Below are 72089 nucleotides of genomic sequence, written 5' to 3'. Positions count from 1 at the left end.
TAAACAAAAGGAAATATTATGCAGTCAAATCTAAAAAAAAAAAAAAAAAAGAAAGACAAACGATTATTCAAAATAACTGCAAACAGATATATATCAAAATAAATAGTTGCTAGGGAGACATTTACTTCCCTGTGGTAATATTACACACAAAACAACAAATATTTCCTAAATACGGTTCTACACTGATTGACCTTGGACGTCATAAAGGGTTCTATAATCGTTTTGAATTCTTTCTTTCTTGATTCAAACAAAACAAATATAAATCGAAAATGTAAACGGAAGCATTTGTTTTGATCCGGTTTGAGTTAAAACCCACGACCTCCCGTTCTAGAGGCTTACAATAAATCACAAAGACACCGCGCCAGTCAGGTTTATTTACTCATCTAATTCATTTCAGTAGCATGTATCGGACATCACAAGGACACCGCGCTAGTCAGGTTTATTTACTCATCTAATTCATTACAGTTACATGTATCGGACATCACAAGGACACCGCGATCGTTATCAGATCCTTGTCAGTAAAGCTTGAAAACAGGATCTGTTTTTGTTCCGATTTGGTGAGGTGGACAATTTTGCAACTTTAATATTCTTTAAGTGTGTTCGCTGAAACCATAATTTCCTCAATCCGTAGACTAAAACATCACAAAACGATGTAAACACAAAGTATAGCTTCAAACACGAATAACGTTAAGTTCTGATAAGATATAGCTACAGTGAAGGGAGTACATGCGATAACACGTTTAATGTCACTTTTATAACAAGCCAAATGTTATCACATTCATGTAAAGGGATATTAAAGCACAAAAGTATTATTTTTTTGTTAATTAACGTCGTATTGAAAAGCGTAGTAAAACATAATATTGTTTGACCATATATTAGTCAGATAATGCTGTTTTAAGGTTGTCCTTGTCAAATAAGACACCTTGTGCATGTGTTATGGTGTCAGGATCCCCTAAAAATACCTCCCACCGATCTGTATGTCATTCAATCAATCCTGATACACTTTAAGAGGGGCGAAAGATACCAGAAGGACATTCAAACTCATAAATCGAAAATAAACTGACAACTCCATGGCAAGAAAAGAAAAAGACAAACAGACAAACAAAAATACACAAAACACAACATATAAAACTATTCAAAGACTAAGCAACACGAACCCCACCAAAAAACTGGGTCACATAATTCCGTCGGTTCGATGTCCCTTAAAGCAGATTGAAATAACGACAAATCAGAAATAACCTTTTAACGTTTCTCTTTATTATTGAAAAAATGCTATTAAACATTGTATACAAGGGTAGCGATAATATTAGTAGGAATTTATGAATATCTATTTCACATGATGTATGTCTATCAAATACGATGCGTCATATAAGGAAGAACAATGCATTTATTTTGAGATTTGTATCGAATTCTTTCATAAGAGGTGTACGATTGGATCAGAGTTCATTTAAAATTTCCGAGAGGAAATATATATTATTACCTTGAAAGCATCATATTGTTTAAAAATAATTACATTTATATCTTTGCATTGGGACCAATGAGTTATCAATTAAAAATATATCACATCATTAATTTAGCGAAAATATTTTAATTCTTTAAATAACATCATTATCGGCATTGCATGGTTAATGTTAAAGGCAGACTCAATCAAACGTGTGTTATCATATGACCTTGTTTGCTTGCCTTAATTATGTTATAACTTATACATACGTTAGCAGAAGCTTTATTTTTATATTGTGTAACATTAATCTAATAATTACCCCCACACGTAAAGTTGCCCCTTATTACGTTACAGTTTTATAATTGAGTGCACTGATGTTGATGATTATGTATATACCCACTGAAATTTGGCATTTTTATTCTGAATAAATTTTTTTTTTTCTTACATTTATTGATAAAGTGAACTTTTGTATACACAAGTATAACAGTATAACTCACGTACTTCAATGTTTTACAGAATCAAAACTGTTAAAGGGATGCTTATGATAAAATAAATGAAAATCTGATAATCATTGATACCGTGCTGCGGAATGCAATGAATATTTAACAATGCGTGAACAGATTTAGTTTCCAATTTAAATGTCAAATATGAAGTTTCTAATTTATGATTTTTTCCGTAACACTAACTTTAAAGATCATATTTGTATAATTTATACCAAATCACAATAAATGACAGTTTTAACTTTATGTCCATTTTTTTTATATTTGAATTACATATAAAACACGACACTTAATAGTTCAGTTAAGCGTATAATATTCGATTACAGTTTGTGCAGTAAGCATTGCTTTGAAGTTGACAAAATCAGTCAAGAAGTATCCTGTATACGTTAAAAAACAGTAACCTACACTAAGCTAGAAATAATACTTGATCAATTGGATTCAAATAATTTTAATCAAGATTACGATTAAAGATTGTTAGGAGATATCTTAACATGAAATGCTTTTTGTTTGGATTCATGATTTACATCTACTTTATTGACAAAGGTAAGGAATTTACATACTAATGTCTATTCTCATTTTAGTGGGTAACGCATAACGTACTATAAATATCATTATTTCGTATACAACAGATTCGCTGATCCAACCGCAACATTGTGACTTAGTGTAAATATGAACAAGTGAAACATAGAGCTCTTGTTCCCGAAAATACGGTCTGATTTCCAATAACTTTTACAAACGGCAAAGCATTTGACTAGGATCTTTAATACGCTTCCTGTGAAATTGCAAGATCAGATTCAGATACCAGGATTACTAATTACAAAGTCATTTGGGTTATCTTGCACTGTACCGATATCGATATTTACGACAAGAGCTGACTAATCGTATTTTAAGAAATCATTAGTAATAAAAACATTACTATTCTCTTTACACATGATCTTTTTATCGCTGTTTGTTAAAAAATAATATTGCTGATATGATGCAACGAACTGACGGAGAGCAAAAGCCACTAAAAGGTACAAAATGTAGATGTTTTATTATTAACACGTTGAAAATAATTTTTTTTTTTTTATATACGACAGGTTTCATTATAACAAATAATCGAATAAAACGATGAGTACAGTGACTTGAACCTATATCAGGACCCTCATCACTCATTTACATTGTTTTAACGCACCATATAGTTTTACAATACACAATTACTAATTGTATTTGTTTTATAACTTTGGCTTAATTTGGATTTTGTTTTCGAACTGAACTGAGAAAACATTATTTGTAAATATGCACTGTTGTTGAAGTAACAGTGGCACCCCTTAGGTTATTGACAACATAGAACAATAAGGACTTTGAAACACGAATCAAATCAAAACCTGGGAGTGATGACATATATCGTGTTAGTTACCAACAAAAATCAAACACAATGTTATTTTCTTTTTCATTCCAGGTCATCAACACAAGATTATCTTTTCAACTAATGGGAAAATTAAGGAAACAGACTTAATAACTGGAAAAGTAGCAGATTTGTTGACGAATCTACAAAGTGTCATCCATTCTATAGATTATGACTATAAATATGAATATGTTTATTTTACAAGATTTGAGCAAAATGACATATTGAGGTATTTTTTTCCATATATATGTTATAGATTATATTTTCCCTTAATAATACTTTTAAAAAATGCAGGAGCCCCTACGATGTGAACTTTCATCAAAACACTGTTAAAATAAAACATAGAAAAAAGTTATGCAGCATTGAACTATCTATTATCTCGGTAGCCTGACTTGGCGCAGACACAACATGAATCAAGACTTAATATATCAAACGCATGCAAACATATTTCCCGTTTGTTTATAATGATAACTTGTCATAAAAAAAGACAATATCCAATTGTTCATTTACAGTTATTGTTGCAAACATGTGAACATGCTTTTCCTATTAGATAACTATTTTTCGTTTTATTATTTTCTTTGAAAGGAGGAGTCATACATATATATATATATACAAAAGAAAGGAAACACGTCAAGCAAAGTAACAACGCATTTTCCTATACATTTCTATTCCTAATCTTAAATCTCAACCAGCTTTTTGACAATGAACAGTCAATCGTAAAATTAAGGCTTGAACTGTGATAAGTCTACCAGCAACTAGTTATTTGAACAAATATTAAAGGAAGCCATATAAGGTGAATATTATTTTCTTGATTCAGATTTCAAATTGAAAGACTCTAGACTCTGGATTCATTGTAATTATATATTCATTTGTTTTGACTTTATCAACTTATACAATGGTACATGTGGTAAATATGACGAGGGAATGTGCGAGACCCTCATAGGTAGTCAAGGTCGTTGAACCCCCTCATTGTTGTATCTGGTGATTTCATACACTATGTAGTGACTATGTAGTTTCATTGAATTTCAGTTATTTGAATGCCTGATTAACAGTAGTTTGTTTAACGAAATATTACTGAAGAGGTAATGACACATCTACTCTTTTTAACTTTTATATTTCGGTATCCTTCAGAACAACCATACATTTCAGAAACTGGCAGATAAACCTGTTGGTGTTACCGTTGATCCACTATCCAGCCACGTGTATCTGACTGAATATGTAATTTAGATGGGTCAAATAAAATAAATATACTCAAGGATGATCCGCTGTATGCTCTCACATTAGATTATTCGCACAGGTATGTCATAAATTAAAAAAAATATGGCTTATAACTATGAACATGTTCAGTTGCTCGCGAAATTATTTTCGCTTATTTTGGTACTACGTTAAAACAGTACAACATACCCTGTGCTAATAGTTTGCGAAATATACAACATTGGTACGATGTATGCAGTGAAATAGCAAAAAAAAATTATAGTCCATGTCCTCCAAAATGAAATTATGGACTCTTATCAACCGTATAAGACCCTCTTGTGCAAATGTATACAGTCTTAGCCATGTTAGTGTTCATCTATGAGTCGTGTATTACAACTGGCATACGAGTTGTACATAATACTAGCTGTAACCCAACATGTTTTCCGGAAAATACCTGTAACAAGGCAAGGATGTGAGATTTGTTTTCCGATCGTTTTCTTGGTTGACGTCGTGTGATTTTTCAACTATTATGGATTTCGTCTTTTTTCATTTACCTTCGAGTTCACTATGTTTGTTATACTTTTTTTCTCCATTTTATGTATGCACAATTTTACTCTAGTAAACTTTTGTACAGAATTACGAATGAAACATATCTACCTCAAGGTAGCAAGAAAACAAACCATGAAAACCTTGTTTTAAACATGAAACAACTAAATGAGTATATCAATTTATTTGACACTGGTTGTGGAGGTTTCTTCTCCAAGGGTATATGCAGACTAGTACTCAGCACTGAATAACCATTGGGATGTTCATGATTATCATTCATTGTTTACGAAACTTTTATATTTTTTAATATTTCTAATACGTATAATTTTTCTACCACAGGAATTGATTTCCTGAGCTGTATTTGAAAAACATTTCGGAATTTTTGGTCTTCAATCTTCCTTCGTCAACTTTGGACTTTATTTACCCCTTTTATACGAGCGTATCTTTCGAGTCTTTTTTCTTTATGAAAAGCGATTCTGTCATACACAATTTCAACCTTGGTATCAATGATGAGTTTATTGTTTATTTGAGTTTTCAAATCATTTTTTGTTTTCTTTAAAACAGATTGATGTACTACAGTACATATTTAACTGGCGACAGAAAAATAAAAAGAGCGAGACTAAATGGAACAGAGAAACAGACAATCATCCATAGTTCACACAGAATATATGGGATGAGCATAGGTGAGTTATTTTACATATTATGATATCAAATTCGTTCTGTTATTATTATTAATATGAAATGTTATTTGATTTCATATCTTTACCATGTATACGCAGCGATTCCAATTATACAGGTCTATTCAATGTATTATTGACGTCTTCTTTAAGTTTTTGGATAAATATCTTCAAAGAGGCAAACAGCGATGATACAGTGGGTACATATGAGTCAATAATATACAAATTATAACGCAATGAGATCAAACCTTCAAAAGATAAAAGAATATTTTTTTTAGATGCCACATAGTGATTTCCGCGCTTTCAGTACAATATCACTGTAAAATTTAGAATGGGAAATACCGAATTTTAATAAAATTTTCTACAGGTACAGACAAATTAACTAATCAAATCTTTGTATCTTGGGCAATATGCGTAATAGATTTTCCATAGGCGGTATTGGTAACGTTTTCCTCTGTAGCACAGTCCATATCGTAAACTTGGATATGCATGACGGCTCATTTCGAAGCTGAGACATTTTCACATATTTGGTTAAATTTTCGGTGTATGTAGTGTAATTCATTTTTCCGTAAACTAGCACACCCCGAAAATCCTTTCGTGTTGCGGCTCCTGGTTGTAAAAAAATCCCTTTTTTCACACCATAAGTTCCTTGAAAATTTAATACTTTGACTTCATAGTTTTTACACATTTATTCTTTGGTCCTCTACTTTTCAAAACAATACAAATGGTCAAGCTCGGTCACTTGTTAAAAATACAAACATGTCCAATATCACTACACAGAGATTTTACGCACAACTGTCAAGTTGAGGCGAATATTAGGGATATTGACCCATCTATGAAAGAATTTAGTAAAACTTTTAGGTAATTTATGATAACGAAATTCCTGACTTAATAATTTACCAGTAATGCATTGATTACGTTCGTTAAAATCTATGACACCACTACACACACGGGCAAAACGAAAGAGTTGGAATACATAAACACCGTATGAAGGAGCCAAAGGAGCCAAAGGAACATCGCCGTCTAAAAATGGAAATTTAGCAAAAGGGAATGAACAATCGTCTCTTTTGTCGTAAATTTTAGTATGACGTGTCTTTACTGAGTTTGGTCATAAACTGAGATTCATAGCAATACAGGAATGAATCTGCTATTAAAGGGGCACAGTAAGTGCCCATAGGATTACCTACTACTTGTCGATACACTTTATTGCCGAATCGTACATACATGTTGTCCAGGGGACAATTTAAAGCTTCAATTATATCTTCACATTTCCAGTAAGTGTATCTAGCATACTTTCCTTTTTCGTTACAGAAAAAGGCTTTAAACGAATTACAGCAAATACATTTGAAATGAAATTTTTCAAAAGACCATTTAATTAAATATGAAAACTTTTTCTTGATAAGATTGTTTAGACTTGTAGTGTATAGAGTAAAAAAATCATAACTGTCAACAGAATTAAAAGGACCATCAAAAGCATGCATTTTATCTAAAACCTCTAAAGAATTTTTAACACTCCAAAATGATTAATACCATTATGCTCATAAGCTTTATTACAAAAGTTAATAATAAGTTCTTTGATAGAAGTAAGGAGGGCAGTTAGAAGCACTGATAGATTAGTAGTAGAACACTTACTATATGCGGAGATGAATGTGACCTGTACGGAGTGCGAGGCTATACATAATCGCAAAAGAAAAAAATGTTTATTTTGATAAGAGTAAAAACAATAGCTTTAATAATAACAGTAGTCCACAGAAATTTAACAAAAGACACAAGCCCTGCTGCTATATATTGACATATTGAAATTGATAGTTCACTATGACAAAATAGAAATAATCTTTCTCCTAACCTTACCTTCAATTTTAACTCCTTATTTGGCTTTACTTTAGGTTCTGTTTGGTTTCTTCGTCAGTAGTATTAGGTTTTGTATTATGCCCCAAGATTCCCGACGATATATTACGTGTCGAAATGCACATCTGTTAAATTGTTGGATCAGATATTGTTCAAAATATGTGACAGACCTAACTCCTCCTCCTCCTCCTCCTCCTCAGCAGCAGCAGCAGCAGTTGCTGCTAAATCAGCGATATCAACAGCAGTGGCAGCTGAAGCAACGATATCAACAGCAGAAACAGCAGAAACAGCAAACATTAGCAGCAAGTTCAGGAAACGTGTATAGCGAATATACTTATTTTCAAAGAGTGCACATATTCCATATACGATGCACAAAACGTCCTAAGATAAAATTTATTGACAAAACATATTAGTTATATATAATTGTTCTGCCGTTCTGCATTATCTGTTATAAGCCGTCCATTGTACGACAGTCATGAATGCAAGCAATAGATAAGTGTAACATTAAGAGAAATATTTCTCATATTACACTACCAAATTAAATGGTTATATTATGCTTGTTCTCCAATCCTTATATTGTATCATTTCATTTAGATAAAACAACTCATCGATTATCTTGTAGTAGCTAGTGTCTTGAATGTACAATCTGATAAGGCTTTGCATGTCAGTCTAGAAGGGCACATTTAAATGCTTCCGTCCTGAATATGCATTTGATTTTCCGTTCTCAATTACAGCAAACCATGATCAGCATAAACACAAAGTTAAGACCTTGTTTTGAAAATACGAACTTATAACCATATCATTTGCACATTTACCCAACCTCATAATCCATGTGGCTGTCCCAAGTCAGCTTTAATGTTACGATTGTCTTCTGTACCTGTCTGTCATAATTGTTTTTCGTTGGTTGGATTTTACAAATTATGCCGTCAATTTTCTCGTTTGGAGTGTTTCACATTGCTTATGTCCAGATCTATAATAGCTGACTTTACAGTTTGTGTTTTTTTCATTGTTAAAGGCTGACATTGGCCTATCATTACTTTTATCTTCGTTTTTTTTTTTTTTTTCATCTCTATCGGATAGTTGTAGCATTTGCAATCAATCATATCACATTTTAATTTAATGCATGTGGAATATTTAATGAATATACGTATCTTTTTCCCTTATCTCACATACGACTACCAACCCTATGGTTTACATTTTTTGTTGAATCATGCTTTATAATTTTTTTTGTATCATGTTTTTGAAGCGTGTCGACCATGTCATAATATAGTTTCAATGCAGTCATACTGGTATCAGGGATATATAGTTTTTATCGGTTGTGATTATAATTTATTAAGTTACTAGCTTATTTAAACTGTAAGTAATTTTAGATATACTTTTTTTCTGAAAGCAATTTTGTTATCAATATTAGTACAAAATCATCAAAATAAAGGTCTACAACAGGTGTTACATTATTTGACTTAATCTTAAATACAATAGTTGAAACAAAACACTATAAATCACATGGTCTAAAAGCAATACTGTCTTTTTTAAAGGTACACAGATACGAATATTTTATTTTTAACAACCCACTGTATCCTTGTCTTTATCGTGGAACAATTATTTTTGTATCCGTTAATTTATGTTAAATGTAAACTAAATACACTAGTAGTGAGATGTTTTGTTATTTATTCTTTTTACAAATTTAAATATAACAAAGAATGCGGAACGACAAACCCAGTTTTCATACAAAAAAAAAAACAAAAAAAAAACATATGATTATCTGAAAGGTCATTCTTTCATCAACAAGGGAACTTGATACAGAAGAATTTAGTTACAACAATTTATATTTGCGTTTCATTATCTACCTTGCTTGTTAATAGGATTACAGATTGGACATATAATGCTTTTGCATCTTGTTTTATAGTCACTTTAAGGGTAAGTTATAATAAACTCGTGACATTTTTTATACATTAAATGATCTTAAAATGTACTGTACCAAGTCAGAAACATGTCAGTTGCTATAAACTAGTCCGTTTCTGTGTATGTTGAAATTTGTTTAATGTTGCAGTACAGTGTTTCTGTTGTTCTGTTGTTTTCCACTTAAAGTTGATTTTTCCCTTCGGTTTTAGTTTGTAACCCGGATTTGTTTTTGCTTAATCGATTTATTAAACAGCCTTTTACTAATGTTGCCTTTTTTTATTTGAAAGAAAAGGAAAACAATATAACAACATTTAGCAAACAGAACAGCCTGGATAATAAAAAAAAAACAACAATATAGATATAGAATGCCCGACGCAAATAATAGATATTTGCATTTACCATCTAAACATGATTAATTTTTGAATATATCATCACAATTTGAATTGAAAATTGTGTTTTACTTTGACTTATTAACAATAAATTCTTGATATTTTGCAGATAACATCATGATGGAATACAGTGTTTGTGTTTTTATTAAGTTGCTTATTTTCGTTTGCTTCATCAGTAGAGGTAAGGGACATGCTTGTAGTTAAATAGTCATTCACATAATACTATATAAATTATTCTTAAATAAACGAAAACAAAAACAATCACGCAATGCTTATTACAACAAATAATGAATACAAAGTGTAACAAGTTGAAAGGTGATCATTTGTACCTTATATACGTTTATATTGCTTAGAAAAAAGGGTTGAACATTTGTTGAACACAATGTTATATGGTAACATTCGTGTCGTACCTTATAACCTTTTTAGCTAAGTGTTGCAAAACAAGGTTGTCATTCAGAGATCAAACGAGACGACACGTGTGGTGTTCGATACAAAAACAAAATAATTGATACAATCAGTAAACACCGCTACTCAAGCTATAGTTTATACTTACCAAAAGATTGAATTTGCACGCTGAATATTAGATTTATGGTTCAAATCTGTATTTCAAAAAGCTTCTTTTTATAAATGTTTAAATGTAGCTGACATTGTTTGTATGATATCGCTACATAATGTGCGCGTTGGTCATAATTAAATATGTATAAAACAACGCTATTGATGGTTATATATATGTTTTTTTTTATTCATTGATTAAGGTTCGACAAAAATACTTTTCAAAAACATATGATCAATATTTACCAACTTCACTTATCAAGCGTTTTTATTCATTTATTAATATACAGTTTTTTTTTTTATAAAGGGATCGTATCTTTGAATGTATATTAAAACCATGCCAATTCAGTTATATATAATCGATTTTTAAAATGAAAGCTATATACATATATTTATTTATGCCGCTGATGGACATAAATGTCAGAAATCAAACATACATGTGAATCACTTAAACAAATGTTTTAAAGCCTTGATTTCGTCCCAACGTTTAATCTTTTAATATGGCTTCATTGAAACTGCTGTTAAAGTAAACACTTAATCTAGTTAGTGTTTTGTGTTTATATATAGTCGTATATGATTTATAGCAAAGTCATGACAGTTTCGTTCCTTTGTGTAATGATGCAATATGTAATGTGATATAATTTGTTTCTTTCTGAATAAACGTGCTATGGTTAGTTGATGTGTGTTTTATTTTGTTGGCTCTAATCAAATATACGTTTAGCGGTATTGGGAGGCATGTATTTGTCCCCGATGACGTAATATATAATAAGAAAAAAAAAAAGAAAACAGAGAAAATTTGCTTAAAAAAAATACCATGAATATGTCAAGGCCTCCGTGTAATTATTCTCTCAGACTCACGCGGGATTAAGCTCTGAATGTTACCATTGTAGATTATTCTGCAATTGATATAATAAATATAGAAATAATAAGGTAAAATACATAAATATTGAACATGAGAACATAATTTCCCGACAAATAACTTATTACACTACACGAAGCATCTGGAACGGGTAATCTCTATTTATTTAATGTGTTCTTTAAAGCTTAAGTAGATAATTCAGCTTTACTTCGTAAATAAAAACAAAAATATACAGCGACCAAAGCCAACACTATCTGGTGCTGGTTTTGGGGGGAAAAATGTAAGAAAGAAAACTTAGAGTATAATTATAATAGAATGTTTTGGCTTTTTTTCTTTAATTTCAGGGCTTCAAAACAAGATAATCTATTCTATTCATGGTTCAATTAAAGAAACAAACTTGCTCAATGGAGTAGTATCAACTTTAGTATCCAATCTGCAGAGTAATATATATTCCTTAGACTATGATTATAAAACTGGATATATTTTTTTCCCGAGGCATAATAAAGACGACATTTTGAGGTAATCAATCAAAGCATTTTCTTATAATCTTGAAATTGATATATACATGAGTATGTTGTATTTCAGTACTCCTGACTTTGGCTGGAATCATTTATCTATTTAAATACAATATCAGGAATCCCATTTTATCAATGGTTCAGCATTCTGGCAAAATGTTAAAAGATTGACTGAAAGTTATTATAGACGACAACTAATTGTATTTGGCTTTAATCATCTTACATTTAAAGGGAGGCGAAAGATATCAGAAGGACATTCAAACCCATAAGTCAAATAATAAACTGACAACGCCATGACTAAAAAAGAAAAAAAAAAGCTTCAAAGTGCAAAAAACACAACAAAAAAAACTAAAGACTGACCACCACGAACACCTAAATCTGGGGGTGATTTCAGGTGCTCCGGAAAGGTAAGTAGACACTGTTCCACATAAGACAACCGTCGTATTGCTCATATAAGTACAAATATTTGGTAATAAGGCTAATTCGGTAGTTCACATTCGGGAAGAGTTGACGGGATTGTAGTTACGACATTATGAACATCTATGAAACGGATATTCCATAACGATCAACCAACTTCTGATGGCTTCCTTAAAACTTACGAAGAGATTATTTTAACTTCACCACTTGGGACTGATGCTTTACTAGCTTCCTTGTGGACAACAACCCTCTATCAAGGAAATGGTGATAGGAAGTGCAAGCCCTGGAAAATCATATCAACTTGGAGATATGTATTTCGTATGCAGGCTGGAATATTGCTACATAGAAATAGTAACTACTGTGTGACTTTATAGTTTTGTGATATGCGTCGTTCTTATCACTAAAATCCTTTTCAACTGATTTAAGCAGTTGGTTCCTAACTTATGCTGTCACAATACTGTTCCAGCTTAGAGTGACAGTTACACACAAACAATCTTGTGCAACCTAATGTATTCATTGTGTGCCTGTTTTAAGTCGGGATCATTCAATGAAGTTCTGAGTTTTGTATTATGTTTATTGTTTTTCTTGTTTAAATTATTTCATATTTCGCCATATTGATGCATTTTAGCTACTTAACGATCATGGTTTCCATTATTGTTGAAGTCCATACAAAGACCTGATAAACCTTGAGTTACTTATAAATATATCCACGTCATTTATATTACCCCAAATTAGTTTATCTTACATAGTATAATATAATATACTGTAGTGATTGCTAATAAGAATGAAAACAATGGTCTTAAATTTTAATAACATATAATGGTTAAATCATAAAATATATTGGAGGAATCATTCTGATAGACTGAACGCCAATAACTTCAATTAAAAGTACATAAGGTACTATTAGGGATTTTCAAATATGAAAAGATTGGTTTGGGAGAGAGAAAACTACAATCAAAGAGAGAAGTTAACATACAAATGAAAGTTGGATATTTTCGTAGGACGAACCCTCATATCCTCAAAATACAGAGAGTGAAGACGAAACAAGTGTCACATTAATTTTGTTTTGTTTAGTTGATAATTAAACCTTTGCTAATCTATTCTCATCTTAATTGTTTAAATGGGAGCAAATAACCTTGGTTTCATTTTTCATGCTAACCACTTTGTCTTGATCAATGGGTTATGGTTTTGTTCAATATTTTCACCTCTGACAAATGTTTTGTATATATTTCGTTGGTTTCGTGTTTTCAATAATTTGCTGTGTTTCACGAAAGAAAATCCTGAAAAGCGCTTCGAACGCACGGAATGTATTTATTTCATTTTAGGAAGTGTGAAATTATACAAAAGTATTATTTACATTTCACAGGTTTCGTTATCCATCTGATACAGCTTATAGCACTAAATTGGTAATAAGTGCAAGGGAACCAATAGCTCTGGTTATTGACCCGCTATTGAATCATGTGTATTGGACAGAAATATACCAACAAAAGATCTATAGATGTAATTTTGATGGGACAAATAAGAACTTCATTCTGCAAGATGATCAACTATATGCTATTACATTAGATTACGTAAACAGGTTTGAATTAAAATTAATACGGCATTTGGGAATCTGGTTATAATAGGATAATAGAGAAAGCACAAAACCAGCTTATCTGTCTAAATTCGATTTGATTGATAAATTTAACAATACTTACTGTTATTTTGATGATATTTTCTCATAATAATCAAGAATACTCTTAATATACTGCCGAAATTCACCACAGCTAACTTACTTTAAATAGATCCAATATTAACAGCAATAACTGAACTTTTCTAGAGTTAGATATATATATCAGTTTTACACGAGAAGTCTTAACAAAAATTTACGACCAAAGGGACGATTGTTTATTTTTTTGGAGGTGATGCTCCTCTGGCACCGTCTCACGGTGTTTTTGTTGTTGTACAAGTTATCATTGTGTACAAATTCTAATTTGTATTTTTACTTTGTACAAATTGAAATTTTTACAAAAAAAGCTTGTACAAATTACAACGTGTACATATTTTGACTTACATTCACTTATAGGTTGCATTTCAGTAAATATAGACAATGCAATTTCCCATAGGAACTTCCTTTACGGCTAGAACTGTGCAACTTTTACTATGAAGTTTCGTAAAAAATAATGTCCTAAAATGGAAAGTTGATTTGCACTACTTTTTTATTCAAATGTAAATACACAGGGCTGTGCGTCATATTTTCGACATTTATATACCCCCAACCTCTAAGAGTTTAAACTTATACTAAAATTCTGCACTTCCCCTCACTTCACTTAAGATCTTTCTCAGAATTCAATTCCACCCCCTACTATGTGCATTTATACTGGTAACATTCCCGAGTTAAGATGAAACATAGGGATCATATCTGAGAACCAGTACGTAAACAAAACAAAATATCTATGAATTTTATATATCTCCCCAAAAGAGGCGTGATTTGTGAAACAGCTGTATAACGTGTACATTAATTCAAATTGTGGATTTTTTTATAAAAAAAGCTTTGATACACACTATAGATTTTTTATTAAATGACCGCACAAAAAACCTTATTTACCGAATACAAAAATATTTCTGCACCATTTGTTTGAGCGTGTGAGTGAATTATGGCATCGGGAATCGCACAAACTCATTTGCTTTTTACATTTACATTTTACATATTGAGAAGTGCTTCTCCCCCTTTGTATCTACATGAAAGAAAACCCTGACCATCAGTTTTTGAAAGCTTTTTAACTGCTTCACGTAGCAAAATTTTTAGCTCAGAAACCATTGCTGCGAATAAAGATGTGGCTTTAACAGCTTCAATTTGATTTCAGTTGAGGACCGATCATACTGAGGAATTGGTAAAATAACATTATCCCCCACAGCCAGCTCTGATAATTTCTGTTTCGTTTTCATGGTTAGATATTCGGCTTGGATCTGTTTGCCAGCCAGCTCACGGTTCTTGGCACGAATGATTGGTGATTCAACGTCAATATCATCCTAATTGTTACCAGAGCCAATTTCTATTATACTATCAGAATTGTCACTGGGGCCAATTTCTATTATACTATCAGAATTGTCACTGGGGCCAATTTCTATTATATTATCCGAATTGTCACTGGGGTCAATTTCTATTATGCTATCAGAATTGCCACTAAGGCCAACTTTCATTGTACTATCAGAATTAACTGGTATTCATGTATCAATAACATTTAATATTATATAAATATTTTGTAGTGTATATCTATGCTTTTTTTTTATAACAAAATACATACTATAAATTATTGTACAAGTTATAAGTGAATTTTAGTTGAATTGTGTTCAAATTGTAATTTGTACAGGCACTTGTTTACAAATTATAATTTGTACAAAGTCCAAATACAAATTATAATTTGTACAACTTTTTTGTACAAATTATAATTTGTACAAAATGATAACTTGTACACAACATTTATATATCACAACTCGTTCGCTATATTCGTGTCTGAATTGACGCTTTGAATTTGAATGAGTGTAATATATGTTTTACTAAAATTATTTAGTCAAGTATTTCGATACCACGAATCTTTTAAAACCTTTTTCTATATTCTTCCATAGAGACAAGAATTTGGTTTACAAGTTTGGCTGTTTTCGATATCATTAAATTTAATCAATAGTTGATATTAATGTTATACACAAATGCATGGAATTACACTCTGTCGATGACTGTCAATGCACAATGTCAAGGTTTCTATTAATGACGTTTTTACACTAAATCCATTGCGTGTTGGGTGTGTATTGATTGATATCTTAGTCTTAAATACATGATTCTTTTTATTAGTTGTTATTGGTTTCAGCTTTCAGTATCTTCGAGTATTATCAAGTCTTTACTTGGTGCCTTTTTTGTTTTGGGATGTATAGATACGCTGCCACATCCGGTCTGTGTTTTCGGGTTTTTTTTTTTTTTGTTTTTTTTTTTTGTATCTGATCTGATGAGGTGAGCCCTTTTCAACTGATTTTCAAAATTTGTTCTAATGTTGTTCTGTTTGTCCCAGGTTAAGGGAAGGATTTAGCGCCAGTAAACTAGTTCAACCCCGCAACATTCGTAATGTGCCTGTCCGAAGTCAAAAGCTTGTTGTTTAGTCGTTGTAATTGATTCATGTCTAATATTTGATTTTTGGAAATTGTTTTGTTATAAATTAGGCCGTTATAATTCTCAATTGGATTGTTTCATATGTTTTACATGTCAGAACCTTTTATAAAGTTAGGTTTTTATTCTCATTATTGAAGGCCGTATGGTTGTCTACAATTGCTAACATCCACTTCACTTGAACTTTGGTGGATATTTGTCTCATTGGCAATAATACATCATTTTCTTATTTCTATATTCTATGTTTGTAATGCCAGTCTGATTTACGAGCAAAAGGTCGGGCGGGATGACGTGGGTTCCCTTTTCATTTTATTTCATCTCATTACAATGTTAAAAGAAGATCGCAGAAACTTCAGTAAAACATGTGTAATATGTCGAAGAAATGCATATGTTACTACTTACTTGTTTACAAATTTTGCAAAGACTATTTACAATAGTGAACCTATATACATGTAGTAATTATGTTCAGTGTGTTAAGCTCTTGTCTCTCTATTTTGGCATTTTTTTGGGAACAATATTCAAAAGATAAGTAACATTATATACCTTTACGGAGTTATTTTCTTACATAACGTAAGGTCTTTTTTTTGGAAGAATCAACCCGGACGATACCAAGTTCCAATACTTCAAGACATAAAATAATGTCCTGTGTAAGGTCATTATTTTCCCTGATTAAAATGCAAACTATAATTAACTTATTTAATAAACATTTAAGTCGTTTGATAGTAATCGTGTGATGTTACCAATAAGGGTTTTACATTTTTACCATTCCATCATTTCTGGCTCGACAAAAACAATCATTTCCACTGTTTATTAGATGGAAATACCAACAAATCGTCGTTGACGCACATTTTAACTCCCGAAACAAATAATGTGAAGTTTTGTTAATCTATCGCTAAAATAAAGAGACATTATATGAGATGAATTTAATAATTCAATATTTTTCATAATACTTTCAAAACAAGCCAGATTTAACACATTAACATTCGTGTGTAGGATTTTGAAAATCCTATTGATTCACGTTGTATTGGAAATCATTCTTCGACCTTGGATATTCGTTTTTCGTGTTACTTGTACATGTATGTACATGTATCACAATTGCATATTTCCTTCGTGCCAGTTCATAACTTTTTACATTTATGTTTTTGTTTTACTCTATCAAATGATCAAATGACTAAATATTCTTATTTTCTTCAGAATAACAGCCGTGAACTATAGGGGGGATGCATAATGCATACTCCAGGTTATCAGTTTAAAAAAATGTAATGCTAGACAAAAGAGTGGCAAAATTTATTCTGAATAGTTTATTTAAAGTTGTTAAAAGAATAATCTGCTTTTTCGCGATAAAATTGTCAACAACTTACAAAGTGACTTGTATTTTTCATACACCGTGACAAATCATTTGTGTCTTGCTTCATACTGTAACAGTTATATTTTCATTGTAACTGGATAATGATTTCTAAAGTTTATATCTAAATCAATCAGTGATTTTATTAAACATTGTAAATGAGCCGTAAGGCGTATATAAACCTGAACGTATCCGAAAAGAATATACAACTTTAGTGTTTTCGGTAAAATAGTATTAAAATCCTGCAAATCAGTGCAGAAAATAATGTATTTTGACGATATATAAGTCAGATAATGCAGATTTTAAGTTTTTTTTTGTCGTATAACACACCTCTGGCTGTCAGGATTGCCCTTTTCATGTGATTAATCCTGACACCCCTCGGTGTGCTATACGACAAAAAAACTCCGCAAAACTATGCATTATCTATAACATATTATCTAACCAAATCTTTGGGACTTCACAGGAAATAGTCAACACTATTGAGGTTGTCATCCTTGCATTTTTCATTTTCCAATTTTATTTTTAAATGTTAGTGAATACTATTATTTATTTATCATAACAAGTCGTTTGGTATTGTTTCTTCTGTGAATATTATATTCTGAAATTTGAGGCAGCACCGATGATAAGTCCGGTAATGTCTGACGATACAGCAACTGTAACAACCATTATTATCATTTACTTAATTCCAATAGTGGTTGTTGTTACCACCATTTTTACTCAAGGGCATAAACATTCTTATTAACCATTTAATAACGTATAGGTAAGAATACATCGTTTGGATGCAGATTGTTGAAATCAACTGATAGTAAAGGGGTTTTAAATTGGTACTTATTTATTGAAAAGTAATAATGTCATGAAAATGTAATCAATTAGGTTCAGATATGGTATTCGTTTTAACGCCTCGGTGGTCTCGTGGTAGCGTGTTCGCCTCGAGTGCGGGAGGTTGTGGGCCGGGTCACACCAAAGACTTAAAAACTGATATTTGCTGCTCCTCCGCTAAGCACGCGGCATTAAGGAGTAAGCGCAAAGACTTGTCGGCTCGGAGTCAGAATAATGTGTCCGGGTAAGGTAACTTGTCTTCCTGCGGACTGTTACCTTGTCAACTAGCACGTTAAAATCTGGCTCAGCGTGTTGGTCTAGTAAAAAGTCATATTAAACTAACATGTTCTCGTTCTGAATATGTACATTATTTTGCTGCTGGACGTTAATCATCATCATCATCATCATCATCATCATCATCATTATCATCGTCATCGTCGTTATTCGTTTTATTGTCAATGCCGCATAATAAACATGACGGATTATCTCTGCGATATCATCGTAGGGTATTTAAGTGATATAAACTAAATAGTAACGAATAAGAAAGAAAAAAACATCGACGTAATAAACATTCTTTGAAAAGATGAAATGGTTTCAGGTGATTCAGTCTAAACGACAACATTTTCCCTTTAAGGAACATGTCTAAATATGATCTGAAGTCGACTTTCACCATTTATTCACAACTCTCTCACGTATGTTCTATTATGTGATTACAGCTGGCTGTACTATAGTACAAAGACATACAAAATAAGAAGATCAAGATTAAATGGTCCTGACAAACAGACCCTCAAAGAGTTGGTAGATGTAACTGGTTTGGGTATAGGTGTGTACACTCAATAGCTTATGTTAAAACAAAACCAGACACTATGGATATAAAATATGTGGTATTGATGATCAATAGCCTCCATGATGATAAAAGACTCTTGGAATTAGATTAAAGTGTTGACGATTTCATTTAATGTTTTTCTTGCATCCTTTTTAGAGGTTGCAGCGAGACGTTTTTCAATCAAATTTGCTATAATTCAATGACAAAAATATGTTTTATCCATAATTCGTAAGCCGTGAACAAGAAGTCAGTTCTTATGATATGATGTAGAAGTAGTGTTTTCGTTCTAAGTGGAAAGCTTATCAGAATCATATTTACAAATTAAGTAATATATAAAGGAAAAGCATGAACAGAACATACAACTATGTATTCTGAAAATGTAATGAAAGAAAAAAGTAACTGAATACGTTAACGTATTGGAATGTTCGTTCATACTTAGGAGAAACGTATCATAGATACGCTCAAATAAAAATAAAAATCTAAAAAGACCAGGTAAAGTACGGAGTCAAAGGGTATTTGAGACCTAAAGTTCTGAAAGGTTTGCTAAATCAACTAAAGTAGTATATTCAGAAAACCTCCAAACATGTCATTTCACGTTATTTCATTTCTTTTTAGACCGTGACATACACAGAAAAAGTAATTTTTCTATTTTTTGACTTGCCTAAGTGAAGTCTGTTAAATCCTTCTATCTGTTACAAAATGTAAAAAAAAAAAAACATTTGCCGTACGGTGACCCATAGATGCTAACTTCTTATGTTTAAAATTATATTCAAAAGAAAAGACCTATGAATATGTCAATCAGTCGAAAATGGTGTAATGTTTGTGTAAAATACCCCATAACAATTGCTGTTTCCATAACATGTTTCAAAATTAGAAATTTAGAGAAATGACATTATTGCCAATAAGATAACAATCCATTGAGTTAAACAAAGAATAACGTGAACAATAATGGGTGAACTATTGCCTATCAACCTTGTGGATACTAAGCAGTAAACTATAAAAGGGCCCCGCTTAAATAAATATGTGAGCAGTCAAAACAATAAAACATTAAGCAGACAGGTTCTTTTAATTCATATAACAATATTTTATTTTTTTTTAATAACAGCATGACCTTGGTCACGGTTGTTAACAGTAGCTTTTAACACCAATACTCAAACAAAGATGGTTGAACAAAAAGGTAAAACATGCTACACAGAGCAACAAGTGATCAGTATGCTGGAATTTCTCATTGACAACATATTTATTGAATTTGGAGGGATACTTTTTTCAACAAGTTGTCGGTATTCCTATGGGAACGAACAGTGCGCCTCTCCTTGCTAACCTCATCTCATTTTCATACGAGTTGCAGTTACTTCAGACACTTGTCAAAAACATGACAATCAAAGATGTCCGATCATTTAATTTCACATTTAGATATATTGATGATGTTTTTTCACTTAACAATCCAACTTTTCTGATTTGGAACCCATTAATATATCCCCCGGAACTTGAAATAAAACAAACAACAGACACGGCCTCCTCTACCTCAATTGTTAGACTTATACCTCGAATTTGACATAAGCGGTCATCTCAATAACAGAACCTATGACAAGCGAGTCGATTTGAATTGAATTTATAAACTTACTCCACCTTAGCAGCAACATACCAACTTCACCTGCAAATATATACATTTCCCTACTCATTCGGTATTCAAGAGCTTGACGCTGCTACTTAGACTTTACGTCACCAGTGTCTGAACAGAAAGGTGATGAACCAAGGTTATGTCAAAGAACGTCTCGTCCTCTTTCTAAAAAAATCACTGAAGGATACCAAGACCTTGTTGATAAATATTCTGTATTAACTTCACAAATAATATATGATAGTTTTGAAGTATAGATTTTAGGCACTGACGTTGTTTATCCTCTTAATTATATCATTGTACGTGTAAAGTTTCCCGTGTTTGTCCTTTTTTTTTGTAACCTTTATTGTTTAGTCAATTTTTATTATATACATATGGATCGGTACTCATGCATCCCGTCATTGTGTTATTGTGCTATGGTCAATTTTTAATTATTGTCTTTCGTTTTTGCTTATGTTCTTTGTCTATATGCCATTTTGTGATTCTTTGTTGAAACTGTTATTTGTTTAATTAGTTATTAAGATTGTATTACAGTGTTAATTGCTGTATCCCAATTTGTGACGTTTTTACCTATTATGGCCGTTTGTTTTAAACACACATTGTTGTTAATATAATGGAATTCAATGCGGCTGTCATATAAGTGAGCGATTTCGCTAGCTATAAAACCAGTTTAATCCCCCATTTTCTATATAAGGAAATGCCTGTACCAAGTCAGAAACATGACAGTTGTTTTCCGGTCGTAAGTTGTGTTTAAGCTTTTATGCTTTTGATTTTGCAATTCTAAAAAGGACTTTCTGTTTTGAAATTCGTATAGTTCGGTATTTTTATTATTTTACTTTTAGTAAGAACTGGTTTATATACAAAGAGTGTTTTAATCTACATTAAGGATTTCCATTGAATAACAATGCTATAATCATGATAATGATTATAATAATAATATTATTATTATTCATACAACCATTCTTCACATAATAAGAATAAACTATTAGTAATCACGAAAGGCTCGTGGTTATTCCGAGAAAACTGACACCCTTCGACAAGAAAATTACAAAACTTTTCAACCAACTTTTGTGTGTCGCGAGTGGTCAAAAATGACAACATTTGATTTGAACAACTAGTGAAAACTGTTTATACCTGCCAGACTTAATTTTAACTCGTGTTACTAAATTGTTGTTACAGGTCAGGCCTTGATAATGTTAATCAACAATTCCACTATTTGTATATTTATAACTAGTATTACTTGTATAATTATTTTGTTGTGCTAAGTATTCATTATCATTGATCAATGTAATGAATCGTGTGTCAATTGTGAGGCGATAATTGTGTTTATTTTATTTCAATATAGTCACGACATGAATGCCATGTGACACCATATTGAAATAAAACAACGACCAAAACTGATGTGAGTAAACCTAAGAACACTATTTATATTTCAGATAATAACAAAAAACGACTGTATTGGATGGAATATCAAAGAGGAGATTTGGAATCTTCTGATCTCAATGGAACAAATGCTTTCAAAGTAGTCAGCACGAATAAAACAAGAACAAACATAGGCGTTTATGTTTATGGTAGCAAAATATATTGCTCAAATGGTAATCAAATATTAAAAGTCACAGTATCACCAGTAACAATGGCAGAGGTCGTACATAGAGATACAGAGACAATTCATGGTGTACTTTTTTTATGATGGTAAGAATATACTTATTGGAAGAAAAGGGTAAAGATAAATTTTCTGACATATTCGTATACTGTTTATATGTTTCAGTCAATCAAGACAAAATCTCATTAACGTTACCAATTTTTCTGCACAAGATGCACATTTCCACAATACATGAGCTTCGTCGGATAGAAATCGACCTCATGCACATGATTATCAATACATCTATTAACTTATTTTGGGTTGAAAAAATATCTTTGCAAAATCTGTAACTGTTTGAAAATTAGGTCGATATAAGATTCCTACAAAATAGACCAAAAAGTATCTTTTATTTCGTATCTGACTGTTCCAAAATCATTCAAAGTATGATACATGTACATGAAAACGTGCATTAGTCGATTTCTATCCGATGCAGATCACATGTCTCTTCAGTGAATATATGGCCGAAATATTTGAAAATCAAAAACTTAATGAAAAAAAAAAAAAATGAAGAGCTTATAAACCAAAAAGAACATAAGGTAAAGCCAAAGCCAGGCAAGGAATCATAGCTTTGAATGAGAGGATTATCAGTCCCATAAACAAAATCGCCTTAAAACATGTGGGTATTTCTGAACGAATCAATTCATATATGATTGGCAATGTCTTTTAATTTGATTTTATAAAATTCAATGTGTGTAAATAATGACTTGTTAAGAAGAATGAATAAGTATGTACAAATGTATGTTAGTCTGTGAATGAGAAAATTGCATGCAGACACACAATGCATATTGCACAATAAGAATAAATTGTACACGTAATTTGATAAAAAAAATGTTTGCAATTAATGTTTGATTTATCGACCTAAATATATTATGCATATCATATATGTAATTTAAATAATTTCATCTGCAACTTGTATGTATCATTAATTAACGATGTCTAACCTTTTTGTATGTGTCTTCGTCTCAATATTGTGAAATAGTTATGTACGGTTTGTACGTGCATGCATCTATATAATCAACGTTATCTCGTAGCTATTAATTCGTATTTAATTAACAAAATTTACAGGTTAACTAACACTATTATCTAGCTTAATGAATGCAGTAACGGTTGTTTATGAATATGAGAGAGCAGTCTTTTATTGACGTTCCCATTTGGATTTCAGCTATGAGTAATCAATAATAAAAAAAAATAGACGAAAAAATAATACAAACGAATAAACTTATCCTACTTTGTAGTATTACAGAGGGACGCATATAGTTCGTTCTACCTCATAATCACGAGTTTTAAATTTTATTTACTAATAATGTTTCAATCGATACATATTTAAGTTTTATGTTAATACATGTTTGTAATACATTTAGATAAGATGGGCAAAAGATATCAGAGGGACATTAAAACTCAAAAATCGAAAATAAACTGACAACTCCATGGCTAAAAAAGAAAAATAACAAACACACAAAAAATAGTACACAAAACACAACATAGAAAACTAAAGACTAAGCAAAACGAACCCAACCAAAAAATAGGGGTAATCTTAGGTGATCCAGAAGGGTAGGCAGATCCTGCTCCATAATTGGCATCCGTCGTGTTGCTCATGTTAGGACAAACCCGATAACTAGTCTACTTCGATAGGTCATAGAAATATCGTGTTTGCCCCTTTTTCCATACAGATTTGAACTACATACATTCACACAACCTTATTTCATTCACTAAAACGACATAAGTGACATGTAACATTGTATATTATGATTAAGACGTTTTCTAAATACTTTATGACACGTTTACATCATGTCTATATTACACGATGTGTTATTGGTTTAGTTTGACTAATTTGATAATGTCATATTTGAAATAAACCTTGTACTCACTTTTGCTTTTTTTCCAATAATATTTTCATGAAAACAAAATATTCCTTCCATGAACAAATGATTTTCAAATAAATGACCATTATCTCATGAATTAATTGATATTTGATTAAACATGTCTCTAAATTTGCACATGTTAGTATGTTGAGTTGAATCATACATATGTTTTATATATCTAATTTTAACGAATTGATTCATGTTTTCCTTTTTCATTTAAAGAAATGTTTAAAACGTCTATATATGAGGTATTCACAAACATAACCTTAATTAATTCCACTGACATCCAAAGGTGAGTAATATTTTATGTTTTTTTTAATTCAAAACTTATTATAGAAACGTCTAAAAAAATGTTTTAAAGTACATCAGCACAAGCAAATGATTATAATTTTGAATAAAGAAATATTTTTTCATGTCACAATACACACATTTAAACTAAAAACACTATTACCCTATGATTGTTTTTCGCGCATATGCGTTGATATTGGCAAGTTTGGATCAACTGCATAACAGTTTGTTATCCGCAGACTAGACTTTACAAAGTACACCACATTACACAAACACTAGTCTACAAAAAAACAAAATACATAATAGAAGTAACAAAAAAAAAAAAAACAGAAAAAAAAACAGAGGATATAGGGTATTTAACGATGACAAAAAATCAGTACATATAAGTTTTTGTGATATTATATGGATATACAAAAGTGTTTACATGAACCTACTGTTTTACCTGTATTTTTAACATAGACATTTATTTTTTTCAGTCGAAGATTTTGCTTAACACATCTGACTTACAGTTGAGAAAGATTATGCAATATCTTGACTAACCATTCTTGTTCCTGTTGTATATATCCTACATTGTAAGTATTGTTATAATATATTTTAATGTTGTGTTCTACAGATATAATTTCAAAGTACATGTTCAAATTAGTTGTTGTGAAAGTGAAAATAGTAACTTCCGCTTTTGAAAATAATTTAAGTGTCAGATGATGGCTTACCCAATGCGTATGATTCATATAAGTTACATTACCATTAAAAAAAACTATTTTACTATACGCTGATTTATCAGGTCTTTAAAATGTTTGATAGGATAACTGAATCTATGCATCTTTAAACTCACAATCAATGTGCCTGCTTGCCATTTTTGAAACAACTTGTTTTCTTGTGTAAAAAATCCAACCCTGTCAAATATTAATTTCATCATTGAACACATTTATTGAAAAAGTCATGTGGAAAGTATCCCTTTACAATATAAATTCTCTATCTTAGTTTACTACGTCGATGAAATGCCAAACAAACGTACACATGACATCAAATAACGTCACCTAAAACCGAACACTTTGTCAGAAAAATAACGATTGAAATTACGCGTAATATAAGCCAGGTATAGTTAATGAGTTTTTACCTTGATTGCGGATGCTACAAACATATGTACATGTATAGTGAAGGTACATGGAAAACATGAACTTATATATTTGTCCGATGTCATATAACTGATTAATTATATGGAAGGCTACACGGTGACTACATTTTATTAACTTATATGCAATTTTGGCAGTGGTGGAGATTTGCTTTCCTGTAAATCATACAAAAACTTCATATTTTTATATATAGGAATTTTTATTTTAACTAAGAATAAACATGAAATAATTAGATACTTTTGGCCGCGTCAATTAAGTTTTCTTTGTCGTGCGTATTTGGTCTTTATGCGATATAATTATAAGTTTGTAAATGCCTTTAGTTTCTTCTAGTCTTTTGTGTTCTTTAAACATCTTCAACTTCATAAACATGTTAAGTCAGTCTAGTAAACAACATGACCCTGCCAAATTTAATTTGTTTTAAATGTTGATGCAATCTTGTGTACAGAAAATCACTTAACCAATCGACCAAGTCTTTATAAAACGTCATCAGTGAGCAGAAAGTTGATGAACCAGGAGTATGTCAAAGAACGTCTCGTCCTTTTTCTTAAACAAGACCTTGTTGATAAATATTCCTTATCAACTTCACAAATAGTACACGATGGTCTTGAAATATAGATTCTAGGTACTGACGTTGTTTATCATCTTTAAAACGTGTTATAGTATTCTTTCATTTGTCTTTGTAAACTATTACTTTTACTGTTTAGTCTGTTTTTGGTAATATCCATTTGACGTGGCTCTGTACGTATACATCACGTCACTGTGTTATTCTGCTATGTTAAATTTTTGTATTCTTGTATTTCGTTTTTACTAATGTGCTTTGTCTCTATGCCTTATTTTTTATGTTGACCTATTTGTTTGTTTTCATTGTGATTAAGATTATAACACAATTTGACTGCTGTACTCCTATTTTTGACATTTTTACCTATTATGTCTTTTTGTTTTCTTCACGCATCAATGTCAATATAATGGCATTTTTTGCTACTGTCATACAAGTGAGAGGTTTAGCTAGCTATAAAACCAGGTTTAATCCATCATTTTCTACACTAGAAAATGAATGTACCGAGTCATGAATATGACAGTTGTTATCATTCGTTTGATGTGTTTGAGCTTTTGAGTTGCCATTGCTTAGGGAATTTTCTGTTAGAATATCGGTATTTTGTTATTTTACTTTTTGCATAACAGAAAACATGTCAGGGTTTGTTCAATGGTCAAGACACACCCAATAAAGACAGAACACAAATTATCTGACGATATAGTTTTGAAATCGTTATGACAATGCTAAATATAAAAATCAACGTTTGTTAGTGCAACGCTAGACATAAAACCATAATTAAATAAAAAAACAAAACAAAACCCTAAACATTTTTGAATATTGCTTGTTCTCAGTCCTAGAGTATGTACTTTTTCAAATTTTTGTGTTAGGCCGTTTTCACATTGAGCTAAAGTTAACTAAACACTTAGAATAAACTTTATTACGTTTCCATTGATAAAATCCAATGTTTACATATAGTTTAAATCAGGTTTTGACTACATGCAGTCGATAGTCAATATAGGACTTGTGTATGTTAAGTATACATATAACTTGATATTAAGAACGTGGTTTTTACCATGAATATTTAAGGAGGTTACAATTATTGAAAGAAAAATGATTTCTAATATTTTGTTTCTTTTTTGCTAATGGAATATTCATTTTACATCTGAGCTGGGTCAATATATGAATTCACCTTATGCAAGCGCACATAAATATATATATATAAGACTTTGATAGATTTTGGAACATTCAAATACAAAATAAAAGATGAATTTTGGTCTGATTTGTACGGTCCTTATAACAACTCAATTTTCAAACAGTTCCAGATTATGCATACAGATTTTTTCAAACGGAAACACGATAACAGATGTATTGATAGCATGCATATTACTTATTGAAATAACGGCTTTATTATTTAGCACGAACATTTTTTCTTTTCTTTTTGTATACAACTATTTCTTGCAAAGTCCTGCATTTTTTAGGGAAACATATTTATTGTGAACCTGTTTTGGAAAATGTTATTTTTAACAGTTAGTACCAGTCCAGAATATTAATTTCCAAAATCACCACTAAGATTTTTGGGGTAATAGAAATATTTTCACTTAGGTCTTATTTACAATCGACAGTAAAACCCTTGTCAAAGTGTATCATCAGTTTGGCTGTGCGGGATGTACAAGTATGCAGCCACGACCTGTCAGAATGGAGACATTAAATCTGATAACTTGTGTAAAGAGAGATCAGAGCACGTTAAAAATCCTTGCAACAACACTTTCAAGAGTCTGTAGGTGACCTGTTGCAAGGGATATACTCTTTCCCTATCCAATATACTCTAATTTTCGAATGGCAGTCTAAATTTCTCTGAACTTCGTCCCGAGTGGCTTCTATTATAAGACCTACCTATTGTTTTGATTGTGAATTTGTTCATGTCCTGAACACGTATGAAATATTTGCAACTAGACATGAAGCAACCACCAATCAATCAATCCCTTATTTTCAAAATATTTTTTTCGCCTACAATTATGCTGTGTTATCCTGTTTAATTGTGATATCTTTAGAACACTCAAAGTTCTACAAATCAATATAACAATTTTTTGAAGGTATTAACCATTCATCTTATTGCGACAAACCATTATTTTTCATATTTATAAAAAACAAACAATTTTTCATCCATAACATAAAGGAACATTTTTTTAACTTCATGTTGATTACCCCGCCCTTCAGTTTCAATGGAATGAAACAATTTTCCTCACCCCTTCCTGAAACAAATGTATGTTTTCTGTAAAAAAAAATGGAATTTAAACAATTTATCTAACCACCATCCCCCCGAAACCCCCCTTCCCCCCCAAAAAAAGTTTATAATTAAAAACAATATGAATTGGTCTGCGCCTAACTGATGTAACAGTTTACAGCCCTATTCGTAAATTACATGTGCATATTGTTTACTGGTTGAACATTTACCATAAAGAGGTAATTAAAACCGATGTACAGATGAGAACAAATTTAATGTAAAACCAGTGGTCATTACTTGAAACTAATTGTAAAACATGTAGAGAATGTGGCGTTTGGTTTGTATATGATCTTAGTTGGTGTATTTTGAGTCCGAATCTTATATTTAGTTTAATCTCTATGTTAAAATCTAAATCACTTGTGACCTACAATTCTTGCCAAGTATTGTCATAATATTTGTCCTCCAACTAAACTAAAATTACATAGAATATATACTTTGATCATTCGTGAGTGTGAAATGTTTTGTCGTGAACTCATGTCAGCCTTCTATTCATTAAGTTGAATATATGATGATTATGTTATAGTTTTTTCTTCTGTATTCAGACAAACATATGATTAAAATTAGTTTCATGTTTTATTTTTAATTATTAAAAAATTTTAACAGCAGTATTTCTATACGTGTGTTGTTTGGTCAGATTGTTCATAAATAAATATAAGAAATTGTATGATTATTATGATGATTGGCATTTAGTTGAAGCTTTATATTCCTCCGATATTAGCAAATATAAGATATCAAAATCATCATTTGAAAAAACATACATTAAGGAAACAAAGGAAAAACTCTTTCCTCATATTTATGTTTATGTTTTACAGATATGTCGGCAGTGAAAATAATTGGTCGTTATTACTCTTCCTGAACTTAAAAATGAAAAATGGTACGATAGAAGGACGTTGGAGTTTGTAATGGAACACACTGCATGTCGGTTAGACCGCGACGGAGCCCAACTATGGAGTGATATCGTACAGTAATTCTAACTTTCATCAAAAGAATGATTACGACGACTTTCATTAATTTTACTGAAACATTTAAAGGAATAAAAAAAGATAATGAGCATGCAAGAATTAGGACCACAGAACATCTCCAATACACACTAGTGACTCACAGTCGGACAATCGAGTGAATGTTACAAGGAATATGATGTTAATTATAAATATATAAAACATGGGACATTCGAATCGGTAAATTGTGATTACATATTAAAGCATTATCCATACTGCCGACGTATTCGGGACAATGGTATCAATAGACCAAAGCGAAATATATGTCAACTTGTGTTGAAAATAGTTCTAAAATAAACTCGAACTGATTTAACTGGCAAATATGTATGATAATCAAAAGCAAAAAAACGTCTACCGTATTCAAATAAAAAAGGCGATTTGGTAGTTGAACCAAGATGTGAACTAAAGTACATATGCATACACCAATCAAGATGCATAAATGACAGACGTATAAATGAGTGGTTAAGTTAGATTCTTAAGAGCTTTCATTGAGGGATTTATAAAATGTTGGTGTTTGAGTGAATGTATTCTGAGATGCATTATACACATAACATTATTTACACGGGTAAAAGCGGGAAGTTTAAATTGAGAATAGCTAATGCCCATGCTCCTTACAGTGGACAATACGTCAGAATGTGCATGCATTTAACAAAATGTGTATGATGCCGTGATGCAATTATATTACACCATCCAAAATATATTGCAGCTTATATAATATATTTTGTTGCATCATTTATTGACAGGGGATTCATAAACGCAATACTTTGAATTCGGTAAATAAGTTCGCAAAACAGTCAATGCATACTGTTTTTTTTTTGGCTTACATGTTCGATTTTCAATAAATTATTAAAGTTCACAAAAAGTCATGTGTTAAAACAATCACAAAACGTTGAAAGCTATTACGTAAACATATAAGCATTTAATGCAAAATATATTGATTGTCTTTTAGGCATAATAAATAAACAAATATCAATCATGAATTGAAAGGTGCATTATTATAGATACACGGTACCCTGAATAACATCGTCATTCATAGTAAGTGAGGAAACTCCCTTTATATTTCGAGAAAGAGGTTGTCAAACTATCTACAACCGAATATACATTTCTGTTGTTGGAGCAAGATAGTACAGATTCTGGAAGATAATGAATATTATTTGCGACTGTTAGTTTCGATGCTTGATGAATTTTTTTGTTTCAAAAAGCGAGTACGAATTTTCAATTCTAAATACTGTCAAATCAAAATCTTACGAAATCTATCACAAAATAAACTCAATTTTTCATGTTGTTCTTTTAACCCGCTTTTTGATGGGGTTAGTGTTGTCTTTAGTTTACTATGTTGTGTTTTGTGTTCTGTTGTGTGTCTTTTTTTGTCTTTTGGGTTTTTTTTTTTGCCATGTCTTTGTCAATTTATTTTCAACTTTTGAGTTTTTTTCCCTTTGGTATTTTTTGCCTCTTTTCTCAAATCATATAAGGATTATTTACTCCTGAGCATTGAATGTTACACACAATAACCTATTCTGTATAATGCTTAGGGTATTACGAAGAAAAAGTCTCCACAATTCCCGCTTTACTTTAACTCTTCTTACATTTAAAACGAAACCAACCCCATGTCCGAGTGCAATCCCATACTTTAAGGAAACTCGAACAGTCTTCAAAGACAAGTCTGTAGATTTAATTTATAAAGTTCTACAGACAGTCTCGGATGCATTATTTAATGGATTAAATAAATGTATTTCAGACACACGCAGACTGTGATTGAACATGTTGAACTATATATTTTGTCTAATATCAGAACCTGGACATTTTACTTAGGGCAGCTATATTAAATGTAAAATCAGATTGAAAAAGCTGGATCAAAAATAAGCAAAAAAGAACGAGAAAGTTACACACAAAGTGTAAGAGACTAGTAGTTCGGAACGTTTAATTCATTATTTTAAATTGTATTCCATTGCACCATACTGAACCATTTGTTAATACAGCTGGAGAGGTCTGACCTTTCTTAATCATTTAGCAGTTATATAAGCGCTTAGTGATACACTATAAAGTGTTAATGTTTACACTATGAAGTTGATGGCAACATTTTGTCGTATCATGAATATATAATCAAGTTGCAAAACCTTTTCCTTCAGAATCAATCACATAATAAGTAACTCTGATTGTCTGTTCCTTCCCGTATATAGTGGAATAACTTTTATGTTCAAGTTAATTATCAATAAAAACTGGGAAAAGCAGCATACTGTTATAGAACACATACAGTTGATACATAACAAATTATCGGTGTTTACATGTTTCTTTTTTTATCTAAAAAAAAAAGGGTACGCGAGAATTAAGTGCAATTAATAAATTTTGAAAGGAAATTTTGCAGTATACTATGAGCTTAAATATATGTGTATCAGTCCGACATCATTGCTTGTGTTTCGTACTGTTAGTTCCCATGCTTATCATCAAAATAATAGCAATTGTTTTGAATTTCCACCAGAGATTGATCTGGATCTTTCATTCCTGTAATTTTCAAACAACGCTATACTTCTAAGACTGTCAAATGCTCATAAGGGTGTGAAATAAAAATAGTTGAAGTAGAGTTTCACTCATAACACCTGTGTATTCTAGTTTGTCTTGTAATAGCTTTGTAGAAAACCCTTATATCATTAATTTGCTTTACGTCAGTTCAACAACTCTCCCCAGTCGATTGTATCATCTTGCAAATTGGCGACGATGGCCATTCGTGTTCACAGTGTTTTCGCTTATATAAACAAGAGGGCTATAACTGTTAGAGCATAATAAGGTGCTACATTATAGACACTAGAGAATAATAGGGTACTGCATTATAAAGAGTAGAGAGTAGTGGGATCTTACAATATAAAGAATTGAGAATAATGAGGTGCTACATATGTACACTATAGATACCAGAGAATACTGGGGTGCAACACATGTACACTGTAGAGAATAATGGATTGCTACATTATAAAGAATAGAAGACAATATAATGGTACACTAAAGAGAATAGAGATTAATAAGGTGCTTCACTACACAGAATAGAAAATAATAGAGTGGTATATTATAAAGAATAGAGTGTAATTGGATGCTACACTATAAATGATAGAGCATACTACGGTGTTACATTATAGAGAATAGAGAATAATTTGTTGCTACATTATAAAGAATAGAGAACAATGGGGTTGTACACTATAGAGAATAGAGAATAATTGGGGTGCTACATTATAAGGAATAGAGAACAATGGGGTTGTACACCATAGATATTGAGAATAATTGGGTGCTACATTATAAGGAATAGAGAACAATGGGGTTGTACACTATAGAGAATAGAGAATAATTGGGTGCTACATTATAAGGAATAGAGAACAATGGGGTTGTACACTATAGAGAATAGAGAATAATTGGGTGCTACATTATAAGGAATAGAGAACAATGGGGTTGTATACTATAGAGAATAGAGCATAATGGGTGCTACATTATAAAGAATAGAGAACAATGGGGTTGTACACTATAGAGAATAGAGAATAATTGGGTGCTACATTATAAGGAATAGAGAACAATGGGGTTGTACACTATAGAAAATAGGGAATAATGGGTGCTACATTATAAAGAATAGAGAACAATGGGGTTGTATACTATAGAGAATAGGGAATAATAGGTGCTACATTATAAGGAATAGAGAACAATGGGGTTGTACACTATAGAGAATAGAGAATAATTGGGTGCTACATTATAAGAAATAAAGAACAATGGGGTTGTACACTATAGAGAATAAAGAATAATTGGGTGCTACATTATAAAGAATAGAGAACAATGGGGTTGTACACTATAGAGAATAGTGAATAATGGGTGCTACATTATAAAGAATAGAGAATAATGGGGTTGTACACTATAGAGAATAGAGAATAATTGGGTGCTACATTATAAGAAATAAAGAACAATGGGGTTGTACACTATAGAGAATAAAGAATAATTGGGTGCTACATTATAAAGAATAGAGAACAATGGGGTTGTACACTATAGAGAATAGTGAATAATGGGTGCTACATTATAAAGAATAGAGAACAATGGGGTTGTACACTATAGAGAATTGAGAATAATTGGGTGCTACATTATAAGGAATAGAGAACAATGGGGTTGTACACTATAGAGAATAAAGAATAATTGGGTGCTACATTATAAAGAATAGAGAACAATGGGGTTGTACACTATAGAGAATAAAGAATAATTGGGTGCTACATTATAAAGAATAGAGAACAATGGGGTTGTATACTATACAGAATAGGGAATAATGGGTGCTACATTATAAGGAATAGAGAACAATTGGGTTGTACACTATAGAGAATTGAGAATAATTGGGTGCTACATTATAAAGAATAGAGAACAATGGGGTTGTATACTATAGAGAATAGAGAATAATTGGGTGCTACATTATAAAGAATAGAGAATAATGGGGTTGTATACTATAGAGAATAGAGAATAATTGGGTGCTACATTATAAGGAATAGAGAACAATGTGGTTGTACACTATAGAAAATAGGGAATAATGGGTGCTACATTATAAGGAATAGAGAACAATGTGGTTTTACACTATATAGAATAGGGAATAATGGGTGCTACATTATAAAGAATAGATAATTACGGAGTTGTACACTATAGAGAATAGGGAATAATGGGTGCTACATTATAAAGAATAGAGAACAATGAGGTTGTATACTATAGAGAATATGGAATAATGGGTGCTACACTATAAGAAATAGAGAACAATGGGGTTGTATACTATAGAGAATAGGGAATAATGGGTGCTACATTATAAAGAATAGAGAATAATGGGGTTGTATACTATAGAGAATAGGGAATAATGGGTGCTACATTATAAAGAATAGAGAATAATGGGGTTGTATACTATAGAGAATAGGGAATAATGGGTGCTACATTATAAAGAATAGAGAACAATGGGGTTGTATACTATAGAGAATAGGGAATAATGGGTGCTACATTATAAAGAATAGAGAATAATGGGGTTGTATACTATAGAGAATAGGGAATAATTGGGTGCTATATTATAAGGAATAGAGAACAATGTGGTTTTACACTATATAGAATAGGGAATAATGGGTGCTACATTATAAAGAATAGATAATTACGGAGTTGTACACTATAGAGAATAGGGAATAATGGGTGCTACATTATAAAGAATAGAGAACAATGAGGTTGTATACTATAGAGAATATGGAATAATGGGTGCTACATTATAAGGAATAGAGAACAATGGGGTTGTATAATATAAAAATGAGAATAACAGGGTGCTATAGTATAAAGAATAGCGAATAATTGGTTGGTACGATAAAAAAAAACTAAGAATAATGGACCAAAAAAATAGGAAAAGAGAAATATGGAATGAAATATTTTAAGTTACACAAATGAAGACATCCAGACCATTTTTTCTTGTCGTAAGATGCAACATTTGGTTCTTCTTGTATTACTTCAATCATCATCCCATTACTAGTTGATTTACTGCTAAAGTTTTCCATAGTTTCTAGTCTTTATTGGTGTCGTGAGTTATAATTTATCTTCTCAACTATATATTAAAATTGAGAATGGAAATGGGGAATGTGTCAAAGAGACAACAACCCGACCATAGTACAGACAACAGCAGAAGGTCACCAACAGGTCTTCAATGCAGCGATAAATTCCCGCACCCGGGGGCGTCCTTCAGCTGGCCCCTAAACAAATATATATACTAGTTCAGTGATAATGAACGCCATACTAAACTCCAAATTGTACACAAGAAACTAAAATTAAAAATAATACAAGACTAACAAAGGCTAGACGCTCCTGACTTGGGACAGGCGCAAAAATGCGGCGGGGTTAAACATGAATATTTGTGTGACATCTGTTATACAAAGGTCATACAAATTCGTGGTTTTCAATGGATAGTACAGCAAAGATAAAATGTTTTGGCATCTTCAAGTGAGAATGACTTTTATTTCATGAATAACAACCCAACAGCATTTACAAAGGATGTTTGCATATTATTCAAGACAATCTCTTTATGATGACTACCAAGGGACATTACTCTTTTGACCTTGAGAAGATAAAAGCCAATCCTCGATTAATATTGTTAAAAAGATGTTGATCAATGTAATGCCTGATTTTCTCTTAATCTACGATTGTAATAATAAAGGTAAAAAACACAAGCAAATAGTACAAATCTCCATTTAAAGGCAATAGTTAAAATTAAAAGAGGTCGACTGACGATTTTGGTCTACTGACTTTGTGTACATGTACATTTTCCATCGTTCATACTTTTGGCTGTTACATCATCTGTCAATCTACTGTATGTTTTGTCAAGAACGCACATTTGGTCAAAATTTTAAATTTCGGTCATTTGAATTTGTTTGCAGATATCAACTAGCGGATCATAGTTTGTTCTTATAAATAATAGTTCCCTTTCTCTATAACAGCTTTCACGAATATATCCAAAAGCGCAAACAATAGATTAACATGTCATTGAAGGATAAAGACTCCTATGATGTGTCGACTAACAGCTTCAGCATTCTGATTTATTTGTAGATATTGCCAAGATGATTTTGTCTGCCTTTTAAAGTTTCTCTTTGAGGTCTAAAAAATGTAAAGTTTTAATCAAAAGAAAAATTGCAGAACATTATTTAAAATCGATATCAAATTAAAAAAAAACTCGTTTTGAGAGTCGACTAATTATATCGGATGGTTATATATATAGGACAAAAACTCACTAACATGAATGGACAATAAACAAAAGATGAAAATATTATTGAGTTGATGACATGTGGGGTAGTACTTGAAATAAAACATAGCTTAATTTTCAAATTTTGTAGAAGTTAAAACCAATTTTTAGCAATATTTTGTACATGTTACAACATGTACGAAGTACTTTTGTACATGTTATAACTTGTATTTTTGCATTGTACAAATTATAACAGGTACAATATTTCTGTACACATTATAACATGTACAAAATCGCAACTTGTACATGACATGTATATAACTGTGTAACTCTATTCTTAAGCTTACCAATAATGGGTTTGTAAAAAGGTCTCCCTATCTTTTAAAGGTATCAAGTTTATAGACAAAAACACAAATAAAAATCGTCAATCAAGTGCAACATTATCTTCAGTAGTCAACAGACCATTTCGACCCTGGTAGTTAGTCGCATATCTTTTCTTGTTGATTCAATTCCATCAAACGAATCTCTCTATTTATCATAGTTTTCACAATAATTTTCAAAACACTAGGCAGTGCAAAGAGATAAGAAATGCTGACACTGAACCAGGTGAGCTGATACATTGCAATACGCTTAGTTATATTTATCTAGTATTCATTTAAATCCGTTATGATGTAAAACACTGATATAAATTGTTTTTGCATGTCATAAACCTTCCCCTTTTAAATGACAACGACATAGATGCTTTCACATCATTTCTATAGTATATAGAGGTGCGACAAATGATGTATATCTGTATCAGTTTAAACCACACTAATTTAAAATGAAGGTCGCTGCTCTTTGTTTTGTTTTTTTATTGTAGATATTCGGAATACTCTGGTTTTATCCATGAAGTGCAATTACAAATTTTGCCCGCTTAACCCTTCTTTTGTTTTCATATTTCAATAACATAAAGTTTAAAAAAGTCTTTTTCGAAAATCTCAAATAATCCTTGTTTTTATTTTTTTTTTTTTTATTGTTTTTGAAAAAAAAAATGAATGGTGCGAATGTTAAGTATACGAACATTCTAGAGAAAACCAGTTCCCGCCAAATGTTCAATGGCTTCTATCTCAAAAACAAGGACACAGATGCTTGTCTGTTTTTTTAGTTTCGTTATTTATGTACTATCAATGTATAACAATATTTTAAAAATCTTTTTATTTTAAAACGCAGTAGTGAACTTCCTTAACATGCCATTATTCAACTGACAAAAACATGATCATATCTTTGTCCTGTGTGTTCAAAGACATAGACCAGAATATTACATTACAGTAAGTAGGTGTAACATCCAAATTCACTTTGTTTATGAGACTAAGATACTAGATTTAAAATGCTTTTCGTTTTTGTAAAGACAAAAATGCTTTGTTCCTTCTTTTCTTGTATAATAACAAGTACGCTCACTGCATGTAACGTGATTAAAGGATATGAGCTAAACTGTGTTCAAATTACTTCTATTAACAAAAGCAGTTTGAAATTTCGTAATTAAGGGAGAAATTCGCAAACAATCTGGCATGTTCAACGTATTGTATTATTTTAAGTATATATATTATACAATTATAGCCTTTGTAGGAGGTCGATACAAGGATATATAGACCTGAAAGAAGTATATTGACTGAGGACGAAGTCCGAGGTCGATATACTTCTTTGGGTCGATATATCCTGTATTGACCTCATAAATAGGCTATAATTGTTATATTATTAATTTCCGACCATATTTGTATCAAAATCGTCATTTGATTTTGTTGTAATTTTATAGATAGCATATTGTCTCCTAGACAATAACAACAGATTAGTTGTTATTTCATTTACTTTTTTGATATTTTTTTTTACATGTTATGTATTTGAAGATTTTTTTTCTTCAAATAACCGATCATAGATATTTTTTTATAAAGCTTTTAACAATATCATGAAATTCATTACATGACGTCACAAAGTATATCGGTTTTTAGATATTCTAAAAATAACCGTGCAATATGCTTTTTGCTATCCGCCGTTTTCTCTCTACCTTCGAAAATATAGTTTAACATGTGACTATCCCTATCAAACAAGAAAAAAAAAAACAGTTAAAAGAAACAAAAAGTGATTTCTGATCATAAAGGACACAGACAAAAATAGCGGGAATTCAATTTGATAAAAAAAAAAATAAAATAAATTATTACTTTCAGCTTACCAAAATGATTATAAATGTGTCATTATAAAATTATATTTATCCAGAAAGAAATATATTATAGAACAGTAATTTTTATCACAGTGTTGATTGCAGCCAGTCTATTTTTGACATGTTTACCTATTATGTCTGTTTGTTTTGTTTACACATTGTTTTAATTATAATGGAATTGAATGCGAATGTCGTACAACTGAGAGGTTTAGCTAAATATATAGTCAAGTTTAATCCTCCATTTTCTACATAATGAAAATGTATGTACCAAGTTAGGAATATGACAGTTGTCTTAACATTCGTTTGATGTGTTTGAGCTTCTAATTTTTCATTTTGATAAGGTATATTTTCTGTACTTTTCATTTATTGCGAGGTATATATGATCGCTTGATTGATTGATAGATTGTTGGTATTAAACTCTACTTTTAGAACCATTGACTATACCGTGAAGCCAGTTTGTATTGACGCGGAAACCAGAGTGTTCGCACGGAACCGCTTGTTTTGGCCACAATCAAGAATTTTTTTTTTATTTTTAATTTGCAAAACGCTTTGTTGATTTTAACCTGAACGCAATTTTTCTCTGCTAGATTATAAATGTTGATACAAAAAAAAATCATATTTGTTTTGCAAAAATTAAGAAGTAATTCAATTCAAGTAACCTCGTCTTTATTTCTGATGTGTGTTGCTTGAAACTAAATACGATATCTTGTATGGCAGCATATGGTTCGGCTCCTACTATATAATTTGAAAAGGAAAATAAAAAAGTCATATATTAGCGTGTTTGATCAATAAGAATGAATACCTGAATGTGTTAAAAAGGAATAGAAGAAATGATTAATTAATGTTTGCTGAACGTCCAGGGATAAATGTATTATGGATGTGCAGGATAAGAATAAATTAAGAATACATGAAATATATCAAAAGGAATAAAGGTAAGGTAATTTCAATTTTCAATCTTCCTTTTATGAACTTGTCATGTGACACAATAGCCCTCAAAGATTGGTCGTGTGTTATATTTGTTTCCTTTTTTTTATTTATACAGTTTTCGTAAATAGTTATAGCAATCATATGTTTTGGACACAATTATATATGTTTATAATACATGACTATACGTGAAGCAAAAACACCTATCCCATACCGCCCCATTTAAATAAAACACTTTCAGAACTACTGAACTACATCGATATTCGTCAGACAATAATGTTGATGCAGACAAAGAACACACTAACATTTCGTAGTTTCGAAATATAAATGTATATGATTAAACATATCTTTTGAAGCACAAATCAAAGGAATACAAGCTACTTGAAGTTTGATCGGGTAAGTTACCTTACACAGTTTCGCCTCGGTTGACAATGTTCTTTCTATGACTTTAGGTATATAAAAACGTTCTATGATTTCATTTACATAACAGCATTCTATAACTTGAAGTAAATAACGACGTTCTATATATAAAGTGTCCTATATATACCAAAGTTCAATGATTTCAAGTTGATAACAGCGTTTAGTGAATTCATGTACATAACAACATTACAGTCATTAAGAGAAGGTAAAATAAGTGTAGCAAGATTTATTTTTGTTTGACAGTCAATGAAAATTGCTACATTGCACATGTTACATGGCCGAGAAAAAAACTCGAACAAAACCATCCATTTTTGGGGTTACTGTCATCCTGAGTAAACAGAAAATGGAAGGTCGTTCATTTTTGCGTGTCTTATAATTCGAGAAATCACAAGAAATGTCTTGGTTAGAATGATAGCAAATTACGGAGTAAGCTCCCCTTTATTGGTATGTTTTAGTGCACTTCAATCGTTTTATATCGTGAAATACCACAACTTGAAAACAAATGTTATATTTGTGCATTACTACACATTTTGAACTGAAGTTTATGTAAGTTTAGTGAGTTTTTGTTTGTCATGTTTTCACCACTCAGTTTTTTTGGGGGGCAGATTGGAACTTGAGATTCAAAATAATTCTCTGGCGTAAGAGATTGGACAATAAAATACTTCTCTAAGACATGTGCAAGAGCTTCCTTAGTATGCGTGTTGTTTAATGGTCTGCGAAAGGCTCTGTTATTGCTAGTTTGGTATAATTAAACATACGTGACCATTGTAAGCCTTGCATATCCAAGATTGTCACCCCTTATATTTTTGTTCAACTCGGGATCCGTCGTCAGAGAAATAATCTTTTACGATTGATAATTCTGATATTTACCCTTTCTTCGATCCATATTTGTATATACTCAAAGAAAAATAACAACAACTTCAACATCCAACTTTTTGAGATTTTATATTTCACTAAATACATATTTGTATGCATACCCAATGAATGTGTGTTGACCCAGTTCGAAGTCAAAATTATTTAATGGGTCGATAAGAAAATGTATTGACTGAAAGGAAAAGGATTCGATTGTTTCATTTTAATATCATATTATGAAAAAGTTGTAACTCGATTTTCTTATACCTTATCTGGTGGACTATTAGTCCCCGAGGATATCATCAGCTCAGTAGTACTGACATAATTTATAGCAAACTTTTCTAAAAGTCTCTGTTTATTAATTTTGAAATTATAAATAATTATATAAGGTTTCAACTCCCTCAGGCAAAGTTGACCTTAAATGGATATGGCAATTTTTTAGGTATTTTTCTGTCATATAGATCTTCAACAATTTCGGTTCTTATACATTTTCGGCTTTGAAATATTCCACTTTTTGCGTTCCTGATGAAGGTAAATCCAGGAAAGTGCTTCAGACGCATCAACGTATTTAACGTTTTGTTTTCATATTTTATCTAAATATTCCGTATCATCTTCACAAATAATACACCATGGTCTTGACGTGTCGGAACCGACGTTGTTTAGCATCTTTTTTTCGTGTTATAGTGTTCGTTTAATTGTCTTTGTATATTTCTAACCTTTACTGTTTAGACCACTTATAGTAATATCCTTTTGGCGTGGCTCGGTATTTATACATCCTACCATTGTGTTATTGTACTATGGCCATTTTTTTATAGTCTTGTCTTTCATTTTTGATTATGTGCTTTGTCTACAGAGTGTCTACATTTCATCTTGATTTTCTTTGTTGAGATAGTTGTTTGGTTTTATAATGATTAAGATTATTACACACTGTTGACTGCAGTACCCACATTTTTATCTATTACATGTATTATGTTTGTTTGTTTTGTTTACACATTGTTGTCAATATGATTGAATGTTATGCGACTGACATACAGGTTACAGGATTAGCTAGCTATAAAACCAGGTTTAATTTACCATTTTCTACATAAGGATTTGTTTGTACCAAGTCAGGAATATGGCAATTGTTTTTCATTCGTTTGATGTGTTTAGCTTTTGATTTTGCCATTTTTTAGAGTATTTTACCGTTTAGAATTATCCTAGGAGTTCGGTATTATTGTTATTTTACTTTTTACATGTTTAAGGTGTTTAAATTATTTTAAAATCCATGACTACACAGTGTGTGTTTTTCTTTATACGTTTTCACGTTTATTATGTTCGACGAATAAGTGGTATAACTGTTTTCTGATTATTTCTTGTTGAATTAATCATGAACTATCCTTGTTTAAATATTTCGGAAATTTCCAAACACACAATTCCTGACAATAAAAATTGATACATCTTATATGTTTTGAGTCTTTAGCACAACAACAAAAAAATCATTTATGACTTACAGAATCAGAATATACGTATCTGATATTACTACAACAGTTTGTTTTAATTATTTTGGATGCATAATGCTGTGCTTCGGGCCGTTTCTAGTAAATTGGAAAGTTGTAACACTAACAGTGTTGCTTATGAATTACTTAATCGGTATTCTTACTTTATACTTTCTACAAATGCAATTCTCTTTGCCATTTAAATCTAAAAAAAGTATTTTAATTGAGTGTAAAATAATGAACAGTACGAGATGTACAATGAATCAAATGACAAAAGAAAAATAATGGGGATCAAGTACACTTGTGACGTCTAGACAAAATATGTATGGATTATGTAAATCAAGTTTGCATTTATCTATTTATTATACCACTTTTCATGCTGAAGAGTTACATTGAACACACATATGTTTTTGTAGATCAGATCAACATGAATTGCAAGGTGATGTTTTTGTCTGAATTGGTGATTTTGTTCTGCCTTATTGGTCAAGGTCAGTAATGGAAACGTTTTTAAAACAAATATAACTAGTTCAATTTAACGATTTAAACACACAAAAATAGCTACAAAAAACAACAAAAAAAAAACCAGTCCAAACAGATATACAATTGAATTACAAATAACCGAGACTTCTTTTTATTTTGTGTTTCATAAAAAGTGAATACGAAATTTTCTAGTTTACGCAAAAAAATAAAACTAGTTATACAGTGTGTATATTATTTACTGGATAAGTTTATTTGTTTATTTAGATACAGTTTAATTTATTTATTACTTTGTTCCTTTATCTAGTTGTTTCTCTACTTTAAATACGTGTTGTGCTTGCAAACGTATTTTTTTTTTTAAATATTCTGACATTTTTCATTTATTAAATAATTACTTGAGGTAGTATGGGGGTATAATCGACCACTGATCGAAAATTTTTAAACTTTGCCAAAATGTAGTATATATTGTGATTTTTTCCTCAACATAAAGATAATACATTGGGTCATCTAGTTGTTTTCAAACTACATATTGTGAAACAAACGATATATAGTGTATGAATCATACAGAGATAAAGTAGCATTGCATGAATACAAAGTTAAAATAGCTCTCATAAATTTCGTAATACTGAAAGAAAAATATGGATTCACCGTAAGTTCGTTTTTTTTCTGCTATCAAATACAATTAAACAATATTCTGTATGTTCCTCTATAAATTATAAAATGTATATGAGTTACCCCTAAAAAATATGTTAGGTAAAATCATGAAATAAATCAACAATATTTTACCTTTGTGTACATTTGTCTTTCATTTCCTTTTTCAAATGCCCGTGGTTATTTTGTTGGTAGTTTGACAGCATATCTTTATTTAATCTTTAATTTTTGGGATATATGTCTACATAGGTCAAGGAGCAATTATAATTGTAATTCGATAGGTCACATTCGGTGCAAAAAGGACGGAATTGTAGTTACGACAATTGTAATATATACCTCGTCATATACGACGAATACATTACCATTGTTGTGACTACAATTCCGTTCTTTTTTCGCGTATTGTGAAGTCAATCAACTCATGAAGGCGTCTTTTAAAATTTCGAAAGGATGATTTCAACTTCAGCACTTGGAACTCTTGGTTTAATACCTTCCTAGTGAGCAACAACCCTCTATCATGAAAGGAAATGGAAGCCCCCCCCCCCCCCTGACATATTGTATCAACTGGGACGTTATACTCCATATGCAGAAGCTGCTAAAAAGTTGTTACATAGAAAAGGAAAGTTCAGAATTGGGAAGCTGCAATGATCTCTTTTGTCGTAAAGTGTGCTTTCAACCGACCATCATTGTTAATATCAAGATGTTTGTCAAGATATGAGACAAACTTAACTGTATCTGTTGTATCGTTTTATGTGTACATGATCCGATTATGGGTAATGCACAACAATTAAGATTTACAGCAAAAGGCAAAGCAGTAAATTTTATTTCTCTTTAGACATCTGCAACTTTCATTATTATGATGCATGTTTAGAAACAGCTATAACTATGTTCAGGCTATTAGATTTAAAAAAAAAAAAAATTAAATTAGGTAAATCAAATAGTGTTAGATACAGTGTCAATTAAACATCAGCCAAGCGATAAATATTCATGCAAAAGATACAAAATTACGTGCGTTTGGCATAGAAATATTTACTTTGTTCACTTTGTCATTTTCTCTTTTGTTTTCAATTGTATGTTTAAATGTTCTGATAACGGTTAGTGCACAGCTTCTAAGATTTGCAGCAAATATGAAAGCAGTTAACTTCTCAAGTCAATACTCGTCTGTTTTAATTAAACGAAAGACATATCACAATGACATAATTGACCGATGCATACATATCCCACGTATGTGAACTCGTAAAAAATATACCCTAATCGAAGAGTGCGCCTGCATATCATATAGCAAATTGAGACGGGGAACATTATAATTGAGTACAAAACAAACAAATCAGTTCACAGTTTTGAAGGAAAAAAACAGGTTATGCTGTTATGAAGCTACTAATGATTGAAAAGTTATTAATTTAAAAGTAAAAATTGACAATAATGTATTCAATCCCTTTTAATTCACATTCCAGGTCTACAATTCAAGCTTATCGTTTCAACTTATGGTAAGATTAAAGAAGTAAACTTGCAGACTAGGGCCGTCACACATCTTTTGACCGATCTGGGAAGTGAAATTAATTCTATGGATTATGATTATGAAAATGAATACATTTATTTTCCAAGATACAGTAAAAACGACATTTTAAGGTATGTCCAACTATTTTCAATTACATTTTAAAATCCGTATTATGCATTTATAAGTATATTAATATGTTTGAATGATTTTTTTTATTAATGTTCACCTTTCATTTAACATGTATATTTATGTTGTTCAAGACATTTTTCTTCTCTCAAATGCATACCAACAGCTATTAAACCTCAGTATGTAATGAGAACGACTGTTATGGTTTTAGACTGACAAGAATTAATATAGTGCATTATTTAATGTCCCCCAAAATAAACTTTGATATAAAAGCAGTTCAGTTGCTGTCCGTATACTCAAAGTCACAGTATGGCACCTCTCTACAAGTTCCAAATTGTACCTAGCACCTTTTAAATTATATATGTGTGCTAGATGTCGATAAACAAACACATATATGTAAAGAAACTTTAAATATTGACGCTTTCAAGGCGTATACCTTTTTGTAAATTTTCGTTATTTAAATGAGGGTAGGTTGGTTGTGGTGATATACAAGTAACCAAGTCTAAAAATATATGTTTGCGTTGCTTATTACTCCAGTAATCCTTTAAAGGACAAAAACATAGGCGGAAGATATATTAAACTCTCTAGTCGATGACAACCTGATAACCCCGTAGCAACATAAATAAACTACCAAAGACAAAAAAAGTATACATATCAAAACACAAATAACTATAGACTGAGGAACACGAACCTCAACAAAATGGAGATGACCATATGTGCTCCGAAAGAGTAATCAGACTCTGCCAAACATTTGACACCCGTTGTGTGTATCCTATAAAATATGCTCGTAAGATATATTAAGTGATTAAGCATCACACAACAGCGGATTTGTAATTTGGTAAGAAATTACCAAATGTATAAGACATCAGGAATGTTCATAAGCCCCGAAACTGAATCAAAATTTCGAAATTGAAATACGTTTTCATGACAAAGATAGACAATATAAAATTAACAAGATATGATATGATTGCCAATAAGACAATTCTCCAACAGATGCCAAATGACATAGAAGTTAACGACTGTAGGTCACCATATAGCCTTCAACAATTAGCAAATCATATATCGCGTATAGCACGCTATAAAAGGATCCGAAATGACAAATATAAAACAATCAAAACAAGAATCTAACGGCCTGGTTTATGAACAAAACAATAAACGAAAAACAAATATAACATACAGCAACAAACAAATTCTCCGAAAAAACAGTCTCTTGATTTGTGATAGACACCAACAAAGCGTGCTTTAAAATGTTTGCTGGCCCTTAACCCTCCCGTACACTGGTACAGTGTTGTGACAATACAACATATGAACAAACTATACAAATCAGTTGAAAATGGCTTAACTCACCAGATCGATAGAAAGCACATAAAAACCTTAACAAAAACACAAAAGACACAAAGTAGTACTCGCAGTTACTAAAACTAGTTCAACAGCAATATCAACTAATAAAATAACTTGTGTCTAAGACTAAACTATCAATCGGCATATATACAACATCAAATACATTTAGTGTAAAGACGTCATCAACTTTTAAACAAAAAAATGGCCTTGTACAATGCCAAAATATAGGCATCGATAGATTGTAAAACAGTGAATGTACATACGTGTATAACAATGATATTTAGTTCGGTTTGGCTCAGTAAACAATATCCCAGTGAACATTATAATGTGCTATCTTGTTTGTATTACAGCCTAATTTCCAAACCAATTTTTTTTTTATCTTTTAGTAATGTGTGGTAACGAAATCCTTCAATCACTAATTTACTAGTAATACACAAATTACGTTTATAAGAATCTAAACCCTCACTACAGACACGGGCATAGCGAACAAGTTGGTATATATACACCGTAACATGGTGCAAAAGGAATATCACCATTAAATAAAAAGGAAAATTTATAAATAGGAAACGAAAAATAGTCCTTTGTGAAGTAAAAAAGTGATGAGTTTCCCGTTTAGACCTGACATATCTAAATCTAGGAAAAGACGGCTATTACAATCTATTTTTGATATGTTTAAAGTGAATTCATCTTTTGTAAATTTCAGTAGTATATTAAGAAAATTCTTGCTTATCTAACGAAAAAATATGATCAAGTTACCTGTGATTGTTAACAGTACTGGAACAATATAAAAATAAGGAGATGTGGTATGATTGCAAATGAAACAACTATCCACCAAAGTTCAAATGAAGTGGTTGTAAGCAATTATAGGCAACCGTACGGCCTTCAACAATGAGAAAAACCAATACCATGTGGTCGGCTATAGAAACTGCAATGAAAAATATGAAACAATATTTCAGCTTTTTTTATTAGAGAAAACGGCTTTTTATGAGTTCCATCCGATGAATTTGCAATCAAATTATCCAACGACAATTTAACTGAATAGGAACACTTTTGTTTGATAAGGTTGTGTGGAAGTGTAGTGTTAAGAGTTGAAAAGTAAAACCTGTCAACCGAATTCAAACAACCATCAAAAGTACGTTATTTATCTAAACTACCAACATAATGTTTTACGAATAAAAAAAAATTCATTTCACTACTTCCATATAATTTAATACAAACTTCAATGATAATGTTAAGGGACTAGTTAAACATTTTAAAGGCAATAAAAGATAAGTTGTAGTACACTTATTGAAAGCCGTGATAAAACTATATTTTACGGATTGTTTGTGTTGTTCAGGTAACTAATACATAGTAGGGACTTTAAAATGGTCAGATGGGATGTTGTGATGATATGATTGTTTACTCTATGACTCTCTGTGCAGCTCAAATATCTATCTCTACAAGTAATTAGAGGTTTAGACCAAGGTTATTCCACCATTTTCTACATAAAAAATGCCTATATCAAGTCAGGAATATGACAGATGTTTTTCATTTATTTGTTGTGTGAGCTTTTGATTTTGCAATTTCATAAGAGATTTTCCGTTTTAAATTTTCCTTGCAGTTTGGTATTTTTGTTATTTTTCTTTTCATCTCAAGGTAGAAGAATTTAGAATTATTTCTTAAGACCTTCCTTTTACATGTATACGGTATACCACCACGACTTTCCTGGCTTCTTTGTCGGCCGATACGAACACAAACCGCTTCGCATGTACTTGAATTTGAAGTTTGTCGTATTCTAGAAATAAGCGTTTTATATACCCTTTTACCAGGAAGAAATGACCTTACCCCTATTTGGCAAAACTATGAACATTTTGGATCCACTATGTTCTTCAGCTTCGTAATTTGTTTTGCCTTTTTAACTTTGTTTGATTCGAGGGTTACTGACGAGTCTTTTGTAGACGAAACGCGTATCTGGCGGATATAATTTTAGTCCTGGTATCTATGATGAACATATTTATCTATTTATTTTTAAATTTATTTCAACATGTTAAATTCAAATATCCACAATATTTATACATTTATCTAAATAACAAAAATTATTAAAATACAATGAAAGAGCGCTTACGTTCTACAAATTTACTTCAGCAAAACTTTTTTTTCTTCCCTCATGAGGAAACTGCAGCTTCTGTGACATCGTGGCAGCATCGCCTAGACTGTATTCAGCCACTAAACCACTCGATCAGCTATATTAAAACATAGCTTTTGTTAATCGAGTAATGGTTTTTTTCTGTCGGCGATCTATAGGGTTGTTATATATAAATATATATATAAACACGTTTAGCGCATTTTCGGCTTTGAAATTACAATTCATTTGTTCTAGTTGAAAGGAATGTATTCCTTCATATTAGATACATACGAATAATAAGTTACATGAGTTGATGATAACAATTTGTTTTGTACTTTTCTTTTATCAGATTTCATTATCCATCAAACTATACGTACCAGACAGAAAATGTCACAATGGCAAATAACCCTATAGGTATAGCAATTGACCCGGTATACAACCATGTGTATTGGATAGAACGATATACGGGAAAGCTTTATCAGAGTAATATGGATGGGTCAAATCAATTGTTAATATTACAGGATGATCCAATGTTTGCTTTAACATTAGATGTTACTAACAGGTGTGTCTATGTCTATCCAATATATCAAAAATTATGATTTAAACAATGAAAAAAAAAACCCCAAATACTGCTACATTGTTCACACATCTCTCGGCCATGAAAGTGAACGTATAGTTTTGATTTTTTTTGAAACAACAAAACTAGGCTTATTGTGTCATCATCGTAAAAACCATACATTTTGTATCCATGTTTGACTCATCATTTGAAAATAATAGTTAAAATAGAAATGTGGTTTCTTAAAATTGCTGTCAACATTGATTTTCTTTTTAACATGATGATACATTTTTGTTATCTAGACAAGGATAAAAGTCCAAACAAACCGCGTTGTATGTTAATTATGTTACTGCTTGTACATTTGTGTCGTTTCTCTCTTTGACACAACACAAAGTATGCTCTGTGACTCGTACATGTTTGCAAAGACTTTTTTACATCTCGAAGTTTGTTTTCTAAAAAAAAGAGCACCTCGAACGAATAACAATGCGTTGAAATGTGAAATATTAAAGGAAATATCCTCCTCAAAACGATACGGCAATGCTAAAACATCGGGCAATGCAAATGAGAAAGAAAAATCAAAAGCCGAACAGATACTACATGTATGTTATCTTCTCTGTATATAGAAAAACCCAAATGTATGAACTTAATTTGGATTTGGATCGAAAAATCAAATATATATGCATTTTAAAAATGAAGTGCTACACATAGATTTGCACCTCGTATGAAAATATTTAACTAATTTGAACATTTATATAATAGGTGGGTGTATTACAGTATAATTGACACCGCAAACCACGCAATAAGGCGAGCTAGATTGAATGGGACTGAAATACAGACTTTTACAGATATTCATACACAAACAGTATCTGGTTTGAGCATAGGTATGCTACCCGATCATAACTTAAATGACCATAGCACAATAACATCATTGCGGGATGTAGAAAAACCGAACCGCGCCAAAAGTATATAATCAAAAATGGACTAAGCAGTAATGGTTAAAAATGTACAAAGAACATTAAAGTTCACAACGTCAGTACCTAGAATCTATACTTCAAGACCGTTATGTATTATTTGTGAAGTTGATACGGAAAATTCATCAACAAGGTCTTGGTATCTTTCATTTGTTTTTTAGAAAAAGGACGAGATGTTTTTTTAACATAACCCTGGTTGATCAACTTTCTGCTCAGACACGGGTAACGTTTCATTAAGTCTGAGTAGCAGCTACAAGCTCTTGAATGAGTTGGGAAATGTTTATCCCGTATGCAGGTTAGATTGATATATTGCTGTTAGGGTGCCGGGAAATTCCTAATTTCAAAACTAAAATCGTATCTTTTGTCATAGATTCTGGTACTGAGAAGACTGTTTGGGTCAAATTACAGGTATATGTCTAAAATTAAGGCTGAGAAAGCCGTGTCTGTTGTTAAGTGAATGTCTAGTTCTGAAGGATATATTATTAGAACCCAATAAAATAAACTTAATACACAAATATTACGAAATAAAAAAGCGGAATTATAATTTGATCAGTTTAATGCATACGCTATTGTCTACCTTTCCTGTTGAGTTAAAGCCGGGAGTTATATACATCTGCAGTAAAGTTTAGAATAGTTAGGTTCTAACACTTTCTGTTATTGAATGCAGAAGTTTTGTGTACGTTACACTATTAATTATGACATGTTAAGTCACAAGACTATTGTTAACATTAAGCCAACTCTATCTGAGAGCATGGAACACAAACCATAATAGATGGCGTCTTTGAGATCATCAACATATATTATTACAACTATTACATGCACAGAAAAATTATTAACTTTTAATTTATAAACATAGACAATGTTACCAGTTTAACATTTTTTGTAAATGCATGGAATAAATTATCAATAAAACAATCTTCATATTAGATTCCAACGAAGGGCACATTTATTGGATGGAGTATATAACTGGGGATTTGATGTCTTCAAATATTAATGGAACTGCCGTAACACAAGTTTTCATGACGAGTACAACCAATACAAACAGAGGCATTCATGCATATAATAGCATAATATACTGTTCAAATGGCAATCAAGTACAAAAGGTCACAGTTTCATCAGTAGTTACAGCGAATGTCATATACACAGACAAAGAACAAATTTATGGTGTATTTATTTACAATGAAAATAGTAAGTATGTTAACCGGAATCATCTTTTCTTGAAAACAAACATATATTTTTCAATACAATGGATTGTTATTTAGTTATATCATTGAAACTTTCCATTTGCTTGGAAATACTTGACACTTTGAACTTGGAACTTACAGATGCAATGTATTCTGCAATAAACATATTCTTATATAAAGATAGTATTAAATAGATTAAGATATACGTTTCCTATTTTCATGATATTAAAATGCAAACCCGCAGTTGTCTTTAAATATTTCATTATTTAATATGTCAAACGTTTTGATATATTGTTGTCTTAACACATTTATATTAATTTCTGTATCTATGTTTTTTTAATATGTTGGAGCTGCTTGATGCCACCGCTTCCACGCATATGATTATAATCAAAAGCTAGATAATGCTTTGACATATTTATGAATAATTTAATTTGCTTCAATGACAACTAATCCTGTATATATAATTGAAGAATCACCTTTGGCGATGCGTGATACTAATATTAAATATTGCAGTTCTTATAATATCAAATCAATAAATACAAATATCACACACCCTAAATAGTTTCTTGATGTTATTGTATTATTCCCTCGTCAGATTTTCAGTTCATAAATGTCAGCGAAATTTGTTTATGTGAACAAAATAGCATAAGTAGCCGATACATAATTGATACATCTGTGTAAATATCCATTTATATTGCATTAATATTAAAATTGTTTTTAGTTTTGCATGTATATTGTTCTCCTATTTGCTTTGAAGATATGTTTAGTTTTAATTTAGATATCTAGGGACATAACATCTAGTTTGACTCCAGTGACAGACATTTGTGAGTGAGATTTCTTTTTATCGGTCGTCCCACTGTATATATAACTCTGCTCAGCTCATAATACAATTGCATATCACCGCTTTGTGACGTCAAATACGTAGACCCGGCCTTAATAACTTTGACCCGGACATATCAGCGACGTCACAATTTATGAACCAACGTTGATAAGTTTGACCCGAACTTATCAAGTGATCTTCAGTTTTGCTTGCGAATCAAAGAAAACACTTGTTTCTATTGCCCAAGAGCCGAAGGCTGATGATGTATCATTCGGTATTCATGAGGTTGCAGTTGCTACTCTGATGTTGACCGAGGGCTGATAAAATATCTGATATAAAAAATGACATGTCATGATCTCTTAATCATATGCTTCAGCAATAGAGAAAAAAAAAACAGTTTAATATATTGATCGTTTTAAGTGGTTCTCAAGTAGAAGTTCAAAATGTGAAAAGTTTACGGATGTCGGACGCCAAATGTAATACATCCGATATGAAATCTTTCTATCATATGCCACAACAGAGCAGAAAAACAACAGTATGTTATATGTTTATATTGACGATAACAACAAAAATTCAATAAAACATATTAAACACTGTTCGATGTGCTCACTCGACAAAAAGCTTCATATTGTGACTCGCAGCTGATTGTCTACGATATCAATATGCAGACAACCTGCTAATCGGTACATATCATTTGATTATTATAAAGATGGACATGCCCATTTTTCATTTTTTTTACTGTTTGATAACTTTGTCAAAGCTAATACTGCATTCAGGAATTGCCTACATGTAACTATGCACTTTAAGGGAACAATAAAATAAATCGTGACCATATAATACAATGTGCGCATGCACATTTAAGAGCAAATATAAATTGATGTAGTACACATTTGTTTTTCGAATATAGAATGTACATATGTTAATAATGAAACAAGGAAATACAAAAAAATGTTAAATCTTTTTTTATTAATCAAATGTGTTTGATAACACTCAAATATATTGCAGCTTTCAATGAACAGAAAATACAGATGCGGATTGCAGTACGCCGGGATGAAATAGATAAAACAGAATTACAATAACCATAACTGTCTTTCTTATCGATCACTGTAAGTATTATTCTTTTCCTATGTGAATAAGTCCATACATAAACTATAATTTTTGTTATATTCACTTCAAATTTTCAAGAGTCTGCAAATACCATATTTTGCACTCAACCACTAAGGTCCAGCACAGATGTTATTTGACAAGACTCAACATAATCTTAGCAGTACCTACCATACGGTATAGGTTTTTCTCATTGATGAAGGCCGTACGGTTGCCTATAATTGCTTTCATCCGCTTCATTTGAACTTTGATGAATAGTTGTCCTACTGACAATCATACCACATATCCCTATGTTTATATTAACTGTAGTTGTCCTTAGTTTAGACTTTATTTAAGTCTGATTGAGTACTTGATTATCTAGGTATAGTCTGAATATGGTCTTAACAAATGCCCGGCAAATAACGACTCTTGCATTGACCAGTTTCGAATACGTCTAGACGACAAGATCAGGCGTGACCTTCTAGTCTCGACTGGTCTTGACGCGATCTTAATAAGCGCATTAATGTCAATTACATATTGATCTTACAAAATGTCAGGTTATTTGGTAGTTTCATTTATTGCTGTCAAATTTAAGGATTCGATTAATAAGCATAAAAAAGCTAGAATTTTCTGTTCAGACCAAATTTAGATAGTCCCCTATAACACTTTCTACAACTTTTACAATTTAACCTTGATTTTGTTAAAACTCTACAGATATCTCATTTTTTATTGATTTTACAAAGTGTCACGTTATTTGGTTGTTAAGTCTATTGCTGTCAAATTTAAGGAATTATTAAGTAGGGAAAAAAACCTAGACTTTTCAGTTCAGACTAAACTCAGATAATACCTTTTAAACATTTCTGTGACTTATTCAAATAAACTTGAATTTTCATAATCTCCACAGCTATCTCAATTATATATTGATCTTACAAAATGTCAGGTTATTATGGAGTTTAGTTTATTGTTGCATATTTAACGATTTAATTAAAGTTAGATGTTGCATTTCGGACTTAATTCAATTAATCTCCTTTAAAAATTTCTATAAGTTTTTAAATCAACTTGGGTGTTCATTAAACTGGACAGCTATCTCAATTATATATTGAACCAAATTACCACATAAGCTGGCATTTTGTAAGCTTTTTATATAATGCCATCAAGGTAGATACAAGTGACCAATGATTCTTCTTTTTGTTACATTGTTTCACTTTTTTTAATCGGTGACCACAAATGAGTATCACTCCTATTACATGTTGTAATACGTAATGCTGATCTAGTACTGTATATGTACTTTTTATCGCGGTGTTTTTATTTTCACGATTTCCGAAGTAGGTATATTATCGCCAAAATAAAAACACGCGAATTTTAATACCTTGCATAGAAATAAGAAGAGTATGAGTGCTAATGAGACAACTCTCCATCCCTGTTACAATGTGTAAAAAGTAAACAATTATAGGTCAAAGTACGGCCTTCAACACGGACCCTTGGCTCACACTAAACAGAAAGCTATAAAGTGCCCCAAAATGACATGCATATTTAATACCATTTAATACATATCACCGGCATTCTACAAATTACCAAGATACACAGTACCTTTCTTTGAGTAATTCACGCAGTAGTTATTAGAAGTCCAGTTTCATTAAGGGAATAGACGCTTTTTTTCACGAAAATGTCCATATTCAAGTCAACGCTTCTGAAATGTAGATATGTATAATTAACCGGTTAAGATAGACATTGATTTTGAGTTCTACATCTATAAGTGCCGGTTTCATAATGCTACTGTATCTAGTTAACGACTAAACCATCCATATGCAACATATATATATATATATATGAGATCAAATTTGACAAATAGCTACTTGATCTGGATTAAGAAACACAAGACTTAGCAACGCGTACTGAAACTAAGTATTTCTTTTCTTACCTTGGACTTAAATATTCCTATTATTAACATGTTACTTTCCATTATATACAGATATAGACAGTTGGGTGTAACGAGTGCAAAAATTTACAAATTTACAAAGAGAAAAGCAATATCTTGGCAAAACTCTGAAAATGTGCACAAAGTATAGTAGGCTGTTGTAAAAAGTGTGCGTTGGATCATTTCATATGTAAAACATTCAATTTGCTACTATGTCCTTATATCTTTTGTTTTCAATATTCTAAAATGTATCTGCTTGACAGCATAGTTAATGCATTTCTGCGAATCAATATCATTGATTGCATTTCTCAGTTTCGCGCAAGCAAAAATCATAATGAGGAGCTAATACATTAGTTTTAATATTTACTGTAGATAATAGTTATGGTCTTGCTGAAAGAAAGTATGAAAAACCCTAGAAATAGTTGTTTATTAGCTACCACTTACTAGAAATTCATGACATGGTATCAGTGAAGAAGGATACTTTATCAGATTCATAAACAAACTTGTTGTGCTTTCTTAAATGTGATGTGATTGCATATTAATATGTTTATATTGATATTTATCAAATGTATCTGTATATGACTTAGTTCATAATACAAACAAAAGTATCAACAAACATACCGAATTTCAAAGAAACTCAAATATAAAGAGTTCATCAAAACCGACAAAACCAAACACTTGACTATATCAACCATCGGTGCCACAGGAAAACTAATAGACATATGTTTTGATCTAGCATGATATCTGATCACATTATTTTGTATAACAGTGTTTGTGAATCTTGTGTTGAGGTCATAATTCAGGTGAATAACAAGTCAAGCTTTACACTATCTGAATTCTTTACAGAAACTCAGATATGCTTCAAAATTGAAAGGCAATTGCATTTGTAATTGTTCTCTGGCACCGTAATATCCCTTTATTCCGATAAATACCTTGGAAATTTAGTAAGTGATTCCCAAAATTGTTCATTCTTGATAATCATTGTATCTCTATTTCTGAAACATATCCAATTGTGTGTAACTATACATAGTGACTCAAAAGTATAATTCTTTCAAACTATATTGGATTATCTAAGTGCACATGACTGTTAACAAGGGTAACAGTAGTTTTGTCCGCTGTTTACATCTTTACATCTGATAATTCAAATTTGAAGACAAATGAAGGTAGGTTAAACAAGTATTCACAAAATGTAGAACTCCAAAGTTAATTAAAAAAAAACGTAAGTCCATATAAACTGACAAAAATTAAACATTACACTTCTTCATTCAATGGAACGGTAACCGTCTCGCTATATGCAGTCATATCCCGCAATTCGTATCATATTCAGTCAAAATACCACAATTATAAACATGACACAGTCGTTAAAGTTAAAAAATAAACGACTATTTTGTTAGATAAAGATATAAGACTGCAAAAAACTGTCGATTGTAAGTTGAGACACAGATATATCGTGTCAGTCATCAGATTCTTGACGGTGACTGTAACGATTATGAAATGTCGATTTCAGTAAACTTTCCTCATTACTGTTTGACCAGTATTTGTGCAAGGAACTGACTTTTTTATTATTCGTCAGTTTTTATTATCCAAAATCGGATTACAATCTGCCTTGTACAATGGCAAAATAATTGCATATTCAGAACGATAACATGTAAATGATATATAATAGAAAAACAAAGAATATGGGGTATTTATTCATGACACAAAATCAGTACATGCACAACAACAACAAAAAACACACACAAAGCAAAGGAACAGAGCTGTTATTGCTGTTCTTCATCTCAAAGTCACAGTGAGGCCTTCAACACGGATAAAAAAAAAACTCTCACCTCACTGCACCGGCTTGAGTGGAATTCTTTGCAAAAATGATTTGGATAGAATTTGTAAGATATGACACCACCCAATCGGGCCCGGTGAATATATGAATGTTTAACCTGTATTGTTCTAAACAAAGCCAGATTGTTAACGAATAAAGGCAACAGTAGTATACCGCTGTTCGAAAGTCATAAACCGATTGAGAAAAAAACAAATCCGGGTTACAAACTAAAACTGAGGGAAACACATCAAATATAAGAGGAGAACTACGACACAACAGAAACACAACATTAAAATGTAACACACACAGAAACGAACTATAATATAACAATGGCCGTTTTCCTGACATGGTACAGGACATTTTAAGAAAAATATGGGGGATTGAACCTGGTTTTGTGGCTAGCCAAACATCCCGCTTTTATGGCAATGCTAAATATAACATAAAATGATAACATTACATGACAGGACTACAATACAAATAAATGGGAGAACATATATGACAGAGAATCATACGAATAATATCTAACAAAAGGTACCAGGCTTAAGATTCAATACGCAAGACGCGCGCGTCTTCCACACAAGACCAACCAGCGACGCCCAGATCAAAAAAGTTCGAAAACCACAACAAGTACAAAGTCGAAGAACATTGAGAACCAAAAGTTCAAAAAAAATAGTGCCAAATACGGCTAAGGTTATATGTCTGGGATAAGAAAATCCTTAGTATTTAGAATAATTCATACTTTTGCAAACAGTAAATTTATAAAATGACTATATAATAGATATACATGATAACATCGAAGTGGTGACTAACTACTAAAAACGGATACATAAAACAACATAAACCAGCACATACAAATTCACAGCCGAGTTAGCCAAAGAGATCAACGCAAAAAAAGTGACGTCACATTTGAATTTCTGAAATTTCCCCAAAATAGGACAGAATTAGAATAGAATTCAAGATTTGGTTTATAATACTCATATAACATTTATAAATAACAATGAAAATTACAATACTAATTAATATAAAATATGGTAGTAATTAGATAATTAATAGTATCATCTAGCTATGTCGGTGTTTCTTCTAAATCAAACTGTAAACCAAATATACGGTATAAATTTAGTTGACCCAAACTAAAATATAATTAATGAACTGGGTGATTACTTATCTTTACCATAACACATGAATACAACAGAAAAAAATAAGAGGTACTTCTCAAGGTAAAATGCTATTATAAGATACCGACGTTAAAGAGATATACAAAATGTGATATGAGTGCCAATGAGACAACTCTCCGTCCAAGTCAATGTATAATGGTTTACAATCATAGGTCAAAGGAGTAACGGCCTTTAACACGGAGCATTGGCTCACACCAAACAGCAAAGTATAAAGGGCCCCAAAATGACTAATGAAAAACCATTAAAACAGGAAAACCAACGATTTAATCTATACAAAAACGAGAAACGAGAAACACTTATGAACCACATAAACATGTGACAACTACTGAACAACAGGTCCCTGACTCAGGACAGGTGCATACAAATGTAGCAAACAGATTCCTCTCAGGACGATGCAAACAAATGCAGCAGTGTTAAACGTTTTAACAGGCATTTAAAGAACAAGTTGTAAAGGTACATTAAAGAAAAAGGAAGTCAATCAAAACTGAAACTGAAAACAATATAAAAGTTGAACTTTATCAAACAATTCTTGTTCTTACTACTTGAGGTTGAATGTTTAACGTAGAAGCAGTTTCAAAGAAACAATTTAAAAGTATTGTTCTGAACATGCAAGGGCTCGAACCCACGACATCTCGCAGGTTAGGGTTTTCCGATTTGCGACGTATCAGGTACGATTGATACGTTTTTCCACCGTTAGTGTTGTTTTGGGAGTATCATATAATGCCTGAGAGTATTTTATTCATTGTGAAACCGAGTTTCATATCACCAAACGCTTAACGTTTTATTTGATTAAGAAATCAACGTTTCGAGAACACCTTTTTAATGATTGTAAATGAGATTATTTCGATAGTGCACAAACACATTAAACGAATGGATAACAACTGTGATATTCCTAACTTGGTTCTCATGTAGAAAAACGACCTTTGTGCAGTTCAAATGGGTTGCTGTTTTTATTATGAGTTTTTTGGTGAGCAATTCTTTTACCTGTTCATCAGTCTGAAAACAATAGGAGTCAGGGTGATTCCGTGTGTACAAGTTAACGATACACTTGGTCGTTTTACTATGTGTATGTCTGATAAATTTTTCATTGGTGTCATCTCAATAAGGTTTATTTTATCATCCTTATAACACATAGTAGGACGCAATGTCGATATAAATGACATAGGTGGTTTACGTCTATTGAAAGTTTGTAAGTTATGATGCCGTAATTTAATATACTGTAGATTCATTTATTTTCGTGGGTACAAATTTTCGTGGTTTGAGATGAACTTCCAATTTCGTTGATATTTGATTTCGTGGTTTTGCCAAAGTCTACATATATTCATATAGAAAATTTGTATTTCGTTGAACATTTGAATTCGTGGTTCACCTGTACCCACGAAATCCACGAAAATTGGTATTCCCCGAATAATAATGAATCCACAGTAATATCTTTTATAAGTTATATGATGATTTGCGTAACTACAGAATAAGAAAACTGCTATTATGTTGTTAAATCACTTAATACTCACGGGATTTAAATACACAAAACACATTTTTTTGATTTGTTTATTTAAAATTATATAACAGCTACATTTTGTAGCATTGCTTTTAATACTTCGTTCTGCTTTGACAAATGCAATATCTGATTTGGCATAGATAATTGGACATACCCGATGATTGATTATAAAATAGTCGCTTGTGTTCATTTAGATGAAAAGCCTTACATATGTGCAGTTATTACCTTTTTTCTCATATAACCTGCACTTTCAATTAAAGATCTAGATCGAATGTTGTCTTCTATTTTACAGTCCTAGATGGCGGAAGACACCCGATCTACCTAAATAAGGAAACAACTAATTTCCGTGCATACAACATTATTTGGGCATTAAACGTGACGTAATCTATTCAACTCCCGGGCTAAAACTGATTCAAATAATAAATGATATTGATATGTGTACTTATGTAAGGTATTTTTCAAGTATTACAAATTCAAAAAATGATTGATATTGAATAATCCAATGTTGTGTTCTAACATACTTATTTCCGTTCTCCATTTATACTGTATACCTTACAACAAAATTATTTTTATTAACCTGTGTACATTATTCTATTTGGTTGTATTTTGTTCAAGATTATGGTTGTTTTTTTCTGAAATTGTTTAACAGCTAAATCCTTTTTTTATTGATTTTGTATTTTTACATTGTGTCATAGATCAATTTTTTTCGTTCAGTGTATGTTCACTTGTGTTAATATGTCTTTTGATTGAATTAAACAATTTCAATTGATATTTCATAGTGTGTCTTTCTATGTTGTCCAGAAAAGCCATAATTACGACAATCAAAAATTACTTCTTAATTCAGTAAAAAGACTAAAAACGAAATATAGAATCCACCATGGAATCAGGTCTGTTACGATATTTCTCCTCTCAAGACAGTTAAATTTTAATATGTATATCGAGAGGCTTTTTAATGTTGAATGTAATGCATAACAATGGATAGTACTTTCATATTAAGAAAGTTCATTGCTTAGTAATCAAATGAATTATGCACAACTGGTAGCTTTGGGGCAATGAATATTATATAAACATGTATATGATTCGTTGTATTTGAAAAACAGAAAAGAAAACAAGGCGTAAATAGTGTAAGAATAGAATGCCTTATTTGCCTTGCAGCGACTTTACTTTGTCTTTTTTTCTTTGTTTTGCTTTAAAATTGAGAATGGAAATGGGAAATGTGTCAAAGAGACAACAACCCGACCATAGAGCAGACAACAGCCGAAGGCCCCCAATGGGTCTTCAATGCAACGAGGAACTCCCGCACCCGGAGGCGTCCTTAAGCTGGCCCCTAAACAAATATGTATACTAGTTCAGTGATAATGGACGTCATACTAAACTCCAAATTATACACAAGAAACTAAAATTAAAAATGATACAAGACTAACAAAGGCCAGAGGCTCCTGACTTGGGACAGGCGCAAAAATGCGCCGGGGTTAAACATGTTTTTTGAGATCTCAACCTTCCCCCTATACCTCTAGCCAATGTAAAAAAAAAACCAAACGTACACCAGTACGCACAGTAAAACTCAGTTTAAGAGAAGTCCGAGTCCGATGTCAGAATATATCTATCTAGTATAATGACTTTTTTCAACTGGTTTTTAACTTTTGTTTTCTTCTGATGAGGTGTAAACCCTCTGTGCTATGTTACGATGAAGGTTGGGCAATTTAGTTTATTCTGTATCTACCTGTCCCATTTCAGGAGCCTTTGTTTAATGTCATCATATCACATTTCTGTTTCACTTGTTGGTTGTAAATACCTTTGACCGTTAGTTTTGCTAGTTTGAATTGTTTGAAATGTTGACATGTGTTCTTTATGCCTTCTATGCTATATGGGCCGTTAGGTTAGCTATAGCTGCTAACATGTACGTCATTTAATTTCTGGTGGATCGTTCTCTCATTTGCAGTTTTACCACATTTGATATTTCGCTGTGTGCACTATCTTCATATTCTTTTCAATCGTTTGACTTCATACGAACCAAAACAATATACGTTTAAATTGAAATTCAACATTCAAAAGATACAGGAAAATGATGAACTAAACGATATATTGTTTTGTTACTTTGCAGAAAGAATGATTGTGACAAGGTATACTTGGCTATTGCAGCTTTTGTTTATCTTTCGTCTTACCGTTGATTTCGGTAAGTTTTTTTTTTTAACATTTCTATCCTTAACAAGAACATGATGAAACTAGAAGATTGGTATTGTGGAAATCATTGATAAACTACATTTAGTGTGCAGGAAATAATTTTTAGTATGTAATGCATTGCAACGTGAACATTCACGTTAAGATAATAAAAAAGGCAGTGAAGGCTTTGTTAGGTTTTGTTTTACATATCATATCATATTTATATATACATGCATAATTCATTAGTGTTATTCTTGTTCCCAAAATTATTTCACAATAACACATGTTTTAGACATTTGTTTTCAGCACGTGCTGATTGTGCAACATGCATTTACCCCCAAACAAAGGATGATATTTAATGACAATTTTACTGTTCTTAATCAACTAACTGATGTTCTCTGGTATGTTTCTTGCGCAAATATTGGAATATCAACGTATATTTTCGGTTCCCACTTCACGGTATATGTAAACACTAGACCCCTACAAACTGAATTAAGTTCAAGTGCTGACATTGGTCAAGAACGATGTAGTGGGAAAAGGCGTGACTTTTGTCTGATGTTAGATGGTGCAGCATTGTAATCGTAATTAATGGCTTAATCTGCCAAGAGTAGAGAGGATGGGATAGGATTTTAACCCTTGGCTAACGATGACGACCATTCGGTTACTTTGATAAATTAGTTACCATACTATTTCCAGACTAAGTCTAAATAATTTATGTTTATCTCTTTGACCTCGGAAAATAGTATAGAATATAATCTTTGTCGATTGTATATTTTTTCTTAAATGTATTATTTTACCATTAACATAGGCCAACAGACAAAGATTCTCGTCTCTGTGCGAAATTGTGTACACGATTATGATTTGGATAGTGGTCAGATAATATATCTTGTAAACACCAACATGACGAATCATGTGTATTCAATTGACTATCACAGTAATGGTTTTGTGTATTGCTCATCTCCTATGCCTGTTTCTAACTCTATACAAAGATATGTTTCACACATGTACATTTAAATCGATCAATTAGAAACATGTTTTTTTGTCTTCAAATTATTTAAACTAGAACACACCCGCAAAATCGTGGGCATTTAGAGCGTTGTTGATGGTATGTAAACTGTTGTAGGATGAATTTTTATAAACGATTTTATGACTGGAGTATTTCAGGAAAGTTATCAAAAGTCAAAGGTACTTGGGGACAGTACAATTTTTTTAGCCCTCCCTCTTTTTCCAAAGTCCGTTTTTTTTTTTTTTTTTTCTGTTAATTTCAATTATTTTAGCGTTTTTGTCTGTACACTATGACTACACATAATAACATACATGTATACTATATAAATACAGTTGATTTTGTATTTATTATCAATCCATGGAATTAAACTTGGAATTGATAATTGTTCATAGTATACAGAAAAACGCAAAAATAGTTGTCCTGTCTCCTATGAAAATAATGTGTAAGTTTAAGTCTTAAACGGAAGTCTTATCTATGACTTAAAAATCAGTCAGAGGACGCAAACAATATCCGGACGTTTTTATTTTCGTTTTTCTCCCAAAAAACCCTAAACGAAATATTTATAAGCGAGGATGACAAATGCGGCTATGCATGGTAACTATAGGACATAAAAGCATGATGATTGATTTAATGTGGAAGGAAGAGAAGCGACACACAAAATGAGGTCTTCTCATTTAATAGTATAGATACTAAGAACAATTGGATATGCATACATTTGTACGATGTCTGTTTTAAACTGAAAGGATTATGTAACATGTGCAATTTGAACTTTTGAGTCAACCAACCCTAGATAATTTATTCAAACGACTCTATTAGCATTATCTCTTTTTTACTTTTGGTACTTTTCAAATAACGTCAATATCTAGTATGTTGTTCTCTTTATTTATCTATCGTCGCCACAATAATGCATTATTCATAAATCATATGTCTTTTAAAACTTAAATTCCGAAGGTATATCATTTAAAATTATAAAAAATAATGCTTACAATCTTAAAACTAGATTTGAACTTCATCTTGATATGATTTTAGATGTCGCTTTCCCTCGGAAAGTTATATTATACAAACAGTTGTTTGATCAATCTGCAGAATACAAATATCAAGAATAAATGGATATAACATACAAATTCTAGTTAATTTCACAGCAGAAGAACCCCGATCTAACTTAAGAATAGGTATATATTAGGTTCTCTTCAACTAAAAACTAAACATTGAATATGTATCTATAATGATGTTTATTTTGAATGGCGTAAGATATCCATACCAAATGCAATTTCTTTGATGCATTAAAATATGTTCCAATTTTTTATGATTTACAAGTGTCACAAATATGCCGTTAAGTTTCTGCATGTAACTTAACTATATCCTTTTTTTCATTATAACACGTATAATTTAAAGTGTGATAGTCACACCTATATTTTCTTTATATATATAAACCACATGTTGAACAATTGAATAAACGAATATATCTTTAGTATCTTTCATATACAATGTACATTTCGTTTTTTTTAGAAAAAAATTGAAAACAACATGTTTAATAATGTCATGCGTCCGAAGCGCTTTTCTTGATTTACCTTCATCAGGAACGCTCAATGCCAAACATTTGTAATCCGAGGGATGTATAAGTACCGAAACAATTGAAGAGCTATATGACAAATATGCCTAAAAAAAGTAGCAAAATTCATCTAAGGTCACTTTTGTCTGAGGGAGTTGAAACCTTAGTTTCTTTGTAATTTCAAAATTTATAAACGGACAATTTTAGAAAAGTTTGTTATAAATCATGTCAGTACCGAAGTACCGACTACTGAGCTGATGATACCCTCGGGGACTGATAGTCCACCAGCAGAGGTATCGACCCAGTGATGTAAAAAATTGAAAACAACATGTTTATTAATTTCATGCGTCCGATGCGCTTTTCTGGATTTACCTTCATCAGGAACGCTCAATGCCAAACATTTGAAATCCGAGTTATTTATAAGTACCGAAACAGTTGAAAAGCTATATGACAAAAATACCTAAAACAAATAGCCTAATTCATCTAAGGTCAACTTTGCCTGAGGGAGTTGAAACCTCAGTTTCTTTAAAATTTCAAAATTTATAAACGGACAATTTTAGAAAAGTTTGTTATAAATCATGTCAGTACCGAAGTACCGACTACTGAGCTGATTAATTTAATACAACTTACACAATGATTAACTATTATAACACTGCCTTAACAGTTAACTGTCAGTCACATTACCAGAAGAATATATATATACAACTTGTCTAAACATCAGCCCAACAATGTTAGATCTGTAAATTTGCTTTCGCAAATTTTTTGTTCTTCCCTCGCCGGGATTCGAACTCATGCTACTGAGATATCGTGACACCAAATCGCCTCCACTGTATCCGACGCGCTAGACCACACGACCACCTAGGCTTCACTATAATAAAGTTTTCGGTGGCCGGGTGTTACCTTTCCTCGTCAGTTTTTATCTAGCGTCGTAATACAGTACATGATATATAAGGCAGGAAGATGGAATTGTTACAGATCAGCTGAAATATCTATTGTAAAGGATCCTACAAATTAATGCAAGATACAGTCACAGAAATAATTATATTTATAAGTACGTCTGAACCAGTGACAACTCTACAACAGATTTATCCATCGGATCACCAGCAGTGATGGTGATACATGGCTGTGTACATTCTGTATATACAACTTGTCTAAACATCAGCCCAACAATATTAGATCTGTAAATTTGCTTTTGCAAACTTTTTGTTCTTCCCTGGCCGGGATTCGAACTCATGCTACTGAGATATCGTGACACCAAATCGCCTGCACTGTATCCGACGCGCTAGACCACACGATCACCTAGGCTTCACTATATAAAAGCTTTCGCTTTTCATCTAGCGTCGTAATACAGTACATGATATATAAGGCATGAAGATGGAATTGTTACAGATCAGCTGAAATATATATATATACAAGTTTAAATTGAAAACAACGTTCAAACCTATGATTGCGTTGGATAAAAACCGCAATTTTTATATGTGTGCATGCAAAACAAATTTCTTGGTAGAGGGATCTAAAAACAGCACAAACAACATTTTTCAAAAGACCAATAAAGTGAAAAAAGTATATTTTAACAAAACGCATTTGACTAGCAGGTAGAACAACTGATGTTCTTAAACCCTGCTGACTGCAATTGGCCATTGCCAAATAAACAGATCACAAGATGTAACCACATAGATCTTATTATTAATTTATTACCAAACCGAAAACAATAAACTTGTGGAAAAGATGGTATACCGGAAACATGAGGTGCAAACTTTTGTACACTATATCCGGATTTTGACAATTAATGTCTTTTCAGTGAAGTTAGGAATCGAAACGGTATTTGGAAGGCCAGATAATTAACCTCAATTTAGGATAGACTCTTGAAATTTTGAAAGAGTCAAATTAGGATGAACGGATTAAATATATAATGTCTAAAAATAGCAACAATCAACATTCAATCTATTTAGGCGTGAATCAGTTTGTAAAATTAAACTGATACAGTTACTGAACTTAAATTATATAAATGTCTAAGAATATAACTTAAACATGCTAATTAATACATTAAATAGTTCTATTAGATTTTAAATAGAAATACGCAATATTTCGCTAAACAAATTAGCTTCATTAGGCGTGTGCATCTCTCAAGGTGAAATCGGATGCATGACAAAACAATATTTTTGTAGCTTCAACTACACAAAATTCAAGTAAAATTTTAACATATTTATTGATGTTCTATAAAAATGTATGTTTGTAGCTAAAACTACATAAAGTTGGAGTAAAAGTTTAACATATTTATTGATGTTCGATAAATTGTATGAATTTCTATAAATTAATGTGTATGATTTCAAGATTATTATTTAGATTCGTTTTTAAATCTTTTTTCGTCTCTCTCATTGAGTCCATCAGGTTCAAGGGTTCGTAACTGGTGCATCCAAAATCCCTCTCTCTTTTGTCTTCCTTGTGTATCCCAATTTTGGTTTTTCTCAATGATTTGAAATGTGATGTTTTCAAAATAATGCCCTGCTCTTAAAAGATGTCTTGTGATTGGGCAGTTTCTTTCTTTAGTATAAAATGACCGATGGTTATTAAGTCGGGTGTTAAATGATGTTACTGTTTCACCAACATATTGCAACTTGCAAGTTCCACACTATATATATATAACGATACGAGTAGGATAATTGAGTAAGTGTTCAATCAACCCGTACAACATTTGTATATGTAATATGATAAAGTGATGCCTGGATGTAAGCAAATGTTGCCAGCCCAATGATGATTAAATGCCAGTTTCCTTTGGAGGAATGGCACCAGATTTATACAAAAGTTTATTTGTTCTTGTAATTGGAGAATGCATAAGCAGGCATCATGCGTTTGCAAGGAGAGCTTATCTAAAACAATATCTCGAGAAAACATTTTATTTTAAAATATTATGGTGTACTTTCTTTTTATCACTCAAAATTCGGGTTTCCAGGCATACTATATACAACATCTGACAATTTTGCTTAATCTGTAGCGTAAAAAATGCCCGGATGATATAAACTACATTCTAACAAAGTCATAACACTATGCGTCTCGCTATTGTGAGCAGAACGAAGACCAGTTATTGTCCCTTGGTCCTCGATAAATAAGTGAGAATGACACGCCATCTTTGTTTTTTTTATGAAGCAGTCACAAATAATATATACAAATTTATTTGCAGGAAAAACTTCCAAAACATATGATATTGATGAAAGAACAAAGCTGTTTATGTCAAATGAACATCGAGAAGAGTTCAGGATACTCTGCAGAGAATACACTGAGAAATGGAAAGGAAAGTACGTGAAATTTGGTATAACGGGAGCCACATGCACAGGCAAATCGTTTTTTATAAATGCAATCACAGGGTGTAAAAAGCATGACTAAGGGTTTGCAGAAACATCCCCATGTGACGACACGACGAAGGAAGCAAAATGTTATGTCCACCCTAAAAATCCGAAATTCGAACTGTGGGATCTTTCTGGAACTAGAACCGTAAATTTTAAGCTTGAAGAATATGTTAGAAAAATGAAATTAATAACGTACGATAATTTTTAAATATTCTTCGAAGTTATTCATGAACAAGATATAAAATTGGCCAAGGAATTGAAAAGTCTTGATAAAACGTTGTGCTTTGTCCGATCTAAACTTGACTTAGCTACACAAGATGAAATGCAAGACAAATGCATTGCTGATATACTTAGACAAAAGGCAATCAAAGATTTGGAAAACGACGGAATAGGAGGAGTAGATGTGTTCGTTATTTCAAGCAAATATACAACACTTGGTAATTTTAAATCGCTTATCAATCATATGCAACATAATCTCGATGATGGACAGTACGCAGCTGTAATCCATTCCTTGTCATCAAATTCGAAGCCTATCATTCTTAAAAAGTTTGAAATCTTAAACCGAAGGCTCGATACATTTCATATAGCATCGATGTTTTTCAAAGGCAACTTAAAATTTCCAACTTATACAACAAATAAATTATCAGACATTATTTTGGCAAATCTGGTGGAAGAAGTTTCGAATTACATAGACACGTTTGAACTCAATACACCAGATGTCAAGAAGGTAATGGAACGCTATACATTCAAAACGAGAGATATTTTATGTAAAGATGATGATGAAATCAAAACATTTATAGAAACCAGATTACAGTCGAAAAACGTAAAAATAATCGAGAAAGGCAGTTTACTTCATTTATCACCTCGTCGAGTGCATTTATTCATTCTTAAATCAAAAACCATGCTAACGGAATATTTGAATGGTTTACAACATGACGCTTTGTTCGTCTTGCAAATGTTCTTCGCAAACCCAGTTGTTTAACTATAAACGACTATCAGTACAAACTTGCTCCGTTATAAATTGTTATTCATTTTTTTGTTTTTATTTGATATAAGATTTTCAACTATCATAAATTTACGTTTTTGATTTTTATCGTATTGTTGTTTTATTTCACGCTACTTGTGTTTCTAAAATGTTGCTTTTGTTTTGCAAAATGTCGATACGATAAGATAATTGATATATGATATAGTGCTTCGCTCCCTGTTCCTCGTATTCTGCTTCATGTATGCTCTTGTTGTTATCGTTTCTTTTCATAAATCGTAAAAAACAATGCTGAAATGTGTTAAGTAAAATTTCCTCACTTTCACGATATAACCAGGGGTTTATTGTTCAAATTGTGTTTAAATTAATCAAATGAATAATATCAAATAGTTGTTAAAAGTTAGTCGGATGATTAGCAGATACAATGAATAAATTGCGTTTTTCAACTTATTTTAAGCATTGTATTAACAAATCACTGTATCAATTTGTAATCAAATGGTTGATTTTGAGTATGCGAGTATGGTCTTGAAGGGGACGATAATTGGCTGACCCGTGTTGTAGAGAGCAATATCTCTTGCATGTAAAAGACACCATTGTATATTTCGAAAATGAGCATGATAATGCCTCTACAAGTCAGCACTCGCACCAACAAATTGGAGATGCATTAATATAAGTTGTAATTACTTGTTTCCCAATTCACTATAAATGAATATGTTTAAACTAGTTATGGGTTATTAGCAAGTGTTTCCCACAATCAATTGCAAATCAGGGCATATAACTTCCTTTTCTTCAGATACGTTTTTGTTACATGAATGATGAAATTCTAACTCCAAGGTGAGGAGTGCTTTCGCTCACGTCCGCATTTCGTAAAGTATGGCATGCCAAGTTATCATTTTAGATAATTAATATGAATGGCGTTTATTAATAGCATAACTGTGACCGATTGTAATTTATACATGAGAAGATACAGTGTGACAATTCTAAATATTCAATTTTATAGGTGTAATGGCATATTGTTCAGATCGTCACAATGGTTTCATTAAAAAAGCTTTTCAAAGTGTCTTTTTAACTAAAATAATGACCTATTTGTAACAATTATTGACAATGTCCTGTGGGAACAATTTTTTTTCAGAAAAAAAAATAATAAATATTTAAAAAGCAATTTAACTGTATGATATATGTGGGGTATCAAATATTTACGTAAAATTGGGTGCATAATAATGGTTTCTGTTTTACCAATTGTGACTAATATGGAGAGTTTTCTCGTTGGCACTCATACCATATCTTATTATATATATAACAGTAGATATATAAACCAGAAGATGTAGTATGATTGCAAACGTAAGAACTCCCCATCAGAGACTAGATGATGTAGAAGTTTACATCTATAAGTCACGGCCTTCAACAACAAGCAAAATCTATATCAAAGAATACATTACAAAGGCCTAGGAATGATAAATAACGGTAAAATAATTCAAAGGAGAAAACAAAAGACTTTATTTATGTGCAAAACAATGAACATTAATTAATGATATATAGCCACAAGCGACAACAATCGAATAAAAGACACCTCACTTAGAACAGGCACATGCAAAAAGATTATTTACAAGTAGCAGATGTTTCTTTGGTCCATTTTTTTATTTCTTTTACACCTGGGCGAAATTATGCTACATATGGTATATGCCTGTATGTGCTAAAACTTCGAACAATTAAGTTTAAACTGTCAACACCGTGTTTAAAAAAGTAAAACGACAAACAGTTCAAAAACACAACACATGTAAAATCAAATAAAGAATGAGCAGTACGATCCCAACTAAAACGCGGTTGATCTAGGTTTCTCTGAGCAGTTATTGTTCTATGTTTGAAAGTGTTTCTTACAAAAAGCTATTACCGATGATGGATCATTTGCATATCTACATTTGTTAGCCGTGAATATATGTGTTCTGGGTGCAATTTCGACTTCTATCGAATCTTCTGTATATGCCATTCACTGTAATCTTCTAAAAGACAAACATGTATATTCAGGGTTTATCAATTATTACGCATCTAGGGTTTAGTGTCTATATATTTGCAAAAAATCAGGGTCGGACTGGTTGTTATTGTTTTTGATAATATAAATAAACCTTTAATAAAAAAGTTTCATGTTGCATATCTAACACTCAATCACTTCAGATCCAATTCGTTCTACTACTTAATCATTACTGTAAATGCTAAAAAAACATTCTAGATAGTGAAGTGTTATAAACGTACAGTTAGATTTAAAGACATCAAAAAAGATAAAATAACTTCTAATTTTGAACAAAAAACCTACAATTTTACAATATTTAATTCGGACGTTTGGGGGTTAATACGAATTAATAAAAAAAACCGCACCAAACAATAGGAATAAAATACTATAACTAAAGTATGATTAAAGTAAGTGCTGGTAAAAAATCATTAGCGTTTTAAATCATTCACAATTTTGCCAACAGAACATTAACAGACTGGTTTGCTAATAGACAACTCTTCACTAGAGACCCAATTGACACAGAAATTAACAACCATAGTTCATCGTTTGGCCTTTAGCAATTATCAAAGCATATACTGATTACCGAATAGTCAGTTTTAAAAGGCCCTGAAATGGCTTATTTAAAACAATCCAAACGATAAAACTAACTTCATAAGTCTACTGTGTAAGGTTCACGAGAAAATCCCAAAGGTTCATGAGAGAAGTCCATAAACAAAAAACGCAATGGCCAAAACGATAACCTATAACAATCTTCCTTGCACTTTCAGGGGATATGTTTTAGATGAGTTCTCCTGAAACGTTTAGAACATGAACTGACAGAAGTGGATTTATCATCTGAGAAAAATTCAAAACGAAAATTCGCTAACCAAATAACAAAATCTAAAGCTCAAACATATTAAACATGGTACAATACCAGTTCTTGTATAGTTCTACCTTACAACAATTTTGTTGCATAGTTCAACCCTAAAACAGTTATCGAACTTTCTCCGTCATCTTTATATGTTACCTGCAGTTATTGTATGTCTTATGAAAATACATCTTCTCTAATTTGATAAAAATGACGAAAACATAACAAATATATTTCCTCACTATTGTTAAAAGCAATAATGTACTGAAATGAAAATATGTTTTTTTTTATTAGAAATGATTTATTTGTTATTTATTTTTTTTTCTATTAAGATGTAAGTTTAATACTTATGTTTTTTTCTAAAATAAATGAAAAACATTGAAAAACATGACAAACATGTTTTTAACTAAGATCAGATACTACACGTACAGTTGTTCTAATTTTGAACTCTTCTATCCCAAACAGATTCTATCAGTTCTATCCTATAACAGATATTTAAAAAGTTCTACGTAGTGTTGGCTTTATTTTTTATTCGTGGTATTCCAATTTTCGTGGACTGCTTGGGTCATAACAAACAATTAATTAAGAATACAACGAAGAATAATCTCGAGAAAATGTATATTGAGTCGGATATTTATATCCGGTTATGTTTAGTAATTCTAATATAGTGTCGACTTTACGAA

The 72089-nt window shown here is 31.5% G+C and overlaps 2 long non-coding RNA genes across 3 annotated transcripts; both read left to right on the top strand.

Moving 5' to 3' along the window:
- The first annotated feature begins 11643 nt into the window (after positions 1-11643).
- LOC127736844 (uncharacterized) lies at positions 11644-30698 on the top strand. 2 transcript variants are annotated; one of them, XR_007999212.1, is made up of 6 exons: positions 11644-11814; positions 13594-13806; positions 19249-19355; positions 22413-24772; positions 25245-25340; positions 29533-30698. It is a non-coding gene; the product is annotated as an uncharacterized LOC127736844 (long non-coding RNA). The 2 variants fall into 2 exon arrangements; XR_007999211.1 differs by having other exon boundaries at positions 22413-25340.
- A 9096-nt stretch (positions 30699-39794) lies between these two features.
- LOC127736854 (uncharacterized) lies at positions 39795-49039 on the top strand. The gene is made up of 4 exons (XR_007999225.1): positions 39795-39938; positions 42706-42777; positions 44869-45043; positions 48833-49039. It is a non-coding gene; the product is annotated as an uncharacterized LOC127736854 (long non-coding RNA).
- The last annotated feature ends 23050 nt before the right edge of the window (positions 49040-72089 follow it).

The sequence above is a fragment of the Mytilus californianus genome, unplaced genomic scaffold (genome assembly GCF_021869535.1).
Source record: "Mytilus californianus isolate M0D057914Y unplaced genomic scaffold, xbMytCali1.0.p SCAF_38, whole genome shotgun sequence".
Lineage (NCBI taxonomy): Eukaryota > Metazoa > Mollusca > Bivalvia > Mytilida > Mytilidae > Mytilus > Mytilus californianus.
This window is presented reverse-complemented; position numbering and strand designations above follow the sequence as displayed.